General features: G+C 37.3%; 1 protein-coding gene across 1 annotated transcript; it reads right to left on the reverse strand.

The window, feature by feature from the left end:
• Positions 1 to 27,026: 27,026 nt before the first annotated feature.
• Positions 27,027 to 27,461, reverse strand: LOC136829614 (protein GVQW3-like). The gene has a single exon (XM_067088462.1). It carries the CDS (start codon positions 27,459 to 27,461, stop codon positions 27,027 to 27,029), a length of 435 nt encoding a protein of 144 aa, XP_066944563.1.
• Positions 27,462 to 52,500: the final 25,039 nt, after the last annotated feature.

A 52,500-nucleotide genomic window follows, 5' to 3' on the forward strand; every position in this document is an offset into this window, starting at 1 on the left:
GACGGAGTCAGGTTCCAATAGCACCCATCGTTTGTTGGGAAAAATGTATCTCGAATATAGCCTAGCCTACATTAGGGTATTCAGTACCATGTATACATATATGGTAGCCTAGCCTACACTATAAAGTATACTCTATACATACATGGTACAGTAATTATTAATATCAGCTAATTCTGGAGGTTCATGCAGAGTGACTTATGATAATTCAATACACAGAGAAACTGAATAACATACAAGAATTAGCTTAGCCTACACTATGGTATATCGTATACATATACGGTAGCTTAGCCCACATTATACTGTACTCTATATTCACATAACATATTATACAAACATCAACATAATGAATATGCATCTTTTCCTTAGATCTTTTAAAATGTTATGCCTTAATTCAGTGTATCCAATAATATTATATATATTCTTATATTGCTTTTGTATTATAAACTACGATCATAGCAATCAATGTTTTGGTTTGGAAACCGATTATGCGGTAAGTTTATTTTACCGTATTCAGCTTAGTTCAGAGCGCTTTTCTTGCTTCTAGTTAGCGTAAATGAACCTCTAGATACTTTATTTATATGGGACAAGGTTATTTTTTGTTATACAAAGTCTAGTTGTAAAATCAATTTAGCTATTTTTTTTTCGTTAATAGATGACGCTGCCATTTGGGGGCATTTGTTTTGTGTAAAAAAAAATAAAGATTCCATTTGCTATTCACCTGATTTCATCATAATGTGAGCTTTACATATTTATCATTTATCAGCATAAAAATAGCAGTATTGTGTTCTTTCATGCCCAGTAGTTTTGATTAAAATACTCTCTCTGCAATTTTAATTATGGTCGAGTTTCATCCATGTTGCCTATGCACGATAATTTATAGTCATTAGCAGCTTGAACATTGTTTCTCAGCTTCATCTACAACTTGCAGCTTACATTTAGCAGTATATTTTCTTGCCAATCTTTTATCCATACCGAATAAGGGTAGCATATACAAATATAGCAGTCCTATTCTACTCAACTTTATTTGTACTATAACTATGGTAATTGTTTATTACCGTATGATGGTTGAAATACGAGCAAAACTGCTGTTGTTATCCGATTCGGTGATAAGCAAAACAACAGTTTCTCGTTCGGTTGTTTATGGCTGTACATATTTACTCAAGAATATAACATTTCTAACAATACTTTTATCATTCTCCTTTACCTTTCTAACTAGAAGACAGGATAAAGAGGTGGAGAAGAAGAAAGTGGTCTATTGTAATTTGGTCTCTCTCGCTGCCCGACTGTATGCTGCTGCCTATGCCCGCAGGAAATTTAGAAATATTTTCTAAATATTGCCGTATCAGTACTAATTGCTTACCCCATTGCAAAATCGAATTATCATAAGGTGAATTATCGTAACTAGAGCACTACCCAAGTATTTTAATAGTTTTATTACAAAAAGTGCATTTAGTTATGAAAATGAGATGAAAATACAGTTATCAGTGAATATTTCTCAGTGAAAAATACCACGAATGGGCGAATTTTCAGTGAATAATATGTTAATATGTTCCATAGAGAAATCCACGAATAGGCGAGTCTGCGAATCATGAGACCGCGAATACGGGGGGGTTACTATACTGTGTCTTGCTAGCTTTCTTTCGCTGTGAGGAAGTTTTTGGTGGCCATCCTTTCGTGAAGAGGGAGGACTCATCTTTGATTAGCACTGTGAATGACCCTTCCATTGAAAAATTCGTCAGGCGGAAGGTGATTCTGTTGAAGGTAGCACATACTCCAACGTGGCTGCGCTCTTGTCAGGTGATACTACAGTTGATGCCTCCATTGAGGAGGTAGCTGGGCAATGGAGGGGTGTTGGGAGAGGCCATCCCGAGAGGAGGTCTCGTCCCAGCAAGAACTCGACTCTGTGCCTAATATTACTTGCCATGCCAATGTATTGATTCTGAGTGCCCCAAGGTGTCGTGACCTGGAATTTTCCATCTACAGTGGCACTGGCTGGCACTCAGGACTTGAACATCTGACAGGTGTCTGACGCGGTATCCACTGTAGCCGGCAGATTGACTGGTAAGCTAGAGCCATCAATGGGTGCCACTGAGACTGCATGAGCACCCAACCCCTCGGGGTGAGGAGTGTCAGGAGGCCATGCGGTGGAGGACATGGCACTAATCACGTTGACGTGCTTGGTAGTTTTTCCACACTGTGGGCAGGTGTGATATCCGGCACAGTAGTGACCGAGGGCACCACAGTCTTTGCAGGGGCCCCTTGGATGGGCTTGACTGGCTGTGGTGTCAGCGGGCGATGAGGTTTGCTTGGAAGTCGATGGAGGGGAGTCATTTGGCTTTGTGAATGGCTTAGATGTGTGCTTCTTAGTAGCTCCCCCTTTAAAGTAGCACTCAGCTTCTGAGTGCCCTTTTTTATGGCAGTGGTTACGTAATAGAGGTTTGGAAGGGAGTCTGCTCTTTGAGCAAGCTGGCCCTGAGAGATGACCAGGTGGCACTATTCGTCGGTGAGACGTGCTGGAAGACGGGTTGAAGGTTTCCCAAGCATCAGCCATACAACAGCCTTCCATGAGTGTTTTGGGTTGCTTGTCATTGAGGTACCTGGTGAGGGACCCAGGAGCACACTGGAAGAAATCCTCCAGCAACATCCTGTTAAACAGGTCCTCGAATTCCATGCAGTTCAGGGCGTTGAGCCAATGCTGACCAGCCTGGCCCATTCAGCCCAGGTCTGACCTCTGTCTCCATTTCTACGGTGTGATTTCATATGCCTTGGTTATAGCATTCCAAACTTCATCCATGTCTCCCCTTTTACCATTATCCAGCGAGCGGGAGGGTGGCCTTGGCTTTACCTTCCATATGCTTAGAGAGATGCAAGGCCCTCTCAGTCTCTGTGGTGCTGTAGTTTGCAAAGAAGGCTTCTATCTCTTCTAACCACACCTCTGGCTTGTTGTCAGTATACTTTGGTACCAGCAAGTTGATACTGGATATAGGAGGATTAGGCGTGGCAGGCGTGGGGTTAATGGCTTGCTGTTGGGCTAGAGCTGTGGCGCTGTCTTGTCGGGCTTTCTCAAGAGTGATCTTTTCTTTCAGAGTAGGTTCATACTGCCTTTGTTCTTCTCTCCCCTTCCTCTCTCTTTCTTCTTTCGCCAGTTCATACTTCTCTGTTCTTCCCTCTTTTGCGTCTCATCTTCTCTCTCCTGTTTCTCCCTTTGGAGTAAGGCATCTAGCTGTTCCTGTACCCACTGGTAAGCTCTCTTCCCATAAAACCTGCCTCCTTCCCAAAATCCATGAAGGCCTTGTAATTTGCTGCTGACATGGTTCTGGTGGGTTAAGGCGTAATTAAATGGTCTGGGAATTAGAGAAAAGCAACTGGGGAAGCGCACTTTAATCTATGGCACTTCATAAGAATGGCACCTTTCAATAAAGTGGCACTGTGGCTGAGTGTGCCATCAAAAGGTCACACTAATCTATGGCACTTCATAAGAATGGCACCTTTCAATAAGGTGGCACTGTGGCTGAGTATGCCATCAAAAGGTTACACTAAATGGAGTGGTCCTTGGTAGGCGAAAAGGTTCTGGGACTCACAGACACCGAAGTGACTCATGGTACTATGGATGGACACACTAATGTGGCACTCTGTCTAAATGCATCGGTGCAGTTGTGTATCACAGGACTCTTTCTTGGTGGCACTGGGGTGCTGGTATATTCCAAGGGACAACACTAATTTGTCGTACAATAAATTGCACAAAAGGAAATGGCACTCTGCACGAAGCAGAATGCACAAGGTTAGTCAAAGAAAAAGGAAAACAAAACACTTCAGGTGAGTTACTCGGTTGGCAATGTACCAGATTAGTGGCACTACGAAGGAGAAATCCCTTGGTTAGTACTCGTGGGTGGCTAGTTCCTAAGAACCAAAAGTTGGGACTTCCTTTCGCTATGAGGGAGGAAGTCTTGGCAGTGCTGCCAGATCAGTTTCTGCAGTCACCTTGGCCAAAGCGGCATTGTCAACACACGCTCAGATATATGCAAGATATGTGTGGTAATTGCTTGCAGGAAAAAATCCAAGGCTTGAGAATTACCCATGGCAGAGTTCACACAACTGGGTTCCAGAGGTTTATTGGGTTGCACTGCCATTTTCTCCTTTTTAGAAATGGCTCGAGTACCCACGCAGTAATCCTGAAAGTGCTTCATGAATAAGCTTGTGAAATATTTTCATCGAGTAATGTGAGTCTCAGCTAACAGGATATGGTGAAAGTATGGAATTCTTCAAGGGATTTCATTTAAATACATAACCTTGGGTTTGGTTTTTATTTTGTTCCAATACTTGGCTATTGTAAAGTAATACAGTAGTTTATATTCCAGTGATATTTCAACACAGTCACCAAAACATACCTCTTATGAATGTGGATAATGAATAATATATATTTGGAGGTTATTACAACTTTATCTCTCTCCTTGACTGAGCAGCAGATATAAGGATGACTTATTACCTTCAACTAAATGAAATGGACTCTGCTCTCAGTAATTAAAATAAAATGTGTGTTCTGGTTCCTGCTACATTATATAACTATAAAAAGAGGTTCTTGTTACAGTGCTTTTTATTTGCGACAGGATTCTAATTTACACGAGCTCAAATGGCAGCTTTTTTTAAAGGTGGTCGCTATGACAACCAAAGACATGAGTTGTGTTTACAAACAATATAGATTCAAGGCATCACACTGGCAACTAGCCAAGATGGTGGACTAGCTCCCACAATGCTTTGTGGGTGACAACTTAAAAACAAGCATTCTTTCGTTACTCTACAAAATGCCCAGGAAAACACTACCATTTCTGAAGCAATGATTCCTACATGTATGTGAACGTGAATGGTTCTTTTTAAGTAAAAATTATTATTCTACTTGTCTGAGAATGTTACTGCAAGACTCAGTTCTACAAACAGCTGATCGGTAGTAACTCAGTCTCAAGGCAAATTGTTGCCAGATGTGTTACTCTTAAATAGGTGAATTTTCAAATGATTTCAAAATTCACTTCACAAGCAGGAAAAGTGCGCTTCTTCTCCCGACGTAAACTATTTTCAACAACACACTAGCTACTTCTTACTGATAACACATGCAACAATTTAAATACAACATAGCCCTTACTAAATGGCTAACTAGCAATTGACTCTACCAACACAAGAGTGCTAGCCATACACAAGAGATTAGCGGCTGTTGAACTCACAGCGTGAAAATTACAAGCAAGAATTGGCACTCACTCTGCTTTGCTATATTCCCAAAATCAATTCTTAAACATGAGTTATTCACTATTTGTTACCTAACACAATTATACTAATAGAACACTGATAATTCAACATTTTACCTGTTATCTCGTCCTAGTTCCTGTTCCACCTTCATATGAGGCGTCCATGAGCTATTAATTTGCAATTAATTTATTCTAGGTTCATTTCAACTCTGTAGCCTAGCTAGCAGAAGCTAGCTAATTTTTTACAGAGAATCTGGTGAGGTCAGCCAGTGTTATGTATTTGGATGGGTATTCAATTTCAATAAATGGTTAAACTGAACTTTGGCCTAAGGGGCACTTACCCAGAACCAAATACATAATGAACTGTAACACACGCAGGTCACTTACCCAGTACATTACCTTTAAAACGAAAACCAAGGGGAATGGATGAGGGCTGGGATGCAATCCAGCTTGGGCAATTTAAATAACAATCAGCAACAATCCACACAACACAACATAAGATGTCTCGGGGTTAGTAAGGAATTTACAGGAGTCAGTTACACAATGGAATAAATGTTGACTGGTGTGCAAACCAGTAAGATAATTGATAACTAAACAAACACCATTACAGGACAACTGCATTGCTTTCAAGAAAAAAATATTCAAACTGAACATGAATCATAAATGAGGAGTCATGGCTCTAGACTGAAAAGTTTGAAATGGATAACAGGAGCCGATAGCTTGCAAGGTAGCAACGGAATTAATGCCTCTAGGAGGTGATTGCAGAACAATGAGGGGGCGAGACAACATGTATCTGGAAATAGATTTATTCCAGATAAGCTTAGTACATAAGGATTTTCTCATCAACACTATTTTAGCGCTATGGAGGGATGCTTTAACCTTATGTCTTTGAAAGAAAGGGGTATTCTGTCCCTAAACTTAATTCTTACAAGGAGCAATAAATCATTTAGCTTATGCCACTAAGAACACACACAGAAAAAGTAGCAGGATTTCCAGGAGAGTTACTTTGGGGGAGAGAAAAGTGAAATGGAAATTAGAAGTTTAGTCTTTGGAAAAGTCTACTGGCACTCAGATGTTAATTCTCAGACACATACTGTATATATCTTCCCAGTTGCACAACCTTTTGCAGTGAGGGAGGGCATTGACTGGTCTTCCTTCAACAATGCAACGAGTTGCATTAATCCCTATGGTACCAGCTTAGACAGAAGGCGAAGAGAGGGAGAGTCTCCTAGGTTGGTGAGACCGCGGACATACATCTGTTCTCTTCTCGAGTAAGCTGATGACTGGCTCCTTCTTCGAACGTTGGAGGCTGGCCGCTTTGGTAGTGGTCCCAGGAGAGAACCCCTGTCTGGAATAATCTGGGACCAGTAAAAGTTCAAAACAGGTTCGGGTTTATGGGTCACCTCTACTGTATGTTAAGGGAGAGAAAGGCGTTATTCTTTGGATGCCTTTATGGTCCTAACTAGTGAGTACCTGAGCTGACCTTTCATGAGAACCACTCCCTTAAACTACCATGCTGTAGCTTGGTCTGTGGGCCTATCCCATGCCCCTGGTCTCGCTGTCCTATTTAGGGAAATCCATCTCTATGGATTCTTGGAATAGAGGCTGTGGTGGCTTAAAATTTATATATATATATATATATATATATATATATATATATATATATATATATATATATATATATATATATATATATATATATATATATATATATATATATAATATATATATATATATATATATAATATATATATAATGTGTTTTTTGGGGGCAGAGTTTCTCTTTCACAATTTTGCTGTAAGCAATCACTTGTGGCACTGACTCTTTGTTGCAAACTTTTTCATATTTCCTTCTGTTTTCAATAATTCTTTGAAGTTCTGGATAAGTATACAGAGTCGTGGTGTATTTTCCATTTATTGCCTACAGTCCCGTTTCGCCCAATCTAAGGCTTGCTTTCTGGCCAGCCCTAGGAGAGCTGTTAATCAGCTCTGTGGTCTGGTAAAACTAAGGTATACTTAACTTTTTCAAGCAAGAACTAATACATACAAGCGTCCTCCGTTCTATTTATACCGGCAGGATTGGATAAGGGGGGGGGCGGTTTTGCCATATTTCTTGGTTACAATTTTGTTTTACAATTTACAATGGGGTGGTTAATTGTTTTCATAATATGTTATTACATGGTAAAACTATGCTACAGTATTGGTTCTACATTCTATCTCTACAACTTATATCTCTTATAAAATTATTGATTTCTTCCTGTGTGGTTTTCTGGTGTTGCTCCACTCTGCTTTGTAAATCAAATAAAATAGCTTAAAAAGTGTTATTGTATTTATTTAATCTTTAAGTCAGTTGAAGTAAACAGTTAGTCTGAAACCTTTTGCAACGCAGTTAACACAGACTAAAAAAAATCCGGACGCGCAGTGAAGATAGCTTTGATTCGCATTTTAACCGATTATTTGACAATGACAGATCAGACACCACGTAAGAAAAGAAACTGGTACACACAAAGTTTTAGAGAAGAATGGTTGGAAGATATTGAACTGAAAGACTGGTAACGACGTGATGACAGCAATCCCGATGCCTGTTATTGTGTGTGCTGTAAGATTCAACTTTATAAAGAATGCCAACAAATCAATGCTCATAAGTCATAAAAACACTGTGAAGCACAAAAAATCTTTTGCTGCATAAAAATCGGCAGTAAAATTAGATTCCTTCTTAGTGAAAAAGGAACCTTCCATTGATGAACAAGCCGCAAAAGCTGGAATTGCTTTTTACCGCATATTTTCTGAGCACCATGTACTGTACCATTTAGTCATGTAGATCACTTAGTTGATATTTGTAAGAAGGCGTTTCATGACAGTAAAATATCTGGGAATATCAATATGAAGAGAGCCAAATTATCATACATCGTGCAAGATGGAACTGCATTTCATGAAAAATGTGAAATATCAGATATTTGCAGGAAACAGAAATTTTCCATATTGATAGACGAAAGTACTGATATATCGGTAACACAAATTCTAGCAACTGTAGTTCGCTATTTTGATTTGGAGTTACTTGATGTCAAAGATGCTCTACTGGATACTGTGGCTGTGGAAAATGGTTCGTCGGCGGGCCTTTATGAAGCTGTTAAAGCTCTACTAACCAAACAAAAGATTCCCCTGAGTAACATAATTGGATTCGGAAGTGGTAACTGCTCAACAATGATGGGCAAAAAAAAAACGGCTTCCAAAAATTACTAAAGGAAGATGTCCCATCTGTTTTTGTTATTGGCTGTGTAGGCCACTCGTTCGCGCTGTGTTCAAGTCATGCAGTGACAGTTTTACCATCATACCTAGAGACATTTTTGAAAGATCTGACATCTTCCTTTGCCAGAAGCAGCAAACGCCAGAATGATTTCAGTTTGATTCAAAATGTAGTTAATTCGGGACAGAATAAGATTCCAAAGTTAGCTCAGACTAGATGGCTCTCACGGGAAAATGTAATCAAAGTAATCCTTCAACAATGGGACGCTCTCATACTATACTTCCCACCAGAATCGAAAACTGATAAAATTGATGGAGCAAGAAATATATTTGAAACAATGCTCAACCAAGGAACAAAGCGCATGCTACTGTTTCTGGAATATATATTAAAGGGCGTAAATGCCCTTAATGTTGAATTTCAATCGGAACATTTTAGATTACATTCTTTACATTCAATGCTCTCAGGCGAATATCATAGCATTCTTGATTGCTTCATTAAAGATGATATTCTAAATTCAAGAAAGTTGTCTGATATTGACGCAAGTGATGCATCAAGTCACAAAATATGGATGAAATCTACCTAGGTGGAAGAGCAACGAATTGGCTAACCCAATACCCAATCCCCCCTGGAGGTGCTTCTAGATTTAGAACCGATTGTCTAAATTTTCTTGTTGAACTGTGTATACAAATGAGGAAACGCTTTCCCCTTAGTGAAGATGGAGTATTGGCTAAAATGAGAGTACTAGATCCAAGAGTAACACATGATGTAACACTATCTCCACCATCAATCATACCTCCAGCAGTGAATTTTCCTGCAAAAGCAGCAGAGAATACACTGAATGACCTTGACGATGAGTGGCGGTCATTCCGATGCTCAAAAGACGTACCCTCTTCAATCGAAATATGTATTCCAGAATATTGGTATAGTCTAAGAGATATTAAAGATGGGTTTGGCAAATCCAAATACAGAAATCTGTCAGAATTTATGACAACTTTGACTATTTTACCACATTCGTCGGCTTCTGTGGAACGTATATTTTCGCAAGTCAATTGTACCAAAACCAAGTTTACAAATCATTTAAAAGCTGAGTGTGACCGACAGACTAATGGCCAAACAAGCTATTAACAGGAAAAGCAAGTCGTGCATTAACTGGGAACCGAAGAAAGAATTGCTAAAAGAAGCAGTGGAAGAGAAGCGTCACAAAAGATACCAAAATAGGATACAACAACAAAAAGAAAATGAGCAGGTGACGACTGAGGAAGCAGATGAACAAGACATTTATGAAATCGATCTTCCAGAAGCCCAAGTTTAAAAAGTAAGTGTTGAATTAGATAGTATATAAATTTTTAACGCATTTTACCAATCTGCATTATCTACATGGCTGTCACTTTAAGGTCTAGGCTTTTTTTCTGCTAATCTGGGTTTTTCCCGTAGCTGATATGGGTTTTTCATTTTGGGGTGAATGGAAACACTGCTTGGGACCCTCTTCTCTTTCGAACAGACGGAAGCGAACGGCCGCTTTCTGTTTGTGTATTTAAACTTGGTTTGCTTGTGGCTATAAAAACTGCTTCTGTTATTATTATGTCCCGATATGAATTGCATCTGTATTTTATTTTAGTGTTGTTTATCAAGTCTTGTAATGATGGTTTCTTGTCGTGTTTGTCTGTGTAGTGTTGGAAGGTGGCCCCTGTGTTTCTGTGGGCAAGTAATCTTCGTCTGAGAGTCGTAGATGTTCTGCCAATGTAGTTTTCTCTGGAAGGACTGCATTCCTTCTCGGGGCAAGTGAATTCATAAACCACATTGGTAGTCATCTTGTAATGAAAAATAGCACATGCACACCCACACCTAAAGAGATGACTGAGGATTAACTGATGGTTTCTTTTCTTTTATTTATAATGCCTCAAGAATGGAGAGACGTCCGTGGTTGCTGGACCAATAGCCCTGTATTATATTTCCTGCTACTACAGTAGCTTCCTTGATAGATGAAGGCTATGCTTATCCAACCCATATATTGATATGGCTGTGTTATTTTTGCTGTACTTTATCAAACACGAACGTGTTAATGAAAGTTTGAAATTATAACTTACCATATTTTAATGAAGATATAAGAGGACTGTGGTTTTTCATTTATTATGGAATTCATTTTTCAAACCAAAACAACACTGTTAGTATCCTTTTTTTACCAAAAGATTTGGACATTCTGGATATCTAGCAATCTAGTAATAGTTTATCTTAGATATGTAAAAATATTACATATCAACAATTCAAATTAAAAAGTGATGCACATACAAACATTATTTATATATATATATATATATATATATATATATATATATATATATATATATATATATATATATATATATCTTCTTCCTTTCCTGTCCCTTATCCAATTCATTTTTTCTTTACGTAGCATAATTGAAAACAGATATTTTGCAAGAAATGCCACTACTGGTACATCTCCAGGATTATTCACGCCAGACTTTTTAGCTCACCTGTGAGTCTTCACACGTTCTTTACTTCTGTGAATGGCATTAAACACTTCTTTTAGCATATTTAGATGATTTAAAAACTCATAAGAAGGAACATGTAATTCACTCCTGTTCACCATTCCATGAATTACTTTACAGTTGTATTACTTGTTCCTTTACTACCTAATTGGGGTTTACCTGGAAAATTTGTTTAACAATAAACGCCTCTATTCATCTCAGCGCTTCCTCTGCTATTACCATGCTTGCCTTTTTTTTCTAGTATCAGAGTCATCAACGTTATATCCATACATGGTGAATCCATATCATTCGCAATTTCAAATCATAACCTTTATGCAAGAGGCTTTTTAATTAAACAGATTTCAAAATTATTTCCCTTTCTTCAACTTGATGCAGATTAGTCATTTGCAGAGACATTTAATAAATATTGATTATTAAACTTATCATCAGCATTTGTTTTATTCACTTTATATATATATATATATATATATATATATATATATATATATATATATTGTCACGATGCGTATCAAGTACCTGGTTATTACACAACTAATCTCAAGATTCAAAATATACCTCACTTCAGCCAGATACCTGAACTCTCATAACATTAATTGTTACGACTGAGTACTCTAAAGGTAACAGTGATCCCTTAGAAAAAACTTATTTATCAATCACTTGAAAAAATCAAACTAAGTTCGTCAGAATATGTGTGAGGTATAAAAATTAAACTAGAAATCTTCTAGAGCAAAAAGGGCATCACTCCATCAAAAACTCTGACTGTTTCCCTGGTCTTAATTCACTTTAGCAAAACTAAAAGAACAAAACATGTTTATCACTTTGCCTTATGCACACACAATCAATCCTATTCACTGGTGATCAATAAATGAAACACTGTTTTTCTAAAAATGTTAAATACAAAAATTTATTTTCAGATTCAAAGTTTATAACTAAATTCACAATTAATTAGAATTCACAATCTGAAAAATTTACTATTAGTTGAAAATAACACAAAACTCAATGAATTCTTGAATTAAATTATGAAACAAAACTAATTCAAAAAACTTTATCAGGAATTTAAATTAATCAAGTAAAATTTAAACTATCAAGAATTACTCAAGATTTAAAAAGAAAATCTCAATAAATGAAATCAAGTATGCAATGTTAAATTAAGTATGCAATGTTAAATTAAGTATGCAATGTTAAGTATGCAATGTTAAATTAAGTATGCAATGTTAAATTACCAAGAAATATTTACAATGCTATGTAAATAAATGTTACATCACAAACATAAAAAATGTGAAAATATAAAGAAATCGTAAATAGAAAAACACACAAAAATACACATAAGATTTATCAATAATGATTTCACTTGTTCAAAATTTCTAACTTATCACACCATAACCTCTAACTTATCATACCATAACCTCCTAACTTATCATACCATGGTATCAATAAGTAAAATTTCACGTTACCTTACACAACTTATGAAAACCTCTGTAAATCACTTGCTGCAGCTGCGTTACACAATACACACTTTTTACCAGGCGCCGTTATGAGACTAAATAACTTTGCTAAATTCAGATCTCAAAGTTAATGTTAAAAATGACCACAAAAATTTACGTTAAAAGTAATCTCTTCCTAATTAGGAATGAGAGAGAGAGAGCGAGAGATATGGAACCGAATCGACTGGTCTCAGAAATCAGAATGAAACAAATTTTAGGATTCCAGTAATACGTGAAACAATTACATGATGTCATTAAAGCATTTTGGGTACGAGATACAAAAAGTTCTAGAAGCAGGGAGGTGACGTCATTAAAGCGTTTTGGGTGCGAGATACAATGGAGAAGCTTCTAGAAGGAAAGTTACGTCATCCCAGCAAAACGTTTTGAACGCATCTTACAAAACATGACGTAATTGATCAGGACACGTATTCTTTCTCTCAAAGTGGCGAACGTGACTCAAACAATGCATGCAACAACATGAAATCACTCGTCTCGAGCCCGTATGGGACGAATCGGCGTTTGTTTTGCAAATCTGTCATCGCTAATCCAAAACAAAGCGTTCCCTCTTATCTCAACTGATGACAACTGAAACGAAACAAGCCTTGGTAGACACACACACGTGTTCATACTCACGCTATTACCAAGAAAGATATTCGTTCTAAATTACGTTACTATTAAAATTATAACAACAATTCTAAATTACGCTATCAAGTAATCATTAGTACTTTTGAGATCTGATGTCAAACTAAATATGACACTTCAACAACCATTATCATTAAACATAACACATGAAAAAGTAAATATGTCAATATTATAGGAGGATATACGTATTACAAAAGGCAACATCATGAAATTCATTCCCCGAAGAAGATTACTTATCCGGTTTGAATCCAACGATTCACAACGGGATAAATAATCTGCTATGACATTATCTTTTCCTGAAATGTGTTTAACACTTACATTATATGGTTGCAGGCATAAAGACCACCTGGTCAGTCTCATATTATTATTTTTCATCTTATTGATGAATGAGATTGGGTTGTGATCCGACAATACTAAAATTTCTTCATTTCCTAGGTCGGTTCACATACACTTCAAACTTTTTCAATGCTGTGATTAATGCTAATGTTTCTTTTTCAATTGTTGAGTATGTTTTTCTGGTGCTTTTTCAACTTTGAAGACATAAAACATACTGGATGTAAGATTCTGTTGTCATCTTTTGAAGTAGAACAGCTCCAATTCCCACAGTCGGATGCATCAACTTGTATCACGAACTTTTTATTGAAGTCTGGAGCTTGAAGCACTGGTCTTGAAGTTAATATGGCTTTAACCTTCTCAAATGATTCTTGACATTCTGGAGTCCAATCAAACTTTCTTTTAGGACTGGTTAAGTCAGTTAACGGGAGCTACTACGGCTGAGAAATTTGACAGAATCATGATAAAATCCAGCCATGCCCAAAAATCTTTGTAGCTGTTCCTCAGAGCAGGAGGGGTAGCCCTTTACGGATACCTTCTACATTAGCGTCAATAGGAGCGAGAAGGCCTTTTCCAACTTCAAATCCTAGGTACTGTACAGTTGCCTTTCCAAACTCACTTTTTGTAAGTTGATTGTTAGTCCTGCTTATTGAAGTTTCTTGAACACTTTCCTTAATATCTTCAGATGTTCTTCCCATGTATTAGAATAAATCACAATGTCATCAAGGTATACACCTACTCCTTCTATTGATCCTAGTAGTTGATCCATCACTCGCTGGAATGTTGCAGGTGCATTCATCAGACCAAACGGCAAAACAGTGTATTGATACAGTCCAAAAGGAGTAATGAAAGCTGACAGCAACTTAGCATTCTCATCTAAGGGAATTTGATAATATCCTTTCAACAAGTCTATCTTGAAACAAATTTGGCTTGCCCAATATTATCAAGTAATTGATCAATAAGAGGCAAGGGATAATTGTCAGCCACACTGATGGAATTCAGTTTCCTATAATCAGTACACATCCTAAATGAGCCATCTGGTTTCTTCACTAACACACAAGGAGAACTATAATGACTTGAACTGGGTTCTGCTAATCCATGCTGCAACAAATATTCAACTTCTTTCTTCAAAACATCTCGATGAAAAGGTGATAAGCGATAAGCTCTCATTTTAAAAGGTTTTCCATCTTCTCTGATCTTTATCTCATGCTTTGTCAGATTGGTACACCTAGGTACATCTGCAAAAATTTCAGGGAAACTTTGAATAACTTCACTTAATTCACTACTTTGCTCAACACTCAGATGTTTTAGTTTATCTTCCAAATTTTCTAATATTGAAGAATTGTTCATCTTGTTTTCAGCTCCTAATTCGTAGCCGTCATCGTCCTCTATAGATGAAGTTGTTTGTGTTATTGACACTGTTTCAGTTTTAGTCTCTGAGAAGTAAGGTTTCAAAAGATTCACATGTATCTTCCTCTGTCGTTTTCTTCTTCCTGGTGTTTCAATCACATAAGTTCGATCACTTAACTTCTCTATTATCCTATAAGGACCTTGAAACTTATTGGTAAGGGGAAATCTTTTCACTGGTAAGAACACTAGAACTTGCTGTCCAATACTAAAATTTCTTAGCTTAGTTTTTTAGCATCATATTTCCTTTTCATTTTCTCTTGACTTATTTTCAAATTTTCTAAAGAGAATTTTCTAATTTCTCTTAATCTTTTCCTCAAGTTCTTCACATATTCTCCTTGGATTTCCTCTTGATTTTCTTCCCAATTCTCTGCAAGAATCTTCAATGGACCTCTAATGTCTCGACCAAAAATCATTTCATTTGGTGAACATCCCATGCTTTCTTGATAAGCATTCCTAACTTCAAATAACATTAAAGGTAAACCAGCATCCCATTCTCTTCCTGATTCATTACAATACTTAGTTAACATACTTTTCAATGTCTGGTGGAACCTTTCCAAGGCTCCTTGAGTCTCTGGATGATAAGCAGTTGATAACTGTTGTTTTACTCCTAACAAGTTCATCACATCCTGGAATAATTTTGAAGTAAAGTTCGTTCCTCTATCACTTTGCACAATTTCTGGTATTCCAAACTTGAGAAAAACTCCACCAACTTCTCAGCAATTACCTTTGCACTTATACTTCTTACAGGAATCGCCTCAGGATACCTAGTCACTGGACACATTAATGTTAATAGATATTCATTTCCTTTCTTTGTTTTCGGAAGTGGCCCAACCACATCTATAATTACCTTGCTAAAGGGTTCTCCTCTAACTTCTATGGGATGTAGGGTGCTTTCTGAATGGTTTCATCTGGTTTTCCAGCTATCTGGCGTGTGACACACACTGCAAAATTTGCTAACGTCCTTGTGAAGTCCAGGCCAGAAAAAATACTTCATAACCTTCTCAACAGTCTTCCTGATTCCCATATGTCCAGACTCGTGCGCTACTGCTACAACTTGTTTCCTCAATGGATATGGAATCAAAATTTGATGATATTCACCCCATTCAGCATTTCCTGGTATATCTGCAGGTCGATGCTTCTCATTAGCAATCCTTCCTTTAGATAATAACAGGTAGAGGTTTGTTGCATCTCTTCTTGATCAACAACTCTGAAGAACAAATCAGCCAACGTTGTATCCCTCTTCTGCAGTTTCATTAGCTTCTCTCTTGTCACTTGACCAACTTCAAGGGCTGAACTCTCCATATCTGCTAACTCTGCTTCTACAGTTTCACTACTATCTTCAGGAACTCTTTGACTACTCGGAGTCTCTTCAATAACAACAGGAACCTCTTCTTCTTGGGAAATCTCTTCATTACTAACACTAGGGGAAACTTCACTTTCCTGGAACAGTTCTTCTAATCTTAAAGATCCTTCACTTGATTCTTCTGGTGCAGGTAAATCCTCAGTATTTTCACTTGCAGACATAGTTCTCTTCATACTCCTGGTAGTTACACAACTTGGAAACAGGTGGGGGTTTTTCTTCTCTAAATCTACAGTAGGACTAACCCTTAATGGTTTGTCTGTCACTATAGGACAAGGAACAAATGGTACACTACCAACTTCATTACCCAGTAAAACATGTACGCCTTCAACAGCTAGTGAGTCCTTTACAGCAAAATCAACATTTCCTGTCACCAATTCACAGGACAAGTGCAAGCGGCATATAGGAGTTACCTCTTTCCTCCTATACCCTTCAAAATAACTGAATCTCCAGTGAGATTCTTCTCCAACTGTGGGTGAGCACCACGAACTACACACTATGGTTACTCCCGTATCACGTAATACCTTGACTGGTACCTGCACACTTCCTCCCTGAGTTGTCAGCGTACCTTCATAGATATATGGCTTAAAAGCCTCCAAGCTGCTCAGCCACTCACTGCTTGAAGTTACATTTCCACTGGTTGCTAAACACTCTGCTTGTTTAGTCTCAGTCTTCCCACACTGCTCTTCGTAGTTTGCTTCACCTGGTTACCTTTTTAACCACTTGACCAACTGGTTTGGTCTGCTGTTGTGTCTGATAACAATCTCGACTGTAGTGTCCTACTCTTCCACACTTGTAGCAGACAACATTAGTCTTCTGTATCTGTCTTGAAAACTGACTGGATGATGAGGATTTAACATTTAATTGCTGAGGGTGTTACCTGACTTTGTATTGGCGTAGCCACTAGAAGGATTTCCAGTTGTAATGTTCCTGAAATTTGGATGAGACCTGAAACCTGTGCGTTGTTGGTTCTGGTACTTGACATTATAATTTCTTTTGCTAGAAATTATATTAAAATCTTCGCTCAATGTAGCAGCTTTGTCAAGTTTTTAACTCTCTCTCTTAAATAGGCTCTTATGTGTTCAGGAATTCCTCTAAGATATTGTTCTAGGACTACTAACCTCAAGTTCGTCCATAGATTTAACTTTAGCAGCCTCCAACCATCGTTTAAAACATCTTCTTACTTTGTAAGCATAATCCAAGAAAGTTATCTTGTCATCCTTTCTCAAAGATCTGAATCTTTCATTATAATATTCAGGGTCATCTGGTAAACTTGTAGCACATTATGTTTAAGTACCTTGTACTCTTTACACTGATCAGCTGATAAGGCTAAATAGGCACTTCTTCCCTTTACCAATGAGAACACTCTGTAACAAGACCGACCATTTATCCTCTGGCCATCCCATACCTGAAGCTATTTTTTTCAAAGTGATCAAAAACTCATCTGGGGCTTCTTCTGTAAATTTCGGAATTAACTTCTGCACTCTTACTACATCAAATACAGGGTCTGAATTACCTTGAGTAGGGTTAGACGGTATTACAGGTAATGTGGATCGAGCTTTTATTAACTCCATCTCCCTTTCATGTCTTGCTCTTTCTCTTTCTTCTTCTGCTGCTTTTTCTTCTTCTCTTTCATTTCTTTCTCTTTCTCTCTATCTTCTCTTTCTCTTTCTGCTTGCATTTTCTCTCTTTCAGCCTGTATCCTCAGCTTAATCAAATTTTCTTCTGCTTCTATACGTCTAAGCTCTGCTTCTGCATCACTTTTCTCTTTCTTTTGCTCATGCTTATCTGTAAATTCTGCCTCAGCTGCATTCAACAATTCCTGTGCCTCTCCCAACTCTTCATCTACTTTACCAGAGTCCATCAATGCTTGGATTGCAATATATTTGATTTGTGCCTTAATCATACCACTAGACACATTACCCCCACATGCTACTGCTAAAGCAATCCACTGTGCCTTAGTCAGGTTGGATTCAGATAACTCTTGGATGGAAGGAGCTGCTAAAAACCTCTGAACATTGAACAGAGCCATTTTCTCTAAGTTACTCAACTAAATAATTCACAATACAAAGCAAAAAATAACTATGTGGTCACTCTCCTATCAAAATATATCCCTAACACCACCAGTATAAACCATAAACCAGAGTGATATTTTTTTTTTTTTCCACGGGTCTCTGGGCACCAAACAATATTATGTCACGATGCGTATCAAGTACCTGGTTATTACACAACTAATCTCAAGATTCAAAAATATACCTCACTTCAGCCAGATACCTGAACTCTCATAACATTAATTGTTACGACTGAGTACTCTAAAGGTAACAGTGATCCCTTAAGAAAAAACTTATTTATCAATCACTTGAAAAATCAAACTAAGTTCGTCAGAATATGTGTGAGGTATAAAAAATTAAACTAGAAATCTTCTAGAGCAAAAGGGCATCACTCCATCAAAAAACTCTGACTGTTTCCCTGGTCTTAATTCACTTTAGCAAAACTAAAAGAACAAAACATGTTTATCACTTTGCCTTATGCACACACAATCAATCCTATTCACTGGTGATCAATAAATGAAACACTGTTTTTCTAAAAATGTTAAATACAAAAATTTATTTTCAGATTCAAAGTTTATAACTAAATTCACAATTAATTAGAATTCACAATCTGAAAAATTTACTATTAGTTGAAAATAACACAAAACTCAATGAATTCTTGAATTAAATTATGAAACAAAACTAATTCACAAAAAACTTTATCAGGAATTTAAATTAATCAAGTAAAATTTAAACTATCAAGAATTACTCAAGATTTAAAAGAAAATCTCAATAAATGAAATCAAGTATGCAATGTTAAATTAAGTATGCAATGTTAAATTAAGTATGCAATGTTAAGTATGCAATGTTAAATTAAGTATGCAATGTTAAATTACTAAGAAATATTTACAATGCTATGTAAATAAATGTTACATCACAAACATAAAAAATGTGAAAATATAAAGAAATCGTAAATGAAAAACACACAAAAATACACGTAAGATTTATCAATAATGATTTCACTTGTTCAAAATTTCTAACTTATCACACCATAACCTCTAACTTATCATACCATAACCTCCTAACTTATCATACCATGGTATCAATAAGTAAAATTTCACGTTACCTTACACAACTTGTGAAAACCTCTGTAAATCACTTGCTGCAGCTGCGTTACACAATACACACTTTTTACCAGGCGCCGTTACGAACTAAATAACTTTGCTAAATTCAGATCTCAAAGTTAATGTTAAAATGACCACAAAAATTTACGTTAAAAGTAATCTCTTCCTAATTAGGAATGAGAGAGAGAGCGAGAGATATGGAACCGAATCGACTGGTCTCAGAAATCAGAATGAAACAAATTTTAGGATTCCAGTAATACGTGAAACAATTACATGATGTCATTAAAGCATTTTGGGTACGAGATACAAAAGTTCTAGAAGCAGGAGGTGACGTCATTAAAGCGTTTTGGGTGCGAGATACAATGGAGAAGCTTCTAGAAGGAAAGTTACGTCATCCCAGCAAAACGTTTTGAACGCATCTTACAAAACATGACGTAATTGATCAGGACACGTATTCTTTCTCTCAAAGTGGCGAACGTGACTCAAACAATGCATGCAACAACATGAAATCACTCGTCTCGAGCCCGTATGGGACGAATCGGCGTTTGTTTTGCAAATCTGTCATCGCTAATCCAAAACAAAGCGTTCCCTCTTATCTCAACTGATGACAACTGAAACGAAACAAGCCTTGGTAGACACACACGTGTTCACATACTACGCTATTACCAAGAAAGATATTCGTTCTAAATTACGTTACTATTAAAATTATAACAACAATTCTAAATTACGCTATCAAGTAATCATTAGTACTTTTGAGATCTGATGTCAAACTAAATATGACACTTCAACAACCATTATCATTAAACATAACACATGAAAAAGTAAATATGTCAATATTATAGGAGGATATACGTATTACAAAGGCAACATCATGAAAATATATATATATATATATATATATATATATATATATATATATATATATATAATATATATATATATGTGTGTGTGTACATACATATGGTAACTTAAAAATCCTTAAATAACATCAAAATGCTCAGTCTAGACGCAGAATCATTAATCACTTAAGTCCCGATCTCCGACGTGGTATCTTTTCTATAAGGAACTTACAACCATTAGATCAGTTTCCTCTTGGCATTGACAAAACACTAAAGTTAATTAACCTCTGCGTAACTAACAACATTTTCTCTTTTAAAGGAAATTTTTATAAACATAAGTTTGGCTGTAGCACGAGCAACAGGCCCGCCACCATCCCTCCGCCCTAGCGAACCTGTACAAGGAATACTTTGAGACGGAATTTTTGTCGTCTATCACACCCCGTGATATGATCTGGCTTCGGCACGTAGTTGATATTTTTACATTCTGGGACAATAGCTGGAGATTTCAGTGATTTTTTTAATAGACTAAATTCGCTAGTTTCGGTCATAAAATTTAAAACAGAATGGAAAAAGGACGCACAATTGCATTTCTTTGATGTATTAATCGTAACAGAGCAGAATAGATACGCCTTCACAGTATACAGGATGACATCGAACGTCGGGCGATGCTTTAATGGGAGATGTGCGTGCCCCGAGGCATACAAACGGTCAGTAGTCCACCAATATGTGCGACGGGCCTTCACCCACTGTACCACTTGGAAAGCGACACGCGCGAAGCTGGACAGAATACAACAGCCGCTCACAAACAACGGATTTGAAGATAACATGATACAATCAGAAATACATAGGTTTTTGACCACTTCTGCCAACAAACCAACGCAACAGACCAACACGACAAGAAGATAGGACAACAACTAATTTTAACAACGGATACAGCAACAACAGCAACATCATCAGGAAAATTATTAAGAAGGGAGTCGAGCCACAAGCCCCTACACCGACATACTGTAAACATACGTGCATGTTGTAAGCCAACCTACTGCTTGGAGACCTACTACCAAGACCTACTGGCATCCCTTGTCATGAAAAATAGCACCTGTGGACCCACGCCGAAGGGGATTTATTTGCCCTGAGGAGATATGCAAACCTTCCAGTGAAAGCTACATCTGTAGGACATCAACAACAATTCGACGGCGATTAATGGTGCACAGAAACACAAGAGCCATCTTTCAACACTACACAGACAAGCACGACAAAAAACCATCGTTACAAGAATAGACAGACAACACCAGAATAAAATACACATCGGGACTTGACAATAACAGCTGTGTATAACAATGTGCAAGCCAACCCTGGACGTCCAGATGGAGGGAGATAGGGCCCTACCCTCTTACCGCCTCAAGGACAAGAGACAGGGTCAAGGTCGTCGCCAAATCAAGCCCTGCCCAAACACCACAAACGAAGAAATTAATCATTTTATTAGTAATATAAGAAGTAGAAAAAAATATCACACTACTACAATAATGGAGCTACACCATGTATTAACATATGTAAATATAATGTAAATGATTAACCAACCCCTAGTACATTAAGCATTGTAAATATAAAAGTAATAGCAACCCCTCTTAATCCCAAACTGGCGTCCTCTTGGAGCTATAAATAGAACGGAGGATGTTTCTGTGCATCAGTCCTTGCCTGGAAAAGTCTGGACACGGGGGAAATGGAACCGTAGCAAGTGAAATAAATGGAAACCACGCCACGACTGTCTCCTCATCCAGAATTTTGGATGAATGAATGATTTTAAATTATCAGGCGTCTTACTTCTACGGTCAATGACGCCGATGTCAATTAAAAGACTACATAGTGTAGTGTGTTTATACTAGATTGTAATTAAAACTTGTATGATATAAAATTATATCTTACGTAAAAATCCACCTTCTAAATTGTATTTAAAAATGCCATTAGCATCTTACATCACATCCTCTCCAAGGATCTTAGCAAGAATGTACCTGCCATCCGCACCCCGAGCTTCAGAGAGGTATCGAAATCTTAAATCCCCAAGACTGGGGCATTCGACAAGCAAACGCTTTAAAGTCAAGGGGACTAAGCAATCCTCACAATATGGGCAAGGCCTGCCCGTCATTAAAAACTCATGCATTAAACGAGTACGGCCAATGCGAAGATGACTGAGGGCAGTTTCCCATATTCGGGGCATAAAGTTATACTTCCAAGGAGATATAATACTTTTGATCTCTCTCATCTTATTCTGGTCTATAGTCCCAACGCTGTTGCCAAATATCACAAAGACACCGCCTGATATTCGGCCAGAAATCACTGTGATACTGGACATCTTGGAAGTAGTTCTGCTGCAGCTGTTTTTGCCAGTTTGTCAGCCTCTTCATTTCCAGGCACACCAACATTTGCTGCAACCCAGCAAAATTCCACTCTGATACCTCTGAGCTCAATGATGACAAGCCACTCTAGACTTTTTAAAATTAAAGGGTTGGTTGGATTAAAATGTACTAAAGCCTGTAAAACGCTTTTTGCATCACTAAAAACTGTAAAATCGCCATCTTCCATTGTAGCTATTTTTTCAACAGCAGTTAAAATCGCATACAGCTCTGCTGTAAAATTTGATGCTTCTAGAGGAAGTGCACCCCTACAATTACAATCATTAGAATGTACTCAAAATCCAGTGCCAGCATTGGATTTGGAGCCATCCGTGAATATGAAATTACTATTTCGATGGCATTCTGAATGTTGTAAGAAAATGGATCGGATTTCTTCTTCTGCCATATTCTCTTAAAGCCTGTAAAATAATGACAGAAAGAGACTACAGGCAACTTCCAGGGAGGGGTTGTTGGACTTCTAGAGGGAATCAATCCACTAATGGTCAGACTCAGGCTACTCAACAGTTGTTTTACTATATATCCGTAAGGTTGCACTGATTTAGGACGAGCCTCATAGTAGCCAAAGAAATTCTCTCTATGCATTTGAGATGCAAGAGACCCCGGAAGTCTCTGCAACCTACACCAGTATCTGATGGCAGAAGACTGACGATACAGTTCCAGAGGAAGTTCTCCAGCCAGAATTTTGAAGAAATATTAAAAGCAGAAGTGAGAAAATATGAAAAATCTAGTACCAAACCAGTCAGTGCCACAAAGGGGATCGCCCCTACAACAAAAATTGTGAAAGAGAAAAACTTTGCCCTAAAACACACACACAAACATATACATAATACATATAATATATATATATATATATATATATATATATATATATATATATATATATATATGTATATGTGTGTGTGTGTGTGTGTGTGTGTGTGTGTGTGTGTGTGTGTGTGTGTGTGTGTGTGTGTGTAAAATCGCATTTTCCTTTTTATCTGTACATCTTTGCTTCAAAATATATGATTTTTCCATAACTAAGCGCAATTGCTAATAAATAATATGAAATGGTTATGATGTAGTATCATCCAGACGACACTTGTTTTGTACTAGATACCCGACAAAGATTTTCCTATGTTTACAAAGTATACAAATACCCAAACTCCCACGCAGGTCTTTCTACGTGAAAATTACTTACTATACAAAATGACTATGAGTATAAAGACGTTGACTGAAACTCAAAGAATGACACCGATGTATGTAGCACATACATACGTAATCTGTACATTCATTCTTCAAGACTCGTGCAATCCCCCAACTCATGATTACAAGTAATATCTAATCTCAATGGGCTATACAAGGAAGGAAGAGAGAGAGAGAGAGAGAGAGAGAGAGAGAGAGAGAGAGAGAGAGAGAGAGAGAGAGAGAATAGCTGTTAACCCCCTACGAATGCACAGGCTAACACTCAGACTGAGATCAATACAAAGCCCAGAAGCAGCAGCAACAGGCAAATTGATGCACCCAAACGCACACGTGCGGCGCGCACTGACGCACAAATGTACGCACACCAAAAGGTATACACCAAATATAGGCTGGACACCCAATAAAACTACTGCCTGGACGATTCATTTCAACACTCACTCCCTTAAGGGCGCCCACAGCCACCCCGCCCCCTCCAAAGAACACCAACACACCCCTTCCCTCACCAGCCAGGGGACCTCCCTCGACTGCCTCCCTTCCCTATGCCTGTTCCCCAAAGGAGCCATTATCTCCCTACCCAGGGCTTTCCTTCTCCTCGCTCCCAGGCAAGTCCCAGTCCCAACAAAATAGGAACACCAACAGAGCCTTCCCACCCAGTCTGGTCCATCACAGACTGCCCTGCCCTCCCGCCACCAGTACCCCAGAGCAACCTTTCCCTCCATAGCCCGGCCCACTCTCTCTACCCCCCCGATCCAAAAGGCCCTCCGTCCCGTCCCTCTCTCCCATCCTATCAATAGGGTTGGAATGCATGCACCGAAAACAGCATGCAATTGACAAGAAGTACTTTTGGTAGGCATATCCTCAGGGATGAATTAAAAGTACGGCCCAATACTCCTCTTGTTTTTAATGGCTAAGCAACTATGAGGTACGGAATATAGTAGAAATTTAGATACCGGTAGTCACCGACCCAAAAGAATTTATATACGACTTTACTTCATGTCTTTTTTTAAAAATAGACTGCGTTATGCTAATAAAGATCTACTCTTCAAGAGAGCTACCTTTCATTTATACACACATACAAAATCACACACACACACGCGTATAAACATTTTCCTTTTAAGAGGGGGTGGCGCAAGAATACTACTGCCTGTTAGCTAAACACACTTTTTCTTGAGCCCAGCAAATGCTGGTACCCATTTGTGGCTGGGTGGACAGATGATCGTAGGCCAGGAACAAACCATGAACCTAGTAAACGTGCGCTCAGAGCTGTAGAACTCAAGCAACTGCCCAACCCCACTTCACAGAGACGGAAAGATCAAGTGCCTGTGAAAACCTATCAGACATGAACAGGATTTGAATTTTGATCAAAGCTGTGAAAAGTAGATGGTAAAAAGGTGTTTTAAGTGTTTTGAGATTGTCCTGACAAGTGGAAAGAATAAAAGATGACAGGTTACAGAAAAGAGTGTATAGTTTAGAAGCCTTAAGGAAAAGGAGGTGAGGAAGACCAAGAAAAAGTTGGGTAGAGAGAGCTGCTAGAGGTTTTGGAAAGAGGAGGCCTTTATATCTAAGAAGCGTGAGAATGCATTTGGAAAGGGGAGGCCTTTATATCTCAGAAGCGTGAAAATGCACGCAAGACAGAGGTGAATGGTGCAGTGAGCCCTCTGCTTTTGACTGGGACCAACTCTTGTTTGTGGAAACTGCTTTATGGTAAAGAAAAAATACATACATATACATGTATGATGAAGTAGGTACATATATGGTATATTAGATCAATGGGTCTCATCATAGTAACCTCCTCACCAGCCAAGGGACCAATTTCTTGGTAGTAGTCGACTGTTTAAGGTCACATATATATATATATATATATATATATATATATATATATATATATATATATATATATATATATATATATATTATATATATATATACAGAAGCCACCAAAATAAATGTCAAATATATATATATATATATATATATATATATATATATATATATATATATATATATATATATATATATATATATATATATATAATATAATATAAATTATATATAATTATATATATATACACACATATATACATATATATATGGACAATGGAACTGGCATATGTTTCAGCAGTATCAACTTACATATCGCTTGATAACTGGGTGGTCAAAGCCACTGTTTATCACTGTATCTAAATCAGGCCATGTTCGAATCCTGCCTGGGCCAGAAGCACTTAATTATAATTCCCCTTAGGTTTAAGTTATTCCCAAGTTATAGTGACTTTACTATTAAACTTTTTGTATTTATATTTCAGAATATAAAAAAGTCACGTGTGCACAAGTTAAAAATTCCACATATAGATATATATATATATATATATATATATATATATATATATATATATATATATATATATATATAATATATGTATATATATACTGTATAGTACATATATAATATATATACATTATACATATACAGTATAACACTATACATATATATATATACTGTATGTATATGTATGTATATAATGTATATTATGTGTGTATATACGAGGGGGCTTCAAAAGTTCATAGAAAGGGAAAAATAAAAGAAACTATTCAAGTTATGATGTCTATTTTTCAACATATGATCCATCTAAGTCAATACATGTTTGCAATCGCTGGTACCAGCCTTTAAGACCATCTGCATAAAACTGGGGGCCTTGTGATGTGAACCATGTCAAAGCAGCGTTTTTCACATCTTCAACTGACGAATGCTTGATGCCTTTCAAGGATTTTTTCAGTTTTGGAAACAAAAGAAGGCACTAGGGGCTAAATCAGGACTATAAGGTGGATGCTGAGTGATTTCCACCGAAATTCACGTAACAGCTTGCGTCTTGCGAGCGTCATGAGCGGGGGCATTGTCGTGATGGAAAAGGACTCGCCGATGCAGCTTTCCTGGACGTTTTCCAGCAATTTTCTTAGCCAATTTTCTCAAAACTCCTTTGTAAGAATCAGCATTGATTGTTCTTCTGTTTTCAAGGAAGTCAACTAACAAAATCCCCTTTGCATCCCAGAAAACGGTGGCCATGACCTTCCTCTTGAACGTTCTGATTTTGCTTTGGTGGGGCCCTTCCACCCCTTGGCAGCCACTGTTTTGATTGAGTTTTATCTTCGGGATCATATTGGTAGAGCCACGTTTCATCACCGGTAACGATTCTATCTAGAAATGCTTCAGGGTCTTCATCCTACTTGTTCAAAATTGCTGTTGAAAGGCCTGCCCTAGTTTGCTGCTGATCAGGGCGCAACAGCTTTGGGACCCACCTAGCAGAAAGCTTGCTCAGCCCCAAGTTTTCCACTAGAATTGTATAAGCTGAGCCAACAGAGATATTAAGGGTATCGGCAACTAATTCAGTGGTAATTTGCCTATCCTCTTCAATCAGGTTACGAACTGCATCCATGTGTTCCTCACAAACTGACGTGGATGGCCTGCCACTTCGAGGATCATCTTCAACATCGTCTCTTCCACTTCTAAAACGAGTTATCCATTTGTAGGTGGTTGATTTCTTTGGGGCATTATCCCCATAAACTTGATGCAAAGCATCGATGATTTGACAGTTCTTCCAGCCTAGCTTCACCAGGAATTTGATGTTTGTTCTGGCCTCGATTTTGTTGGAATCCATGCTACTGAGTGAGTGCTAACTTCAGACTACTGGTACAGCGTTGTTACATGCATATGACGGTTGCTGTTCAACATGGATAAAGACTATTAGTGAAATAACAAGCAGTTGTAATGAAAACCAAATTCGTCCATAAACTTAGCAGATATGGATGTTTTCCATGAACTTTTGAAGCTCCTTTGTGTGTGTGTGTATATATATATATTATATATATATATATATATATATATATATATATATATAGTATATATATATATATATATATATATATATATATATATATATATATTGTGTTTCCATGCCATTGAAAAATGAGAATTGTACTAATTAAACTATATCAAGCACATTTGTTACCTATTCGTTTAAGCACAGTGCCCCTGACTGTTAATTAAAAAGAGTAACAAGTCAGTAAAGGTAATATTTACCCTATGTATTTATTTATTTATGAAAATATTCTGTCAAGTCATGCACTAGAGCACTTTCGACCGTTCAGAGCTGACAACATTAAAATGAGGGAGTTGGAGTTTGTATGTCAGCAAGTGAAAGTGATTCATAAAACAAAGAAGACAGAGTACATGGATCTGTAGAAGGAACCGACAGAAGCCCCACAGATGCATCAAGAAGAATAGTTAGAGAGGCTGGACAGTAGTGAATACAGTGCACCAAATGAGGTGCACTGACAGAACTTTATTCACAACGGGGTTACCCTTTATCTTTGCCCCAAGCTTTAATAAACAATTTTGCATTATAGAGTAACCAACTTCAGCGTTTAAATGATACCAAAGCCAGTATCCCAGCATGAAAATTACATGGATTCACAGTACTGGTAAGATCAAATATGGCATAGATAGATGGGTTCACTATTCACAGTACTGGTAAGGTCAAACATGGCATAGACAGATGGGTTCAGTATGGTCGTATTGTTACAAATATATATATATACATACATACATACATACATACATACATACATACATACATACGCATACACACACACACACACATATATATATATATATATATATATATATATATATATATATATATATATATATATATATATATATATATATATATATATATATATATACGGTATATATGCTTATACTGTAAGGGTAACTGAAAAGTCGTCGTTCCCCAACCATTCCGTGTTTTGAGCCCACCTGGTGACGGATTGCTTATATCTCCTACATTCTCCTTCGGTGTTTGCTCCAAGGTTGAACGATTTTGATATTTAACGACATTGACAGCTTAAGGTCTGTGAATATGAAAAATGTCACGGTGTATGTAACATTCATACATATATATACTTATAATATATATAAATATGTGTGTTTGTGCTCGCACACGTATATAAAATATGTATGTGGATACTGTTATGATATATATATATATATATACATATATATATATATATATATATATATATATATATATATATATATATATATATATATATATATATATGTATATATATATATATATATATATATATATATATATATATATATATATATATATATATATATATATATATATATATATATATATTTATATATATATATTTATATATATATATATTTATATATATATTTATATATATATAGATATTTATATATATATAGATATATATATATATATATATATATATATATATGTATATATAAAATTGAATAGGTCATTGTCAACCGCACTATCACCAAAATGCTGCGTGGAAGATGGAAACCGGGAATGCATCATTGTCTCCATTAGCTACACTCGCTTTTGGCGTAATAACAGCTGAAGAGAATTTGCTGGGAATAATAAATTCTTCGCTATAAAACCGCCAGCGCTTTATTTATGAGGATGTTCCTACGGTAAAACTCAATGAAGGTCTCCCATTACAAAAAAAATGTCTGAAAAGTAGCGAACGATTATTCTCCCCAACGACCACTCCCAAGGAAAAAAGTCCTCTTTTTCATCCTCTTCCTTCCTCGCGAAAAGGACATAAAAATAGCATGCAAATTAAAATATATATATTAACATTATTTTATTTATGTAAGCTACAAATTGCTGGAAGATAAATTCGGCTGGTGTTGGCGGGCCGAGGAGGATTTCACGGGGCTGATCTATTACTGTTGGAGGGTTGGGGGACGGGGGGGGGGGGAACGGGGACAGGTTATGGACTGGCTAGGCGGGAGAGGTCAGGCACCATCCTACCTCGCATGGAGAGGGTGGCCGTGCCATAAGGGCCCTCTCGGGGTAAAAGGACACCGTAGTAGGGAGGGAGGAATAGGACACCCAGGGATTGCGGGTTTGGGTCTGGTATACCCTGGGTGGAAGGGAGGGCGCAGGAATACTGCAGAGGATGTTTGTCGTACCCACCCATTTCATCTGCTATAGCTTCCAGTGGACATATGGATTTGTCTTTGTCAGACTAATCTTGTAGCGCTGAAATAACCGCACTACAACACTTATCCTTAATTTGATCTTTTTGGACGAAATTATTACATAGGTGTGGATGTCTCTCTTTCTCTCCCTCTCACTTTTCTTTTTGGACGAAATTATTAGATATGTGGATGTATATTTCTCTCCCTATATTTTCTATTTATATATATATTATATATATATATATATATATCTCTATATACTTTCTTATATATATATATATATATATATATATATAAATATATATAAATATATATAAATATATATATATATATATATATATATATATATATATATATATATATATATATTATGGGGTCTTTGTTCCGTGCAAGCCTTCTCCATCTTCTATCTTGCATATCCTGCTCTCTTAACACTTTTATATATATATATATATATATATATATATATATATATATATATATATATATATATATATATATATATATATATATATACATATATATATATATATATAGAGAGAGAGAGAGAGAGAGAGAGAGAGAGAGAGAGAGAGAGAGAGAGAGAGAGAGAGAGAGTGCGTCTTCATTTAAGTATTTGCTCTCGTATTAAATCAGTCAATAAAGCTTATAAACAGCAACGTAGAAATTGATATTGTGATGACAGGACATACAAGATAGTAAATAATTTTCCAAATTTCATGGCTAGTAATAAATTAACATAGTTATATATTTATTCATTGCATTATAAAGGCCCTAATGAATTTACCATTTAGGTTGTCTGCTGATTACTTACATTAGAACAATCAAGTCACTGAAATTAGTTTTACTATTGCATTTTACGCTACGTTTTGATCCACTGTTCCTTGCACTAGATCTAAAAGGTAGGTTACAACCATTTTGACTATAAAATCTACTACCATTAAATCACAAGAAGACCTCTTTGGCTGCTGCATTAAAGTCATTTTATGTCTCAATTCTATCAGATTTGGATTTGTCTTGTCTACTTTTCTTATTATTGTCTTCCTTCAAGCGGCAGGTTGCCAAGTTTCCGATATTCATTGGGCAAAGTATATTCATTTGCCTCGTGTTCACATGACTTTATAAGAAGTTTCTGGTCTTGCTTCAAGTAACAGTCTATTGACAAATGACGTTGTTCTTCTACATTACAGGAGATGTGGCTGGCACGGAATCTCGCTTGGAGAGCTGCCGGTAGTGGCCCATACGGCGTTTGTTGGTTTAAATTAAGTCAGCCTTCATGTCAGCTCGTGCCCTTGCGAAATATGGTAGTGTTAAAGGATATAAAACGCCTGGTGTTCTCCTCTGGAGTCTCTAACATGGATGTAGATTTTGGCAGCATACGAAGAGCGCGGGCTCTTGCTTCTAGAGCAGGCAGTCAAAGTCCAATTCGTAAACAATGACATGACCTCGTCACAGGGGTTTTTTGACATCCTAGAGACAGAAATATAGTGCTGGGGTTCACTGGGCGATTGTAGCTGGTGCGTGAATGGTTATTCTGGTCAGACATTTCTCTCGTCCTTTTGCCATTATCAAGATGGTAACCAAGGTAGGGTAGAGCATCTACGTTTGTGGGTGGATGGGTGAGTGTGTCTCGTTCTGTGGACGTTGGCGTTTGAAGACTGATTTCGCGTTGGGTTTTCTGGAATGAATGGGTGGTCTCTACGGCTTATGGAGGGTAGGGAGATTATTTCCTCAGTGGGGGTGGTACAGTTGCCCATTTTCTCTGAGACCTCGCTAAACCATGCGTCAAACGCACTTCTGACGTCCACGCCCACCAAGCACGCCACCAAACAACCCGAAAATAATTAGAACAAAAAAACATAGAAAACACTCACACAGGTAGAGGTAGCATACTGCTATTATTACCACCTGTGTATTCACAGGCTCTACATTTCTGTTCCCACTTCGTTATAAAAAAATCGATGCCCTGGTCATCTATCTTTACTAGATGCTCCTGGAGAAGAGTCCGTGCTGGCATAACGCCAGCCTAATTCTAAACAATAACAAAAAATACCTTAGTTTAATGACCACTGAGCTGATTAACAGCTCTCCTAGGGCTGGCCCGAAGGATTAGATTTATTTTACGTGGCTAAGAACCAATTGGTTACCTAGCAGCGGGACCTACAGCTTATTGTGGAATCCGAATCACATTATAACGAGAAATGAATTTCTATCACCAGAAATAAATTTCTCTAATTTTTCATTGGCCGGTTGGAGAATCGAACGCGGGCCCAGCAAAGTGCTATCCGTGAACGATACCAACCCGTCCAATGAGGAACTCTAAACAATAACAAATGCCATATGTTCGTCTCTGATGAATGGGCAGAGCCTACAGATCCACACCACTGTTCTCATCCGCTTCAACACCTCCTTAAGACAAAGGGCCACGCCGGCACACAGACCTGTTAATGAATCTAAACTAACCAACGTTCTATGTCAGGGTTTACGAACTTTACGGGCTGCTCCAGGAGCAGCACGCACACCCAGTATATCCTGGCTTAACTCAAACAGCACAAGCCATCATGTCAGCGGCAGACGTGTTTGTGAGGCAAAGCATTAAACGTCTGAATAAAGTAATAAAACACTAGAGTGTGCGGTACACTTTACTCGGTGAATATTGGAAACTTAATACGCGATCTATCACTTGAAGGAAAGAAAATAGTACGACAGCGATCAGGTGCCACAGCAGCCGAATGCTGCTGTCGCAGCAATTATCTTCAGTATTAATATCATTACGTCCTTTAGGCACGCTACAGAGGAATATCAAGACTGACAGCCGAACATTTGCACTTTGTATCGACTCCTAGTTTTTGAACTTTTAAAATAAGCCTTTTATTGTTATTGCTGTGCAAAGGCTTTAAATCTCTGAGGTAGTAGTGACTTGCCCGCGGCTGGATGGATATGGTGTTTACGTTTTGCTTGCTAAGAAAAACTATATGCACACAGGAACGCAGTTTTGCACAAAATTTATTTTTAGATCCCCCCGAATTGTATAACAATTGAAAATTAAAACAAAAAATGCACAATGGCAAGAGAACCTCGAGTTTGTGAATTAACTATGCTAGAGAGAGTGAGAGAGAGATTAAATCTGAACCCTGTCATTCCTAAACAATTCCCAAGAACATTTTCGCAAAAACAGAGAGAGAGAGAGAGAGAGAGAGAGAGAGAGAGAGAGAGAGAGAGAGAGAGAGAGAGATGCAGTTTTCAACATCACTCAATTGTCGTGATGAGAGGTTTCTTATCAAATTCTTAATAAAAGTAAATAAAAAAGTAAATAATTTATTTTATGTTCAAGATGTGTAAATGAGAAACAGAAAGCCTCCCAAAGTTGTTAAAAAGATACACGAGTAATTTTCCAAACCATAATTTCAGAAGTCACATTCCGGAAAGACACTGGACATACTACTGATGGTATTATTAGTGTTCCAGTCATTAGTTTCTGGCTTGCTGAATAGTATGTAGAGGATGAAGCTGTAACAAAGATAAAATGACGCAATAAAAATTGAGGATAAAAAGAATATATAAGAATAAAAAGCTGGCAACTTCGGAAATGCAAGCTAGTTGGTTTGAGACCTTTCACGACAGTTTGTGCTAATACATCTTCAGTCAGTCACTCACATTTGCGCCCAAAATCTTAGTAAAAGCAACTTAAGTCTATATCAGCTTCAGTCATGGACTTCTAATGAGTAATTATTTTAAAGTACTAATAAAATTCACTTTATATATAAGTTACCGTAGTGAGTTTGCGTCTGAAGATTCAGTTGTATAGGTTGCCTTTAATCATCATCAAGACTCTAAATGGTATTGAACCTTTACCTGCTTCGTCCAAAATAAAACTTTTTTAATTATAACGGTATTCATAGGATTTAAAGAGTCACTAAACCTCGCACGAGCATCACAAATTTACACAATAATGTAAATATATATTTTGATTAGGAAACACATCGCACAGACACTGAGCATTGTACACTTTCATATGCATATACGTTAGCTAAAAAGAAAAGCATGAACAGGCCCTAACATTTACAGTATATATTGATCTAGACATATATATATATATATATATATATATATATATATATATATATATATATATATATATATATATATATATATATATATATATATATATATATATATATATATATATATATATATATATATATATATATATATAGCATTCTCGTTTAAGGACAACTTTTCACAAGACGTACTGCATCCATTTCTTCAGTAATAACTATCAATGAGGTGCTAAGTATAATTTCTAGTACTCATATTTCTAGTACCACTTGGGACCCAGGAGGACTACTGTATGAAGCCAAAATGTAACATTACCTGGAAATGAAATGGCTTCAAAGTTACAATGACCATGAGAAGCATTCTGGGGAGTTCAGCATCACCAACACAGATCCGAAGTCATTAAAGGGAATTAGGAAGTCATGGCAATCATTAAAGTCAATTATCCAAGTTGATTGAATATCAGTCACGGAGCTATGTCAGCTATGCCACAGTTACGATTATTGTCTACTTCATTATTTGTTACAGACTAAAGAGTCCTAAACATTAGGGAAGCGAAAAGCTATTCAACAATAATGAAAATCAGTCATCAATATTAGCGCTGAAGATACTGCGTAAATAAAGGGTATCTCTAAGTATTAGCTCCACACGGACTTGACGGAACTGTTCCGCGAATACGAGACACATGAGGGAGCCATATGTTCAAGAAGGGATTGGCTAAGGAAATCTATTATAAAAGGGACCCTACCAACCTAACGTACCCTACCAACCTAACGTACCCTACCTAACCTAACCTAGTAGGCTGTGTTACTAGGCCTCCCCAACCGCCCCTCCCCACCCCCGCCTTGAAGGAAACACCAGTTTTTACCAAAAGTTCCCCTATAACACTGCGAATGCGCAACCGCAAAAATATAATCAGTTCTGAGGTTAATTACAGATTAATTACAGTCGAGCGACAAAAAATAACGGTAAATTCTTGATAAACAACCAAAATACTATAGAAAAAGTCAATTTCCAAGGTAATACCATAACATCTACCATAACATCTGATTAACGCATAAATGCTAATGATCACTACTTTCTGAAATGGTAAGATGCAACTGAAAAAACAATACATTTTTAACTTAGTAAATGGCCATTACATGAAAAATTTCTCAGAAAGGTAAGAAGGCTTTTTAAAACAATTACCATGGGAATAAATTAAAAGGCAGAGCAACTGATGTAAGCAGAGCGAGTGAATTTACAGTATACACCGTATTCGTGTCAGTTAAGGACAAACACTAAAAAGAAGAGACAGTTCTTCATAACAGTCCATGGCAATCATGAAGTTGACCATGAGTCTACAATGAACTGGAGAATAATAACACCTCGTTGAATCATAATAAAACACGTAGTTTCCTGGGGTTAAAAAACGAGGAACGGCTATAGAACAGTTTCTCTAAGTAATAAAATGGAACAGCTAGTTATAACCAATTAGTCCAAAAACAACTGAAAACTTGATACAACAAAGACAAAGTTTCAAACTTGACGTTAAATAAAAAAAAAACTGGAAAAAAAGAATAATACAATGCAATTTCATTACTACTTTTAGATCACAATTCAGAAGAACAAAGGTGTGGGTATACGGTGTATAGATACCCTAGTTCTGCATTTAAAGGAGCTGTTCACAATTAGGTGAAACGGCTTACTGGTGAGTACATGTCGTCCAAACACATGCACACACACAAACAATATATATATATATATATATATATATATATATATATATATATATATATATATATATATATATATATATATATATATATATATATATATATACATATGTATATATATAGTGTGTGTGCATGTATTTGGACACAATTATATATACATATATATATATATATATATATATATATATATATATATATATATATATATATATATATATATATATATATATATATATATATATATATATACAGTATATTGTACCCACAATATGAATAAACATATTTCTTTTCCTACATACAGCCGGTTTCCCTGACAGGAGTGACTCCCAAAATTAGAAAGGACATTTATCAATGCTACATTCATACTTAAACTGCTGAATCACGGACGAATACCCTGTAAATATAATTTATACAGCCCCAGCTACTTCCTACACTTAGACAGCGTGCCTACCAGCAGCGTGTCGATAACCTATACACAAACAGCGCCATCCATCTCTATTCTGCACTCATTCTCTCGATTCCTGGATTTTGAGGACCATCCCTTTCTTTACTTCTTCTAAACCTCTAGCTATCATTTTCTATGTCTTCCTCTTCTTTCTCCCAGCATTTCCGACTCGTGTACTCTTTTTACTAGCTTGTAATTCTCCCAACGCTCTGCCCACCGCTTCACCTGCGCTAGCCCTCTACTCATTCCTTCTCTGCATCCCCACGTTTCTCCCCCTTTCAATTCTTATTATAACATGAATACTGTATAAGCAATTCATCTCTTCAGCTTCCACCGGTTATATTTCATTTATATTCAACATTCATTATTCACTTCCATTAAGGAGACCTGGTTAAACAATCCCTTCATAAATAATAACCCTGGTTTCCCTAGACACTCCAAGTTTCCTCCCAGTCATATGCTCACATCCTGTTACCTATATTGCTTTACTTCCTCTGTGTTTCACCTTTTCTCTCATCTACCATTATCGAAAATATTTACTCCCGAATACTTATAAGAATCTACTGCTTCCATTCTCTCACCATCCACAACAGCATTTAGAGCTCCATGTTCTTGGTTCCCATTACCCCTCACAAGTTTACTCATAATTACAATTCTTGCCAGAAGTTCCAACCTATTTATTTAATGTATAAGGATTCTCTTTATTATCCCCAGTCAGCAGCACACTGCCAGCAATGATCAACCCATCTTATCCCACATCTAATTTCCTTTCTGTAAACTCTCACACCCCTCATCCATAAAAGTATTAAACAGCCATGGTGACATAACGCACCTGTGTCTCAGGCCCAAACTCTGGCACGTGTTTCACTTCCATTATAAAGAATTTCTTGCTGCTCTCAGCAGTTTACCTTTTATGACACACATCCTCAGCACCATCCACAGTGCCTCTATCAGTGCTATCATTAACTTTCTCTAGGTCCATGTATGCCACATGCATTTTACTTTCAAACTTCTTACACAACCTCTTCAATGTCTAAACTTGTACTGACCTTCCCCTATCATACATTCGGTCAAAAGCTGACCATACAGTTTCATTCTATGTCAGTATTTTCCCCTATAATTTTTACATTCTCCTCTGTGACCCTTACGAAACTTCGACAGTGTAACAATTGTTCCTCATATATTCCTTTAGGATATTTTCCTCTTCTAGACATACCTTACACATCATGGTAAGCCACTCAATTACATTTTATCACCATATTACAGCATCTCACTTGTAATACAATCAATCTTGGCGCATTTCCAATTCTAAGCCTCTTAACTTCCATTCTTACACCCTTAACAGCATCTTCATCAAGAATCTCAAACTTACCTTAACCCCTTCCAATCATCTGTCCTTAGTCTTTACCTCTCTGCTGTCCTGAACTCTCAGCAAATCTCCAAACTACTTCATAGAGCAAGGACTGTCTGCTCTTCAAACAGCATCTCTCTATTTTCATCTTATAGTCTGAGATCCGCAGGTCACTAACTATTCTTTCTGCACACACACACAATATATAATATATATATATATATATATATATATATATATATATATATATATATATATATATATATATATATATATATATATATACAGTATATATATGTGTGTGTGCACGTATGTGTTCGCGTGGGCGTTCAGATAATCATAAAAATATATTAACAAAAGAGATTAAAGAGTTGTATGACACTGATCGACAACATAAATGGAGTTGTGGACATGTGTATTTTCTTTACTGAAAGAAAGGAATATCGGTGAAATATGAAAACTGCATGAAAAACGTACAGTCACTATTACTACAGTACACGAGAGAGAGAGAGAGAGAGAGAGAGAGAGAGAGAGAGAGAGAGAGAGAGAGAATAATATTCAAAGGTAGAAAATATAAACAAAGCACAGGATTCACATCCTCTCTCTCCTCTCTCTCTCTCTCTCTCTCTCTCTCTCTCTCTCTCTCTCTCTCTCTCTCTCTCTCTCAATTATTGTGGACGAATAAATTTCAAACTAAAATGCTAATTTCCCGATGCAAATCAGCCAGCAGGTTTTCATTTCAACAGTTGCACATTTTAGAAAAAACAGAAATACTCCGAGCCGCACATTCAACAAAAGTTCCGTTCATAGTGCATGCAAGCATACGCTCTACAGTTCGAACGAAATACCATTGCTAAATAAAATAAATAAGAAAATTTTTGTTAACTATTCGCATTCTGCCCTAAGAGGGAGGTGCTTCAGATGTTAAACTTCCAGTTTTCAGAAATTATTTACGGATGTTCACGGGATGACTCGGCGACCAAAGGTAGCCGAGAGACAACGTGTTTTTATACTCCTCTCTCTTTGTTTTCTCAACTGATGCTTTCTTAGCAAATGAATGGCATTCGCATCTAGATGAATAAGACTATGTCCGATTTCTGAATGAAAGCTAGACTCTGTTGACACAAAAGCTCCCGTAACAATCTGTGGTTGTACGGGCAGTGGGCTAGCACCCTCACCCTAAACTCATTGCACAGAAATTTGCAACAGACCTTAGGAGTCTGGCGTAAGCAGTAATGGGCCACAATAAGACCCCAGAAGCAAACAAGATGAGTGAGTACTTTATGAACAATAATACTGAGAACGTTCGGAAACAGCAAACATACAAACAGATAACCGAGTGTGTTGATGAGCTTCAACAATATATCTTGAGAAAGAAAAAAGCGAATTCTGATGAAATACGGTAAGAACCTTTATCAGGTGATTCCTTCCCTATGACAAATATTTGGCCAATAACACTGAAGATTTAGCGAAGCCTCTATTCAGAAAAAAGTCAATTACCCATAAATGGTTACCAAAAATTACCTTTAAAAGGTCACCAAATGATATTTTCATGGTGTTTCATCAAAATCTTTTCGTTTATTCTCATCTCATCCTACTATCAACAAGCCGGAAAGACAGACTGACATAACCTAAAACCTAACCTCTCTGTCGTAAGTAAACTAAAATAAAATTATAAATAATAATCTAATGCAATCAAAAGTTTGACATGGGGCTTCAAACTCAAGTTCAGAATTTCGCTATGTCAGGAATTTCTTTCATTGGTTCCCAAAGTCAAACATTTTCCCTTCGCTGCAGGAATAGCTCAGTGAACCAGCCTACCTTTATTTTAACATTTTAAAATCAAAATAACTACAAAAAAAAAGCTTCTACAATGATCGTATCATTATACACACTATAATGACTTTACATTTTCGTTGGGGTCCATAACATCTTCCACTTGCTTGTATCGGTATATTACAGACGTGCAACATAACTTGTGGAATTTCTATTACAAGCACATTCATAATGGTTCGAGTTTTAGACTTCCTCCTATTTATGATGATTAAGTGATCGCCTTTCACGATCTGATGATCAATGTTAACAAGAATCATACTTTACCTTTTATGGCAATATTATTATTCCCTAAAATTACATTACATCGGCCTTGATAATTACTCGGTGCTCTGATTTCCTCAGACTCATTAGACCTCAGCCCGTCAGACAAACATCACTTTCCAAACGCGAGTATCAGGGTCAACCAGGTAAATACTGTACTGGTTCCCACGGCGACATCATGTATTCGCGTTCCATCACACCCATTTTCATCAAAGCATTTACGTCGCAGGGACTCCTGACCAGCTCGATACCCTCCGAAGCCAATCAGAGAAGATGGACGGCGCGCTTTTATCAAATGACAATAGGAAGGCTTGTATAAATGTGGCAGAACAAATATAGAGGCAGTGGGTGGTCTCGTGTATCGCTCCAATCAGGGTCGGGGGACAATGAGCTTGTTGACGCAGTCGTATCTCATAACACTGAAGAAACACTCCCGGTTATTGCTCGCCACAACGCCTAATAAACGTAAATTGCGTCACTCGCCGCTGCCAAACAACATCGTCTGGAAAATAAGTTATTCTAAATGGATGGGGAAAACCTAATGTAGCTGACAGACTGGAGTGAAAGGTTGCGCGATTTCGTCCACTGTATAAGCCCTCAAGATTCATATAATTCTGTTTTCAGATTTGTAAAAGAAGCTGACTTTCTCCGAAAGAGTTTTTGCTACTTTTTAGTACCTGGCTGAGTTCACTTAAAATTTTACAATCAGTTATTTACATTTTCGCTTTAAATTTAAACAGTCCTTACGTCAAAACATTTCTATTGTCGTTGAACCATGCTCGTTGCGACGCAACAATACATAAAAAATCAATCGGTCAACTGTTCCATTTTCCTCCCGTCATCTCTTTAAACTCATTAACATACACAAAGAGTAACCGGATAAAGGCACACGTTCATAAATAAACGTATCAATCTCCAAAAGACGGTCTCCTCTCCTCCACTGAATGGAGCAGAGCAAACCCCGAGACCCTTCTAATCAAGTATTTAATCTCCAAACCCAGAATAAAAAATGAATCAAAACACTGTTATACATCCAGTCGACAGCTTCTTTACATCAGCATCGATCCCGTCCTCATTGCATAATGGAACAACTTCGGGTGTTGTTGGCTCGTGGCTTGCGGATGCTGTTCTTGGGGGGGGGTGGGGGTGAGAAAGGCAGTAGGGAACGGGGGCCAAATCTCCCGAGCTCTATGGCGTCATGTTCATTGCAGCGTAGACAAACACTGCTCAGCAATACTTCTCCATTCCAGGACAACATCGGAAACCAAGTCTTGGTGTTGTGCGTTTTCGACTGTTATACTTTCTAGAAGGGGAAGGTAAAGGGGCAGGGGGAAGAGAAGCTGGAAAGGTGGAGGGGGGGGAGGGGTTGGAGGTGGTGTGCTGAATAGTAAAGACTCTGTCAACATATCCTACAGCCATCTTATGTGAGATAGTATAGACTTAGTCAACATACCTCAAGGCCTTCTGAGCCCGGGCGCGCTCAGGCCTCCGTCAACAGCTTATTCACCCGAAATCCCAGGTATTATAAAATATACAGGAGAATTGGTCCCGGCCTTCAAAGAAGGAGCATAAAATTTAATGACGAACGCAGAAAGGAAACTCTGGACCAGTAGAGAGGCGTATTTTTGGATGATATTCTTCGCCTTTAGTTTGCTACGCCTTTAGAGCAACAGCACGCCTATGAGAAAGGTATATTTAGGGTGGGGGAGGTTGCCGGAGTGGGTTAAGGACAGGCAAAAGGAAAGAAAAATCTTGGAGACAGGGAAGTTTTCTGGTAACAAAGTAAACAGGAACTTCTTGTTTCAAAATTCTCTCTCTCTCTCTCTCTCTCTCTCTCTCTCTCTCTCTCTCTCTCTCTCACACAAACTCTTCTCTCTCTCTCTCTCTCTCTCTCATACACACACAAACACACAATAACGAATTTACATTGAATACACGTGTAAAACTGCGCAATGTACGTACCTTGTTCGAAAAAAATTGCAGGCAGTGGTCTTTGTGCGATATCTCTCTCTCTCTCTCTCTCTTTCTCTCTCTCTCTCTCTAACACACACACACACACACTCACTAACGGATTTGTATTGAACATGAATGTAAAACAACGCAATATACGATACAAACACCGTGTGTGAAACAAACTGTAGGCAGTGGTCAATGTGCGCTCGCTCGCTAGCTCTCTCTCTCTCTCTCTCTCTCTCTCTCTCTCTCTCTCTCTCTCTCTCTCTCTGCTGGTCTAAGGTGCACTGGTAAGTTCTCAGCTCACAAACTGAGTAACCAGCGTTTGATTCTTGAACCGGGCGAGGAAAGGAGCGCTCCTTTAAATTCCAGTATGCGTTCACTGACGTAAGCTGAACAGGCTGCTAGTAGCTAGTCGACCATTGTGCGCTGCAGCTAGAGCTGGGGAGGAGAAATTAGAAAGGAAAACACCTAATGTAAAAGTTCAGTCCCTCGTCAAAATATACACTATAAAAATGAGATGTACCTCGAAGTAATCCTCATGCCATCACGGTGACATTACGCAAGAGCACTCGTTTAAATTCTCTCTCTCTCTCTCTCTCTCTCTCTCTCTCTCTCTCTCTCTCTCTCACCAAGAATAAAGGAAAACTTATCATATAAATTACTACATACGTCACTCAGTCTATGATTCCCTTGACATGTCTCATGAAATATAATAGCCTTGCGACCTACCGTACTGGAGCAAGAATCTTGACAACCGCTAAGGAACAAGGAAACCTCGAAAAAAGTGAGGCCAGCAACCAACGTCCATAAGCTGAAGAAAATATTTCCTGAAACGGCTCCGTTGGATGTGACCAACTAAAAAATCGGGATACCAACGAAAGAAATGTGCCTAGAAATAACATGATTGGACTCGAAAAGCAATATTTACTTTAAAATATCAACACTCGAATACTACTGTACTTACTGTGAGAGCAAACAAGCAAGCAAACATGCAAAGCAAGCACAGAAGAAAAAAATCAAAAGGCCATAAAATGCGATGGGAATCTGGTGCTGCTCTGATTGCCCAGTGTTTTGATGAATGGCCAAGATAAAACATTCGTAGATTGAAAAATAAAGCCCGTTCCATCAAAAAGGAAAATGTATGAGAGAGTATTTTATTCATGACACATACCTACATGACTCCATTCCACCCGACAAATGAGGAAATGGTGTTCGGCAGGACAAAGGCTCCACAAACAGTTTCGTGAAGATATTACCATAATCTATATTTAAAAAAACTAACTCTGTATAGAGCTGACGGGGCAGCCTCGAGAAGAGCAGCAAAATCCTGAAACAGCTTCTCGGACAACAAGTGTTATCAGAAAGTATGCATAAGTCATAAGCAGACATCTACAGTGGTGACAATGTACACATCTAAAAATATTAATATTCATAATAATTTAATTTCATACAATCTTGGGTTCGAATGGGATGTTGTCGTCCCCACCACTCCCTACTCGCCCCCGCAGCCCCTCTCTCTCTCTCTCTCTCTCTCTCTCTCTCTCTCTCTCTCTCTCTCTCTCTCTCTCTCTCTTGGTCTGTCAAAAGATATTTTACCAACGGTTTCATCACCTTAAGCAAATACTGGTAATTTTATTACAATAATGTAAACAATAAACTATTACACTGTTGTAAGCGTCAGGATAAGATGAAATACAGTTATCTATTTAGAAGACAAACAGAGCTCTACACATATTTTCCATGAAACACACACACAGGATTTATACCCATCAAGATGTCTTAGAAATACTAGGCTACATATACACATTACGTGTTCTATTGATTTATAGCACCCACGTGTGTGTATACATACCATTCACACACACACTATATGTATGTATGTATGTATGCTTATATATATACATACATACATACATACATACATACATATATATATATATATATATATATATATATATATATATATATATATATTATTGCTAGAAGCATTCACTTCTTTGCAGTCCTCCATGCAAGCTTGCAGAGAAACAGCACAGAGAAACAGGAGGCATTTCAAGGAGCAGCTCCCTTTTAATTAATTTTTGCCCATTAAATTCGTCAGGGTCAGTATTTTCACTCAATAAGCCTCTTCAAAGCAACTGCCTTAATCTGTATTTATGACTTTCACTGGCCAAAAGACTCTTCTTCCCAAACAGAACCTTCCTCCTTGGCACCCAAGTGCAGGAATTAATGGAACTCGCCCCCGACAGTCAGGACACCTCAATTGCTCAGGGCAATGAACACTGGCAGAAAATCGAGGTCATATAAGTACGAACCCAGGTCAACAACGGCAGAAGCAGCTAGAACACTGAGCCAGTGACATGCAACTGCGCGGCCCTTGTCACCAGGCTACACTCACCTCTCTTTTGTCTGGCCGATCACTTTACCATCCGAGCGCTACCTTACAGTGCAACGTGCAGAAAGTCCCACTCGCCTGAGAGCCATTTATTCTGCAACCAAGGATCTTTGCTTAAAGAATAAGGTACTGTGTGGTGGAGAGTGTTCGGTCATTTTATCTTATACTCTTATCTCATTTCCTTTTCCTTTTCCCCTTGCACTGTGCTAGACCCTGAACATTGACAGTAATCATTTATCAGTGTACAGAATAATTTAACTGAACATAACTTAACATTACTCCTTGAGCCTTCAGCATTTCCTTGCAAGAATTAGACTGTGTTTTGGCTTAACCAGTGATCGTGTTCTTTTCTCCACATATGACAGAAAATGGTGTGTGAACCGCTGTGGAACCATCTGTATCCACTATGCCCCTACGTCCATCAATCAAGTATTCCTGACTCTAATTTCATCGTATTTGCTCCATATTTGAAAGGCACTTTTAATCTTGCCACTTGTATATTTCAACTTGAAAGTGCCCAGAGCCCAGCGTGTATGGCTCCCTGTAACTTAGTCTTCTGATCAATGTAAATGCATCTAATCGACGTAGACCTGGAATTTCTCTCCTGAGTCCTTCCATTACTTGAAATATAGTTCTCATAGCATTCAATTATTGCACGACCTGTTGGTTTGCAGTTAGATGTGTTAACTTCAAAGGTAAGAACTTGCAATAGACCAACACTGTAAATATATATATATATATATATATATATATATATATATATATATATATATATATATATATATATATATATATATATATATATATATATATATATATATATATATACATACATATATACTGTATATGTTTGCGTATAAAGAGTGTGTGAACGGAGTTTACACATACAGGTACACATAAATACATATATAATTCTTATTATCATGCATGTACGAGACATACTAATAAGTACAGACATTAGTCATTTGCAACACATGCTAAATCTTATGAACTGCTTTCAGTCGGAAAGCATGGAAAGCACAATTTTGTACCTGTCATGGGTTTTTTGAACGTTCCTGTTATGAATATATCTGGGACGTTTCCTCTTCCAAAATGATAATATTGTCAATGTCATTCGTTCTTCCGTCTTTTGAGTTTACTTCACCCAAATGAGCAATAAGCACAAGCAATTTAGGGAAAGGTGCCTCCGTCATCTCCCTAAGTGATATTTTCTTTATTTGGTTATTTTCATATCGATTGCTAGGCTATAGGGGAAAATGCCTTACTAAAACAAGGATGACTTTTAAATGTCATGCAGCTATTTTCCCAGCTAATCCATTACATAATGTATATCTCCTCTTCAGCTGCGATACTAATTTACTTCATCGATCAACCAGTCCCCCGAACACTAAATGGATCAGAGATTTAATGTAAAGGTCGGCCAATCACTCTCCACCTTGAGCAATACACAAATTCGGTGCGCATCTGACTTCTTCCCGCGCTATTTGCGTGCGTTCTCTCTCTCTCTCCCCCAAACCATCTTAAAAACACTTCCTGATATTAAATCCGCTCTAACAGGGGCGGCCTGTTTTTCTTGTGAGAATGGAATTAAGCCAAGGAAAGGCTCGAAATGAATACCGCCTGAGAGCTGGAAAACCGCGAAGGCGCTTTGGTGACTCTGCCGAAACCACGTTTACGGCTGTGTTTTTATTTTGTAAGGGGGAAGTAAGGAGAATATCTGCGAAATCCTTCTTTGAGGGAAAGAGAAGAAGAGTGAAGAGCAAACTCACTAGCAATCATTACCACCTTAAAAGTGTTTATCCTTTCCCCTTTCGTGCATTCGAGTTCACAAGGACTTTCCAAGCATTTTGTTTACGAAACAGGAGAAAGATTCTCCAGGGTAGGAAAGGGATGGGAAAGCAGGGGGAGAGTGGTTTCAAGAGAGGAGAATGAACGCAGTTTAATTCTTTTGAAGGTGGAGAGACCAAGGCTTGTAAGTTGGCTGTTCTCTCTCTCTCTCTCTCTCTCTCTCTCTCTCTCTCTCTCTCTCTCTCTCTCTCTCTCCTTTTGAGTCTATGGCTTTTGCTACGTTATCTCTCTCTCCGCCAGAAATTACGCGTATGCCGCCTCATTACGAAGATTTTTACAAGCTTGCTGGAATATCATGAACATTATCTCTCTCTCTCTCTCTCTCAGCTCTACTATAAAGAACTTTGCTTTTAATTAAAAGAAGAGAATGACATGAAGGCATAACTGAAATGACCAATGACTACGAATTTCCTGAAGAGAGACAGGAGAGAAGTGAAGGGGAAAGCGAATAGGTCACTGGAATAGAGAAGGGGTGGGTTAAGAAAAGTGCAAGGGGTTGGGAGCGGGGGAGAGAAGGGGGCATTCTGACCGGGGGGGAGGATAGGGAGGTAGGAAATAGTGTGTCGGACTCTCAAGAAGTCACCGTGCAAATTCAATTCTGGATCCTGGCTGCTCGGCGCTTCTTAAAGAGCGCATTTAATGGTCTGAAAACTTGCCGCGGCAGAATAAGAAGCCGGGGATATTAAAGAAGGGCGTGAGAGAACACAAAAGAAAGCAAGCGGAAAAGGGATAACAAAAAAAAAAGAAAAGAAAGCAAGCTCCCAAAGCTGTACATAAAGGGAACGAAGATATGTAAAGGCCTTCAAGTACTGACATATAAACGAGGCCAGACAAAAAATGTCCGAGTTGCTTCATTTCATCAATCTACCGAAATTACTGGCAATGACACAATGCAACGTTAATACACACACGAATGAAACAAGGGCAAAGCTTATTCATCTTCGTAAATTGATTTAGCACTTACGACTGTCCGACAAAACTCATAAAAACAAATACATAATTGTATACAATAAATATAATAAGCGGACATCTAGACACACTTGTCAGACAGTAAAGAAAGACAGAGAATTTTCGCAAATTCCTTGAGCAGTGGTAATGAAAATGCAAAAGATCTCTTGAAAAGCAAATCTGTCCAGGAACGACAAAATAAACCAAGCGAAAGTTGTATCCAAGATACAACAGAATAGACTAAAGTAAAACACATACACCAACAAACTAACATATATATATATATATATATATATATATATATATATATATATATATATATATATATATATATATATATATATATATATATATATATATATATATATACACACATATATATATATATATATATATATATATATATATATATATGTATGTATGTATGTATGTATGTATATACAGTATATATATATATTTATATATATATGGGGAATTATAATTCATAAATGCCAGTGCACTGGCCACGATTCCACCATAATAATTTCACTTCGGTGCAAATTATTGCCAAGGTACAGTGAATTAGATATTAAATGGCATTTGGCCTAAAGAACAGTGAATATAAAGTCATGCCTGTATAAGTAATAAGCATTAATGTGTGCACATATATATATATATATATATATATATATATATATATATATATATATATATATATATATATATATATATATATATATATATATATATAGTCATAAACTGGTCGTCTTGGTTGGGGAGAGAATTGAACAAATTTAAACTTATGACTGCAAAGAGACCAAGTACGCCTAGATTATGAACAAAGGAAAAGTTATTTGAAACTTACCTTAGATTTTCCCTGGATTTACAATTAAAGGAGGAAGGTCGCCATTTGGAATTAGAATTCTTTTACAATTTAAAGGGATTTATTTACAGAGATTTAGCAATTGAACAAGGAGACAAACAATTCAAAATGGTACCCAATGGGCAGGCTCATTAAATACATACAGAGAGTAACAATGCAGTGATTGGAAACAAGCAAGCTAATTAATAAGGGGCCAATGTACAATACAATTATCCCCGTTATAATAATAATACCCTGGGTTAGGCCAAACTACATTAAAGGGATCTTCGTTAATTGCTGCGAAGGATTGAGCTCCAGGATGGGGAAAATAATTCATATAAAGTTTGGTGAGGCCACAACGGACTTCAGGAATCGGGCTAGTTTCAGGAATAGTTTCAGGATTTGAAAGGCAGTCAGAATTATCGGACACAGAGTGCGATGGAGCAGCTTGTCTCTCATGAAAGAGAGGTCCTGGATTAGAACAGCGGCCCACAATGAAGGAAAAGGAATCCCCCTATAAAATGTTACACATTGCACATGTTAAATATTAACCACTACGTAGCCCAGCAGATAATTATAAGGAAATCACGTAAGCACGGCATGGGAATCGTAATTGATTGGGCTTTTAACAATGAGAACACGTGCTCGCAATCACACAAAGAGAAAATTTAAACACTTGTATTACTTAGCCTAAATTGCCCTTAAGTTGCACTGGGGAACGGATAACTGGGTGATTATCACAGGATCTTTACTGAAATTCAAGGCACATTATGGGCGAGATATGGGAGGTCGAAGCAGAACTCTTAATAAGGGAAGATTGCTTTGTGGAGGAAGGAGTTAAAGTTGAAAGAAATGAGAAAGTTAAGGGGTTAAGTAGGAGGGAAAAGGGCTGGCTATTGACTACTTGCAACGTACGAACCTTGTATGACCATTGTGGGCGCCCAAACAATCGACTTGGCCGTTCGTCGAGATAGTTCAACCAGAGGAGCGGAGGAGGAGGCAGCACATGCATTCCTGACGAGGTAACAGGAGTCTCTGGCGCCATCCCTCCAGACAGCGGCGGCTGTGTCTCGAACTTTGGGCCAATCGTACCTGCAAGGAGTCATACGCCAGCAAAAGAGCAGAGGAAGGATCCTTAAATATTAATCACTTAGAGGTAAAGGTCCTACCTGGCGGCTATTCCCACTATGCCTATTAACCCTTCCCCATACCTAAATACTCCCACATTGCGTGATGGGGGTGAAAAGGGGGTTGAAAGCAGGAGGCCTATTGTTTTCCCAGAATCAGGCGATGGACGGCGCTTCCTACACTGCTATACACTGGTGCTAACAGCTCTGATCTAGTTCAAACTATGCTTGTTTTCGTCCGTCGCCCGCCAATTTTCCCGGCCCGACAGTCAAATGAATAGCAGACTACATTGCAAAATTAATGATGCACGGGCATCTATATAAGGGAGGAATATATCATGACAATAATATATATATATATATATATATATATATATATATATATATATATATATATATATATATATATATATATATACACAGTATATATGAATTTTAACACTCATGCACGCAAGACTTTTTATATTCACAATTTATTATGTCACAAATATCGTTTAATATCGAATTGACTATACCTTGGCAATGACCTGCTCCGAAATGGAATTATTATTAATGCAACAGAAAGAGCAGCAAAATATTTTTTCTTTTTATTTTCAAAATATTTGCGATTTCTATAAAATATTTACATTTGCATTAATTGACAATTTATGTCAATTACTTTACCTTCCCCTTCCTTAATACTTTTAATCTCAAATATTTTGCAGGTTCTATAATCAACAATGTAAAGTTTTGCAAAAAAAAAAATAAAAAATAAAAAAGAATGTTGAATCTTCGACAACTGTCAATGAAACAAATTTCTCTAAATATCAGCCAAGGGCTGCATAAAGGATATGTGAAAATTTAAAATAACTTGTACATTATGTAATTTCCCTATATATTTACCTTACACTCATCTGTTTGCAATTTCTACTGGGCAACTAGTGAAATTGGTCTTTTGACTTTTTGCGTGTAACTGTTGGTCCTTTTCCATCTGTAAGCGTGTTTCATCGTTTCATCGCTTGTTTTAACTTGTTTTATCTGTAGTTTTCATGTTCTTTGTTTATTAACATTCTGCCATTTCTTTGAAGAAAGGAAGCATATATATATATATATATATATATATATATATATATATATATATATATATATATATATATATATATATTATATATATATATATATACTTAAATACATATGCAATATATATATATACATTATATATATATACTTAAATACATATGCAATATATATATATATATATATATATATATATATATATATATATATATATATATATATATATATATGAAGGTGTGGCGAACTCATCGGCCCCCTTTGGAATGTGTAATCAGCCAGAATGGGTACTGTGACTGAGTGGTGCAGCGGTGGGTTCACCTCTTAACAGACTTACATCGCTCCGGAGCTACGAGCCACTAGTCCACCCAGCTGTATATGGGTACCAGCATCTACTGGGGTGGAGAAGATAGCATGAAATAAGGTCCCCCGACAATGTAACCACGTGATCGTTTTCAGTTAAATGGTTGTTTTTTTCAAAACCGTGAATCATCACAACTTTCGAAGTGAGTAACCATCTGTCACTACAATCAGTGATGTCAAAGACGAATAATCTCATGAAAAAAACATCGTTTGCAAAACACACCATAAAATACGCATGCCCATTATCATTTTTATAATTCTTGATTCGTTTACGAAGTTCATGAGTTCAAGTACCACTGCAGTGTTCTTAGATGAGCCATGCACCACTGCCTGGATTTTCTCTTTTTTCCCTGCTGAACTTCCTCTCCTCAGAAAAAAGGGTGAATGCAATACTATTTGTTGATATTTGCTACAACATCATCGATATTAATAATAATGCCACCTCTCATCGCTATCCTAAATTAATGAATAAAATAGAGAAAATAGTGATGGCCCCACACACAGTTATCATCTTAGCGTGACAAAAGACCACTGGAGAATATTAACACTATCGCTCTCGACGTCTCTCAGTAACTTAATTATAATCACAGCTAACAATTGTTGCGAAGGTCTCGTTTACCCATGGGGTTTATGTCTTTAACGAAATGATTGTAATTAGAGATGTCATTCGGGAGGACGCATTTCTGGATTTTCTATCACAGAATCAGCTCCATTGTTTTTCTTTTGTTTTATTATTGATGAAGCGGTAAAAACTCCGTTAATTATACTGGATTTTTTCTCCACGCTTCTCAATCAAATTTTAGAACGTTAGTTCTTGATAATTTCTTTGATTTTTATTTTTTGTTTTGTTTCTAATGTAAAAGCATCCTCTTTGTGGTTGCTTAATTTCTTCTTAAGGCTTAATCCAAGGTCTAGACCGTGGCTTAACCAATGATTCCAAACATTCATGCTATGCTTTTAAGTGAACCTCATGATAAGTCTATCAAATTTGTACTCAAACTTAGACGCAAGTTGAAAGACCATTTTTCTTAATATTATCTTTATTGAATTTTTAACCAAAGCTCGCAAAGAGCAGTTACTAATGAGGCAAGTTTACGACTGCACGAATGCAATCTCTAGTGTTTCTCAGGGTAGGGTTCTTGGCCCCTTACTTTTGATATCGTATAAGCTCTATGTGGTTTGATCTTGAATGTCATAAAGCACCCAGAAACAAGAGCACCGGTACTAATCTTAAATGAATTCACTAAGTTGGCAGGCTAGTTGTCAGTAAAATGCTGACTGATTTAACCAAAACACCCTTTTGTTATGTACTGGGCTGACTTTGTACAGAAGCTTCTAGGACACATTTTCTTCCCAGTAACAGCCCATCGTTGTTAGGAAAATGACTAGTATTCCGGCTCATTCAGATTAAGCAGAGCACTTCAAATCGTAAGTATTATAAATGTTATCGTGTAGCCTAAACGATTTGAAACAAATAACCTAATCGTAGCCTAAGTCTTACACTACGACACCCAGGTTACTTCACTGATATGTTATTCCAAATTGCACTTAAAACACTACATTGCGTTGTGTATATTAACCTAAAACATAAACGATATAAACTGACTGTTGGTTCAAATGGGGCATTCGACATTCCTAGCTCGAATTAGAATCTGACTGGCATGAGCACAATCTCTACTTCATAACCTTCATCCAAAGCACACCTCAAGAAATTCTCCTTACATTTAGATTTGCATATCTCCTACAGGAATTTCCCTAAATGAACACTTAAGTGGACTTGAAGGCACCGACAACTATGGCTGCATTCTCTTTTCTTGAGTCCCTATTTGATCTACACTGCACCAAGGCTGTGACGACTGACGAGGCTGGCAGCTGGCTTCATGTTCGTCTTTGGCCAACACCAAACATTCGACTAACCAACGGACAAGCAACCAATGCCGGTAGTTAAGCATTATTACACATATAATTACAATTAAATACACAAAACAGCCAAAACAACGCTTTTCAATCCTAAATACAAACACAACAAAACAATTATCCTTCTTCTATATAATACGCATTTCCACTTTACGTAAATTTAAAAAGAAGAATAAACCGTACCACAACTTGTGGAAAATTACAATCTCCCTTGTCGAAGTTTCGACAACTCATCTGATGTGGAGTCATCCCTACCCTATTTCTATATTGTTCTTCTCTTCTCTAGGTCCTGGAAGTACAAACTAGCCATACTCCCCTTCAGCCGTACAGAATTCCAGCCTCTTAGCTCCAAACATACCCAAAGATGACTCATGACGTCATCTATGTAACAAATACTACTGACCGCTCATGGGCACAGGCACCAAAGCACCTCTCTCAAACCAAAAGAGGTAAGGAACGTTCTTTTGAAAAATTATACCATCAGTTATTCACAGGTTATTTTTCTATTTAGTAAGAGTCCACTGGATATCTATACTGTTATACTGATGTAAGAACATCACA

The sequence above is a fragment of the Macrobrachium rosenbergii genome, chromosome 44 (assembly GCF_040412425.1).
Source record: "Macrobrachium rosenbergii isolate ZJJX-2024 chromosome 44, ASM4041242v1, whole genome shotgun sequence".
NCBI classification, from domain to species: domain Eukaryota; kingdom Metazoa; phylum Arthropoda; class Malacostraca; order Decapoda; family Palaemonidae; genus Macrobrachium; species Macrobrachium rosenbergii.

Excerpts from the sequence above, each read along its gene's own strand:
- LOC136829614 (XM_067088462.1), bottom strand. The coding sequence starts at position 27,461 with ATGGATTCCAACAAAATCGAGGCCAGAACAAACATCAAATTCCTGGTG.